A 72,089-nucleotide genomic window follows, 5' to 3' on the forward strand; every position below is an offset into this window, starting at 1 on the left:
TGCCCATTGTGTGGTTCATTAATCGTGTGTCTCATTCATCATCTGTCCCTGTCCCTTGAGAGTTTCCTGGGAGCAGGGCTGGAGGCTTTTCCTGAAGTACGCTGAGGATTTGGAATATGTGGCTCTGGGAACTCAGGGTAGGCAGAGATTTCAACCCTGTCAAACCCAATGTCTCCTTTTTATTATAGATATTTTGTAGGACCCCTTAACAATTTTGAAATGTACCTATTCCTATGCACATATGCATGCTTTACCATAATGTCAGCGTAGACAGAGAGAAAAGACTTTCCAGACAGCAGCAATGGTAAAGAAAAATTAGAATACCTGAAAGCCTTGAAAATAACATAAAATAGAAACAAAAGAAAATTAATTTATAATAATATACTAGCTATACCATAAAGTTAAAAATTAAACATTTTTTATACTAAAACAATAAGTATTACAATATGTAAATGCTCAGGTATATGGCACGGTGGCTTAAAATGAGACACTTTCTTCTACATATTGAAGCAGTCTAAAAGCAATAGCCCCCAAAACAAAAGAATTCAGATATGCCGTAGGTGATTCAATTACTACAGGAAACACTGCTGTCTGCAATATAGCTTTCCAAAACGGTGAATAGTACTTTTTTTTGGAACTTCTGAACCAAACTTAAGGGTGATATTTTCTTGATTTACATAATAGTTGCTTTCCAGGGAAATACAATAGATATTAAAACTGTGCACAGAGTACTTTTTTGTTTTTATGTAAAACTGAACTACAGTCTAATCACAGATAATTATAAGTAGTTTGTTCCTACACACTATACACACTATAATTGTGCATCTCCATGATGGAAACATGAATATGTAGGCATGAACATATTTATTTTTCTGACCTGTACCTCTTCTTGGGCTCTCAGCACTCATATATCCAAATTTCAACTCAAATATTTTTCCTTAAAGATACAAACAGCACTTCTAACTTGATGTGTCTGAAACCAAATTTCTGATGTGCTGCCCACCCCCAACCTTGCCCTCAAAATAATCTCTCCCTTTCCTCCATCACTATCTCTACCTTCAGCAAATGTCACCTCTATAGTTCCAAAACTTTGGGCTGCTACTTAATTCCACTCTTTCTATGTGAACTACATCCATACACCAAAGACTCCTGTAGGCTCTACTTTCAAAGCTATCCAGACTGATCCAACAATTTTTCTATGACAGTTACCACCTGGGCCTACGATGCTAAAAGCATTCACCTGCATTATTCTAACATTCTCTTGACTGTCCCCTTTTGTGCCTGTCGTTTACATTCTATTGCAGCAAGCCGAAATGGAATTCTGATCACATCTCAGTCATTTGAAGCCCCTCAATACCTTCCTTGGCTCCCTTCTCACTGAGTCAAAGTCTATACTGCCACCATTTTTTCCCTGCCTCCTCCCTTACTTCTCACCTTGCCCTCTCATCTCCCTTCACTAGGGCACTCCAGCCCGCTGCTCAAAGACACCAATCACACTCCTGCCGTTGGGTTTTTGCCTGAACTCTTCCTTGCCCAGGTGTCTACATGCCTTGCTCCTCTCCTTCAGCCCTCTGCTCAGTGGGATACTTCTCATCGTGTCCTGCAGGGATGGGAAGAAAGGGCATTTCAGGCATCAAAGTCAACCTGAAAACCTTCAAAAAATAGCAGAGAGACCATGAAGACTACAGTTTGACTGTGGTTTAGTGGATAGAAAGATAAATAATTCTGAAAATGTTACCAGGAAAAAGATCTAGAATGATGTTGAATCCTGACTAAGGAGTTTGATGGTCACCCTATAGTTAATGGAAAGTTGCAGAAGCTTTTTGGGCAGGGAGTGAAATAATTCAAAAAGGTTCATCTGGACGAATGGTGTGGAATGGGTCACTAGGGAAAGAGATGGATATTGAACAGCTAAGCCACAGTGTTATTGCAACTGTACAAATGCAAAATAAAAAGGCACTAATATAGACAATTTATCATTGCATGAAGAGATTATCCACAGAGAGATTAACCATAAAATATGTCAACTGGATTGATTCGGAAGATAAGTGGTATTTGCTCAGTTAACACCTTCTCAGTAAGGCTGTCTCCGAACACTCCACTTATTCATTCAGATTATATTTATTACTTATAGTTATTATATTATATAATATGATAGTAGCACCTCCCCACACTATTTCCTTTCCCTGCTTTATTTTACTCTATTGTATTTGCTATAAACTGAAATACTATTTACCAGTGGTCAGCAAACTTTCTCGGAAAAGGACCAAATAGTAAACATTTGAGGCTTGCAGACCATACAACCTCTCTTAAAACGATTCAGCTCTGCCATTGCAGCATGAATACAGCTATAGATAATATTTAAACAAATGGATCTGCTCTCCTCCAATAGAACTGTATTTCCCAAAGCAAGTAACAGGCCAGATTTGTTGCAGGTGGCTGACCTATGCTCTGTATGATAGTTTGATTTTTTGTTTATTTGTTTTATATTGTCTATCTCCCACTCTAGAATGTAAGGACCACGAGGATAAACACCTTGTCTCTTTTGTTCATTACTCTATCCTCAGCCTTTGGAGCTGTGTGGGTACCGAGTTAGCATAAAGATTACTATCTAGTGATTAGTCGCGTGAAATTAGGTGGGATGAAAAGAAAATGAAATGTTCCCCAACCTCGTCGTACCCATACTTGATAGTTCTAAATATTTACTAAAACAGACATATGCAAATCTTTTACTTAAAAAAATAAATGTTGGCTCTCCATTGCTGTCAGATTAAATTTAAACTTCTTAGCACAGCACATAAAGCGTTGTTTTAAAGAAGATACCGAGGAGCTGGTGTAGAGTGACCTAGAGGAGGGTCACGTTTTTAAGGATTAGAAGTGCAGCTATGACTGAGACAAGTCAACTTAAAAGGGACAATGAACAAATGAGAATTCCAGTATATTCATTTACGTGAGAAATACATCTATTAGATGAGCTGTTTTTGCATAGATGCATCCCTGGCACCAAGAACACAACCTGTTTTCTTATCAGGTCATCGCCTTCCTGTAATGGAATCTATTTGAGAAGAAAATTAATTATCAGAAGGTTCCTTGATGAAGTAAGAACTGCCACAGCGAGATGTAGCTTGTTCAAATATTAATTGTATTATTACTACAGATATGAAGGGAAACTGAGTTCCCTGGAATCTAGGTCTTCCAAGTCTTCCTTATCTAAACAGTCTTTTCTTCTGTATTGGATACTGAATTTATACATAAAATTTCATGTGAAAAAAAGGATTTACTCTGAAAAATGCAATCCACTGAATTTCTTAGTTTGATGATACTACCAACAGTCTCATCATCTTCTGACGTCCTGATGAATGTTTTGGAGTAAAACACACCCTGCTCACTGGAATGCGGTGCATGCAGAATGCAGCTGTTGGCTTTGATTCATTTCTCTGTGTGATTCTATTGCTGAAAAAAATTTTGGATTAACTTTTAAAAAATATAAGTTAATATATTTAATTAGGTCATAGTCAAAGTCTTAATCTTGGAAAGTGCCAGTCTATTTAAATGGAATTTGCATCTTGGCTCTAATCCATTACATATTTATTTCATATTATAACTTTCAGAGGTTAACGTTATCTGCCTATTTCCACATCCTCATTGTTCTCCCAGTTATTATCCTCAAAACTCTTTATCTCCCTTCTAGTTTCTCTCTCAACACAACTTACATTTAAGCGGCACTGAAATCCTCACTTTTGCTAATATAAAGACCTTATAAGCTGGTATCTTTGCATTCTATATATTTTTTTGGCATGTGTAATGTTCCCTTCATCTTTTTATTTCTATGTTTAGAATTTAAATTCTGAAACCTGGCTGCTTGAATGTGAAGCCCAGCTTGATTACTTCCTAGATGAATGACCACAGGAATTTACTTCACCTACCTGGGCTTCAGTTCCTCATCTATGAATGGGGGCACAATTATAACTTGCTAGTTGCAGTGAAGGTTAAATGAGCTCATTCCATTTCTGGCATATAGTAAGCGCTCAATCATATATAGTTCTCAGCATTTTTACTAGCCTTTCAAGTCCCATATCAAATGTCACCTCCAGTGTTAGGCCTTCTCCAGGGACAGAAAAAGCAGTGTTTTGATGTCATTCTGACTTAACAGTTATATGGCTATCATTACACAGAGGCAAATGAGAAGACAACGAGACAATGTGAAGGCTCAGGACTACTGCTGAGAAACAGTGAGGTAGAATTGAAGGAAAAAAAAAAAGGTCACTTTGGAATTAATCTGGATCTCCTGGGGCTTTCCTAAGAGTAATCCACCTCTGGATTTCTTTCATGCCTCTAAGCAGTCTGGCCAATGATGAAACTCAAAGGCCGGGATAAAAATGCATTATTTTATTAGAGTTTTATGTTAATATGTTGGTTAAAGAAGGATGCTGTTCCCTGAGGAAAAAGGCACACGCCAGATAGATGGGAGGAGGAAAATGTCACATGGTGCAGGAATGTATGCAAAATTAACTACAGGCACAAGTGTTAGGAATGGAGAAAATAAATAATGATAGAGGAGAAAAATGTATTTAGCTAAATATTATGCAGTTTGACTGAAGCTACATCTCCCCAGTGTAAGGACCTCTGAAGGTACCAGCATCAGCTGTGACTTTCCTTCAGTACTCAGATGTGCCTTCTAGGGTTCATAGTTGCAAATAAAACTGCTGAGAGGATAAGAAAGAGGAATTCAGCTTAGTGCATGCTACTGAAACTCATGTGCCTGACCCTCTGATCCTTCTCCAGCCTCGAGTATGTCAGGCAGGCATGGCCTTCTGAAGATAACTAACTATATATTAACTACATATCCCCAGCCAGTGGATGCATATTTTAATTTTGTATGAAGCCTAAAGTAAACACAAAGAGAAATCTGTTATGAAAGGGCAATAGCTCGCTAAGCTACCTATTATAAAATAGTAAAGGAGTCGGTGATTCAGGGAGTTAGTGGAGACCACTCCAGAGACATCATCCCACTGCACTTACACATCTAAGGAAAGAGATATTTTAAAGAAAATAAAAAATAATGTAATCTTACAAACAAACCACACCAGTTGGCACATATCTTCCAAATGTACCTTCGAATTTTCAAACTCTACATATTTGCTCCTGTATTTTCCTATACTTGGAATTTCTTCGATTTTTTAAATGAGTCTCAGATGATATTTAAACTCCTCCATGAATATTTTCTGTTTTTAGCAGTCTAATATTATACTCTAATCTTTCAAATTTCTAGAATTTACTTGGCTCTCCTCACACAAATTGCAAAAAGCCTCACTAGCCCTTAAGAAATTATTTTCATTTCTCACTTGCTTTTGTATTTGTTTGAATTAACATTTCCTCCTGTATACTCTTACAGTAGTTTTCTTGTTTGAATTTGTGCTAATAGTCTATGATCATAAAAGCAGTATAGGTTTATCAGAGAACATTTGAAAGATGGAAAAAGAGTAGGAAGATAATTTTTTAAGTACCTTTTATAATCTCATTATGCAGATGGAGATAGATGTTCTTTACCGCCAAAGACACAAATAGTTGAAAGCAAATGGATGAAAAGAAGATATTCCATGCAAATAGTAAGTAAAAGAGAGCTGGGGTAACCGTTCTACTATCAAACAAAATATATTTAAGTGTCAGGTCTAAGAACTTTTTGCCTAACCCTAGATCACACAACTATTTTCCCATGTTTTCTATTTAAAGTTTGATAGTTTTAAATACATTCAGATCTATGATTCCTTTTGAGTTATTTCATGTATAATACATAAAGTTTAGCTTGAAGATTTTATTTAGTTGGTCTCTGTTTTGACCTGAGGAGTCCAACTGTTCCGACACCATTTATTAACCAGACTAGTTTCTCCATCGAATTGGTTTTGTACCTTTGCCAAAAATCATTTGGTAGTATTTGTGTGAGTCTATTTCTGCACTGACTGTTCAGTTGTGCTATAGGAATGGTCTCTGTCAATATTGCACTATCTTAATTACTGTGACTTGCTAATATTTTGTTGAGAAATTTCAATCCAAGTACATGAGGGATAGAGTGATCTGTAGCTCTTTTTTTCTCACGCTGTTTTTGTTAGATTTTCTTATTAGGGGTGTCCTGACTTCTAAAGATGAGTGGCAAAGTGTTTTCTCCTCTTCTACTTTCTAGATATTGTGTATATTGGTATTATTTCTTCCTTAATAAAATTTGTCCCTGAAACCATATGGGTCTATATTCTCTTTAAGAAAGATCATTAAGTACAACTTCAATTTATTTAACGCATTTAATTTGTTTAATAGATCTCTTGTTTTTCTGAATCTCGATATGGATAGTGGTAGGAGACAGGCAAATTCCTGGGCAGGTAGGGATGGTCCCTGGTGAAACTTGACTTTCAAGCCAAGGACTGTCTTAGGCCTGAAAATTGAGCTGCCGGTTCTGGGTAGAATCCATAGACCAGAGTGAGGACTCCCACTCTCATTTGGTGTGCTTCCTCCCTGTTGGTCCTTATCTTTCACCTACTTCACATATACCTATCTTTCTGTGATTGGTCACTGGCCGACTCTTCATTTGCATAGAGTCAAACGTCACTCCAGCCCCCAAATGGTTGTGGGTCAAGCCTTCACTTCTGCCTTGAATTGGTTCTTTCCACTATGGTGTCTCTTTCTGAATGGTGCTCTTTCCAAAACGGCCCGCAGACCAGTCAACACACTTCTCCTCCTTCCCAATCCACAAAAACCCAGAACTTAGCCATGCAGCCAGCACCCCTCTTTCAGGCCCTCTCTCTGCTGAGAGCCTTTTCTGTTGCTTTAATGGATACTCTGCCTTGCTCACTCTCTGGTGTTCACGTGCGTTATTCTTCTTGGTCGTGGAACAAGAACCTGGAACTTGCTGTTCTGTGGGAGCACAGGAACTGTGGCTCTCCAGCTTGCCAAGTGTGGGTGGCAGGTACAGAGCTGTAACACTCTCTCCCTCTAGCCCAACTATGGGAGTGAAGAAGCCGCTGGGTATCACTCCCTCCTGCTCCAGCGAAAGTAGGAAAGCCACAACAATAGCCTGTAAATTTTAAGGAACTAGTACATTTTATCTCCATTGTCTAATTTTGGGGTATAATTTTGTTTATAGTATCCTATCATAATCATATTACTGTATGAACGATATCTTCTCTTTTGTTCCAGTGAGGTAATGTGGGTAATATGTGCCATTTCCCTTCTGTTTTGGCCTGTCTAGAAGTTTAGTAATTTTATTTATCTTCTCAAAATACAACTTCTGGTTTCACTGATATTCTTTTATTGTTTTTCTGTTTTTAATTTTATTGATTTCTTTTCTGTTTTCCTTTTAGGTTGGTGCAAAACTGCAATTACTTTTGCACCAACCTGATATTCCAGCTTGATCTGGTTTGGATCGCATTCTAGTTTTGTAAAACGGAAGCTTAGATTATTTGTGACCTTCCTTCATTTCTAAACTAAGCATCTAATGCTATAAATTTACCTCTGAGTATTGCTTTAGCAGCATTCCAAAAATTTTTTATGTTGAATTTTTTATTTTCAGTCAATTCAAAATACATTCTCATTTCTCTTGAGACTAATTCTTTAACACATTGGACATTTAAAAGTTGTTTAACCTGTTGCTATGATCTGAATGTTTGTGCCCTCCCCAACTCCTGCCCAAATTAGTATGTTGAAAGCTAACCACTAATGTGATGCTATTAGGAGGTGAGCCCTTTGGGAGGGGATTAGGTCAAATGGTGAAGCCTTCCTGAATGTGAATAGTGCCCTTAAAAATAGGCCCAAGGAAGCACACTTACAGCTTCCACCCTGTGAGGACACAGCGACAAGACATTATCAGAAAGCAGAAAGTATGCCCTCAGCAGATACCAAATCTACAGGCGCCTTTTCTTGGATTTACCCATCTTCAGAATTGTGAGAGACACATTTCTATTGTTCATAATTCACCCAGTCTAAGGTGCTTTGTGATAGCAGCCTGAATGGACTAAGGCACCTGTCTCTATCATTACATTTAACATAAGATTTTTGTAGACATAATATATTTGGGTCTGTGTTTTACTAATCTGAAAATCTATATATTTTCAATGGTGTATACTTGCATTTAACGTAATTATTGACAATGGTTGGATTTGGTTCTACTGTTATGAATTTTCTCTCTACTTTTTCAGTTTTTCTTTTTCTGTTTTACTTCTGTTTCTCTTTCTTAACTTTTTTGTTTGAACATTTTTTTGTATTACATTTTAAGTCATCTTTTGTGTGATGAACTCTATCATCTATCTCTCTCTCTCTCTCTATCTCTCTCTCTCTCTCTCTCTCTCTCTCTCTCTCTGTCTACCTACCTACTTATCTATCCATTTATCCATCTTCTATCTATCTGTTTGCACTGGAGACATTCAAATCTTCACAATTTATTCATAATGTTTTATCCTTCAAATAAAGCATAGAAATGTTAAAATGAAGGCCCTCCTGCCCTTCTCCTTTTTTGTAGTTGTCATATTATTACATTTGTGTATATTGAACTATCTATCAGACAATGTTGTAATTTTTAATTTTAGCAGTATTATGTATTTTAAAGAACTTAAGAGGAAACAAGTAATTTATTAAATTTGCCAGGTATTTATTGTTTCTGATGCCTTTCATTTATTCCTGAAGCCTTAGTTTTTTTTCCTATCATTTTCCTTTTGCATTAAGAACTTCTTTTTGCATTTTTTTAAAAGAAGTTTGCTGACTATATATTATTCTAATTTGTATTTTATCTGAAAATGCCATTATGTTACCTTCATTCATGAAGAGTTTCTTTACTGGATCTAGTATTTGAACCTGACAGTTCTTTTCCTTCAGAACTGCCTCTGGCCTTCAGGACTTCTAGTGAGAGAGATCTGCAGCAATTTGAATCATTGCTCCTTTATCTGCTATTTGTTATTTACCTCTGGGTTTTTATGAATTTTTGTTAATCTTTGATTTCTAGCAATGTGATTATAATGTGTCTGGGTTTTTTTTGTTGTTTATTTCTTTTCTTTTTCTCATTCTTCATGTATCATATTTAGGGTTTGGCATAGCTTCTTGAATTCATGAATTTGTGTCTTTCACCAAATTTGGGAAATGTTTAGCCTTTATTTTTTTTTACTTTTTTAAATACACTAATCTCTTTTCCTTCTTCTTTTGGGACTCCAATAAGATTGACACCAGACCTTTTGCTATTGTTTATGAGACCTATTGCCATAGGTCTCTGAGTCTATGTTAACTTCATTTCAATCTCCTTTATCTACAGTATTTTGATTGGATAATTTCTATTGATGTATCATTAAGTTCATCAACTTGAAGTTCAAAAGTTCCTTTGTAATTTCCATTCTTTTCCTGAACTAATGTAATTTTTTAAATTTCAGAACCTATAATTTTCTATTTGTAAAATTTACATTTCCATTTTCTTCCATCTGTAGTTTCTATTTCTGGGTTAAAAACTCATCTCTTTTCATTGATTTTTTTTTTTAAAGTTTCCTTTCACTTCATAAAGCATAGTCGAAAAGTTGCATTAAAGTCTCTAAGACTTCTAGCACTTAGGGCATCTGTTGATTTTACTTTCTGTTGAGAATTGGTCACATTTTCCTGTTTCTTTGTACACCAAGAAATATTTTATTTTGTTTTTGACATTATGAATTTTGTGCGATACAGACTCTGAGTCCTGTTATAATCTGCTAGAGCAAAGGTTGGCGGAGGTATTTGCACAGGGCCAGTTAGTAAATATTCTAGGTTCGTGGCCCATGCAGTCTCTGTGTAACTTCTCACCTTCACTGCTGTAAAGGCATGCATTAACAATGTGTAAATGAATGGACATGATTGTGTTCCACAAAAATTGTATATACAAAAAAAGGATAGTGGGTCAAATGACCCTGCATGCTGTAGTTTGCTACTCCCTACTGTTTTCATTCTAGTTGTTTATTTCAGCAGGCGGCCAATTCATTTAGGTTCAGCTGTAAGATCTGTTTCAGCACCTGTGGTCAGCGGTTCAAATCTCAGTTCAGGTCTCCACATTTTTGCTATGTCGGCTACAACTTATGTGGACTACTGCACAGTATCAAGGTATTATTTTTCTCCATCTTTCTCTGCTCTATGATTCTCCTGTACTCTTCAGTCTCTAGGACTTTTCTTTCTTTTTTATGCCATGTTTTCGCTGACCAGAAAGATAGGGTTTCTGTTGATGTTTTGCTGAACTACATTGACACCATTTTCTTCATAATTGGAGTCCACACCCTTGGAGTAAAATTGTGAGAAAACAAAACATAATGGAAAAAAACTCACTCCTTTGTTGTTGTTGAGTTTTGACTTCACTCCAAAATCCAACTGTATTATTATTTTTTTTTACACATACGAGGGTCCAGGTACTTGTATGTTACATTTTCTCTAGAGCTTTTGGTTGTAATCAGTGGGAGGGATGGACAGTAGTAGCTTCAGCCACTGAAGAAGAATCAGACTCAGACAATTCACTTTTCACGCATACATCTACTTCTCCACATAAATCAGAAACATCCTGGGGAGAGGGACCGTCTCAAATTCTTCATTGCATTTCTCTCACCTTTGAGGAGAGGGTCTTGAAATATTAGTTCTTCTGAAGTATTGGTTAATTGACAAGTTAGTTTCTCAGAAAATGTAACATACAAGTACCTGGAATGACAAGAGTTTATTGTCAGAAATAAACTCAAAAGTCATCTATTCCAAGCTATTTATTTTACAAGTGAGGTCCAGATAGGTAAAATGGCCCATCCAGATTTGCACAGTTCATGAACATGGCAGAACTGGGACTGGAGGAAGGGCCTTCTGTGTGCCATTTTTTTATGGATAATGCTGTCTCCTCTTGCCATGCTCATGATCTAATCAGGAGAAAAACATAAAAGAATAAAAGATGAGCTTTCCTATGAAAGACCGATGAATGAAAAAGAAAACTGACTGAAAGAGTAAAAAATATTGGGCCTAGAGGCATTGCCTTTCTTGACGGGCACATAATTATAAAACTAATTTCGCTGAAAATGATAAAGCTGTATATAACACTTTTTAAAGTATATATATCAAGCAGTTTTTATTACTTTCATACACATTGTCTCATTCTTCATTATCTCTGTAAGTGCTTTTTAATCCACATTTTAAAGATAAGAAAACTGAGACATAGAGCTATTAAATAATTTGTCCAAGGTCATTCAAGTTCTTAATAATCAAACCAAGACATTTTTAGACACTATCTTTACTATACTTGTCCTCAATCTTGGCTGTATATTAGGATCACTTTGAGAGCTTTTAAAAATGTTGATGCTTAAACCACAATTAAATCAGAATCTTTTGGGGTGTGGCCAAGCCTGTCTGTCTGTATGTATGCATATATGTTGGTATGTATGTATGTTTCCTTTTTTACCGCTCCCCAGGCGACCTCGACTTGCAGCCAAGATTGAGAAATACTATTTTATTGTCTCCCATTATATATGATACATACTGGGAAGATGTGTGATTCTTTATGGACAAAAGGCAAGGCTGTTTACATGGTAACCATGTCAATTTCTTAGAGTTGGAATTAGGAAGGGCAACTAATTACAGCTACCTACACGGTGTACCAAAATTCATTTGGAAAAACAGGGAACAGAAGTAGGCAGCATTTAATAGAGGATAAGATTTAAGTCTGGGCTGTACTCTGGACTCTAGACCTGGCCCCACTGTTAGTATTCTTAGTCCTTTCACCTCTTTGTGACACTATTTCTTTTTTTTTTTTAATGTTTAAATTTTTCTTTTTAGTTCTGGGGTGCAAGTGCAGGATGTGCAGACTTGTTACATAGGTAAACGTGTGCCAGGGTGGTTTGCTGCACCTACTGATCCATGTCTATGCCACTATTCCTAAGTCCGAGACATAAAGAAGTTATGCGAACATTACACCTCGGTGTCCCTTAGTACCACTTTTCTAAGAATGGGTGACCATAAGTATGGCCCAGTATAACATTTTTAATTATTATTCCGATAGAATACAAACTTCAAGAGGGCAGGAAACGTGTCTGTTGTCTCTACTGCTTCTAATCTGATGCCCAGAACAGAACTCAGTTCTTAGCACATGCGTGAATGAGTGAACTTGACTTTCTTTAAAATAGCAACTATATGTTATTCATGTGTATCCCTCACAGCTCCTAGTGCAGTGTCTTGTTTATACTAAGCGTTCCTTCATTTTCTGATCCTGAATTTGACCAAGAAAGTCAAATTTAAATTTTATTGTCGGTTTGTTTTATCAGCTCACATATTTTCTGGTTCACTGGCCCTTTCATTTGCATGGATAATTCAGAACTGACTTGGAAAAAGAACATTTTAACAGCTCAACTGTAGGAGTTTATACCTCATAAAATGCATACAATCCTCATTCTGTATTTTCCACTGAAGTTGCATCATTACTTATCTAGTCACTGGCAGAGGTTCTCAACCTGGTTGCTCTTTAAAGTCTCTGGCACCAACCCAGATAGAGTAAATAAAATTGGCTAAGGACATGGTTATATTTCAAAAGATCTTCAGGCTATAAAAATGCTCAGTCCAGATTAAGAACAACTGTGAATGTGTTACAGATATGATATTGCTTTCATATTCTTTTTCTTCTTTTTGACTAGAGTCAGGGCTATTTAATCCTTGTGTTCACATTGAACTGATTCTCCAGGAAGTTCAAGCCTCGGCTTCATTAGCAAATAACAAAGGGCACCCTTGATGTGTATTTGTAGCTTCAAACCAGTTATTCCAAGATCCAGCTGTTTGTTCTAAGCATTTGCTCAGACTCATTTCGTCAGTTAAGATCTATGATCAAATGGCTGCAGCACTGAGACCCGGACAGCATGGAGGAGAAAGTTAAGGCAGGAAGGTTCCAGGTTGTACTTTTTCCACAGAATGACAATCCCCAGAAATCGGTCAACACTTTGCTCTGCACTATTTGGAGGACAGAAAACAAAGGATCATTAGATGATAATCAAAGAATATTGAGAACAGGTAAAATAAACACTTCACTTTGCATTCTCCTTGGTTCCAGAAATACTGGGCTAGAGCCCGGGGCAGTGGCTCATCCCTGTAATGCCAGTAATTTGGGAGGCTGAGGCAGAAGAATCCCTTGATCCTAGGAATTTGAGACCAGCCTGGGCAACATAATGGGATCTTGTCTCTGTGTTCTTTTTTTTTTTAAGAAAAGATCTTCATAAATACTGGGCTGGGATGGACAAGTGAGCCCAACGGGTTGGGCAGATTCCTCAACGATCTCAGGGAAACTTTTCAACTGAGAACGGCATAAGCATTTATTCAGATGTCAGGGCGATCAAATCAGCCATTCTGGAATGTGAACTGATTACTTGTGCCTTCTGTAAATGATCCACCATGCACAACCTTAGTTCTAACAGTTGGTGTGAGCTGAGGAAGTAAAGCAGCCGGAAGTAATTTGTTCTCCTTCTTCCTTTCCCCCAGTTTAGCAAGTGTGAAAATCCAATTTCCTGAATGCTTTCAGGAAGATCTTGCCATTCCTTCTTCAGAACCATCTCCCCATCTTATCCACAGGTTGAAGAGGCAGAAGAGGCGGCTGGCAGGTGGCTTTCCCAGTGTGAAGCCCTACAGGGGAAGGTCGGAGAGGGGATCATTCTTCTGGGGGCAATGCCCAACATCTCCCTCTGCCACTGCTTGGAATTTTAAAATCCCAGATGGCGGGTATCCATTTGTTTTAAGAGCATCTTCCTTCTGCCCCCCAAACCTCCTTCTTAGACATACACACACAGAATAAACTGCTTGACGTGACTTTCTGAAAATCTCTGTAAAGGGAAGGGCCCTTGACACGCTATTGATGGTTTTCCCGAAGTTGTCAGAGAACTCCAGCCATCTTTTTATTTTACTAAAGCCAGGCAGTCTCTGAAATCCCAAGGCCCTTGCTTCCTTCCCTCCCTGTTTCCTTCCCTCCCTCCCCCTCCTTCACCCCAGCTTCTCCCCCAGGTTTCCAGAGCTCTTGCTCTGCCTCCTGAGAAAATCTGAGAGAAGGAAACGCTTCATCAGTCCTGTGACTGGAAGTTACACTGTTACTTCCCCTAGCAGGAGCCTTATCTAATGGTGGGATAGGAGACCTGAAGGAGATAAATGTTTCCAGATAAGAACTGCAAGGCTAGAGATTCTCCCTGGGGCCCCTGAAGTCCTGATCTTGACTCTTCCTTTGTGTGAAACTGTATGGTTGCTCTGATGTGCCACTTCCTAAGGCCCCGCTCCCCACAAGGAAGCAGTTACTTGGCTAAACAACCTGACAGAAATGTCTGTATTGAGTAAGAGTAGAGTCTAGGTAAATATGTATTCTGAGGATAGAACAGTGGAATCTCTTGTTTGTGTATTTTGCTTTGTCTTGCTTTCTGTTTATGTTCAAATGTCAGTTCTTGTGTGCATGTCTGGTCAGCTGCCTCATTTCTAACTTCTTAAAGCTTACTTACACTGTTCATGCCACAGTCACTGCCACAGTGGTGAAGACTGAGGAATGGTAGACATTTTGAAAAACCGACAACTGCTTGAGAGTTATGACATTTTCTAAACTTTGTATATTCTGGTTCAAAGTGTTTTCGAATCCACTGCCAAACATTATGAGATAGTAGCCTGCCTTCCTTCTCCTGTCCCTTCCTCCCTCTTTCCCTACCTCATCTTATCTTTCCTTCTTTCTGTTAATGATGTTGTTTAATATGTAAAGAACTTTGATAAATGCTGGGGGTGGGGGCGGGGAACACATCCAGTCCTAGATTCCATGATGTTTTATAGATCTTGACTATCTTAAGCTAACCTTTTTGCAAATAAATAAAAATGCTTTGGTTTATTTCACAAAATTTCTTTGTGTATGTGGTTTTCATAGGTATGCAATATATAAATATATCTCTGTATAAATATCTGAGTACACGTATGTATGTGCATACATGTGTTATATGTATATATGCATATGTATGCATATGTATGCATATAGCTCTCCTATTAAAAATAATTTATTCTTATTATAGAAACTTGGGAACAATAGACAAAACAAAGAAAAAATAATCACCTATGGCTCCACTACACACAGTTAAAATACTGATATATTTCCTTCTAGCATTCAATTTTGCTAAGTCTCTCTTTTTACTTAGTATATTTTAAGCAAAATACTTTACTTCTCAGCCCTCTTCAGTCAGATGTCAAGTCTTACACAGAAGGTTTGAGAATGGGATTGGAATCTTCTTCTGCAAGCCAGGCTGGGACAGAGACCTCCCAGGACATGAATCTCTCTATGGGCAACTCCCCTTGAGAAGAGCTGATCTTCCCCTTTTAATGATGTGGCCTATAAATATTAAACAGGAAGGGCTTGCACTTTTATCTCTCAAGCATTTTTTAATGTAGAAAGTGTGTAAAGGCACATCATTAAGATCTCAGGGGAGACATTTTAGAGCATTTTCATGCCCACCAGGTTAAAACTAAAGCTTTGAAAATCACCCCTCTCCGTGGGATGTGACTAATCTCTCTCATGCAGAGGTGCTGGGCCAAGCCTGCACCGGAGGAATTACTATATGATGGTGTGACTGATGCTAAATAGCATTGACCACTTTTTTAAGATTTGACAGGATACGGAGAATGTATTAATAATTCCCCTTTAATAAGGAATCATCTCTCTCCTTATGAGTTGGCAGTTGTTCCTTTTTTCTCCCTCATTTTGGCTCAAGAGCATTCTTTTTAAAACCTTGAATGGGATCAGGTCACAACAGGGAGGAAATGCAGAGCCAGAGAAGTCTGCAGTGCATTTCCAGAACACTGTGGCTGCTCTGCCACCTTGCACAAATGGGATTGGCTGTTACCTCCCTATAACTTTTAGAAAGCTCTTCTTCCCTCTCAATCTTGTGTCAGTAGTGACGATAGCTCTAAATATTATGCACCAGCTTCCTGGGTTCCTCGGTTTTCAGGCTATTCTCAAAGCCTTCCTTCTTTGTTTTCCCAAACCCCTGTTCTCTAACACTGTTGCTTGCCACCTCTGAGGTCAGCTTCATGTGTATGCGGCCAGCACAGTCATACAGGGCGCTGCTCAGAAAGGCCTCACACTCAGGTTTAACGCTCTGCGAACTCAGGGTTTCACGGAGGGCATGCTTGGGCTGAGAGCTTCAGCTGAGAGCTCCCACCTCCATCTGCCTCTTGGCATCCTGGGCTGGGTGGCTGGCTTCTCTGTTTTCTGTTACCTTTTATTTGGTTCCAGTAACTGCTGGCCTTGGATCTCATTCCTTGCCCTAGCTTGACGGCCTTTGCCATCCTCTGCTGTCCAAGCTGGGTGTAGGGGAAGCCCTCTGTCAGCCTTTCTTCTGCCCCTAGCGGGGCGTTGGAGCAGGTTTGGCAGGATTGGGTTTGTACCTACACCCTGTAGTCTTTTTGGGTAAAGCAAGGTGGTGCCCATCTTTGCCCTGTGTTGGCAGTGCCATGGTGCATTTGATGACTTGTTGGGGAGCAGGGGTGGGAGAGAAGTGTCTCTCATTTACCCTGAACCCAGGGCAAAGTGACATTCCCTTGGGGGTTGCCCTTTGCCATGGGAAGTGGAGACTGCATTTTCAGTTTGCACTCGCTCTGCACATTATGTAGCTGGCCCCGACTACCTGGCATTCACTCCCTTCTCCTTCCTTAAAAGAATCATGATTTCCAGGGTCCATGCAACCATGTTCACAGCAGAATGACCTTGGCCATGGCTGCCAGATTGGGCCTGACTTATCCAAGAAACCAAGGTATTAGTCCATTTCTTTAGCCATGAGTTTGACTTCAAGAATGGAAATGTGACATAATTCCAATCACAAGGATTTGAGAGAATGTCTTTTGAAAATTTTTAGACAATTTTTTTTTTTTTTTTTTTTTTTACTTCAGAAAAGAAAAAGGCCACTCTTTCCCTTTAGTATGGATGCTTTGGGGTTCAAATGTCATGGCTGGGCCTGATGCAGCCACAGTAACAGGAGTCAGCAGACAAAGCCATGGCTGGGAAAGGCAGAGCTGAGAGAGGCAAAGAGCCTGGCTTTGTGAGCTGCCAGCCTTACGGAGAATCACTGCACCTATCCATTGTCTGGACTAGGGACTGTCCTTTAACACCTGCTGATTTGTACCCATTTGATTTGCAGCAAAATTTACCCTAACTTACAACACCCAATCTTCCTCTTTACTTTCCACTTCTATTTTCAGTCAGCATCATTTTCCTGTTGTAAGCTCAGTCCTCAAGTAAGTTTATAGAAAGCTGCAAAAGACATACAATGCATATGTTTGTTTTCCTTTTTTAATTTTGAAATAGTTGGCAGTCTTATGACAGAAGGCTCAGAAAACACACCGGGAGATGAAAATACATGCTCTTAAAGCAAATATGTCCGTCTTTTTCCTTAGATTTCATCTTTTCTTGTTTATATATACAAATGCAAATGTAAAAAATGTTTGATGTTTCTTTTTCTATTATTTCTTTATTTTAAGAGACAGGGGGTCCCTCCATTGTCGTTTTGGTGTTTCTGACATGACCCCTCTACCTCTATCACCTAAAAAGATACTCTGAGAAGAAAGAACACAATAACTTGTATGTCTATACATATAAGTTCTCTCTTGTTGGAGGCTGTGTATATGGGGAGGGAGTTGATTGAGAGAGCAGGTCATGCTTACATACACGGTGAGCTGTAGTTATTTCTCCCTGTTTTAAGGGAGACTCTCCCATGTCGTCTTCTCCCAATAATGTAATGTAATTGAAGGCAGAAATAATGTCTCATTCATCTTTGAAACTCTTTACTCAAGAGAGCTGAGTACATAGAAAATGCCCTGTAAAAATGTGTTGGCTAAATGGACAAATAAATAAATGAAACAGTAAATGAATAAACACCTATTACTGCTACTGTTCTTATGATTTAATAGTTTATTTTATAAGGCCTTTTTTCCCCTCTCACTTCTATAGCTAAGTTGTAAGTCTCTAGCAAATTGTGAGTTCTTCAGGGGTTGGGAAGATTTATTAGTGTCCCTAAGTATAGGATCCAGTGTGTTACCATGCCTTTTTACTTAACAGATACTTATTGAGTGCCCACTTTATGCCAGGTACTACTCTAGATTCTGAAGATAAAATGATGAACTAAATTGATAAGGTCCCTGTTTTGAAGAAAATTAGAATCTAGTATGGGCTAACAGAAAATAGAATTTCAAAAAATCAATGAATTAAGAGGATAATTCCAGATCACTTGGGTTCTAGTTCCTAACTGATATAATGGTAAAATTAGGAATATGACCAAGGCAAGTGGCTGGCTGAGGGGGAGAGGAGGAATAAAACTGTGGAAGTGAGTGAGCAAAGGAACTGAAAGACAAAGAAGGAGGAATAATGCATGTGGATGCTAAAGTCACCAACAACGATGACAAGAATAAAGGTGGGGTGAAGACAGTATGCCAAGACATAAGAACTTCCATGAAAGGAAGAAATGATGGGCAGTTGGTGATGGCAAACATGAAGTGGGGTGGGGAGTGGCATAGCCTGATGGCACAAACTCCAGAGGAGATAGAACAATGGATGGAAAACTGTGAAATAATTGTTTGGAAGTGGAAATGAGGAGCAAGACAAGCACCCACTCTAATCATCAGGTCCAGAGGTTTGTGTAATTTGACGGGTAGTAGCATTCTTAGGTAAAACTTTCATTCAGGACAACAGAGGAAGAGAACATTTAAGGAAAGATTGAGGATATTAAAAAGTTTGCCAATGGAAAACTATGAGTTCAAGTTCCATAAGGTGCCTTGGAAAGGAGCATTGAACTGTGGAAAGCCGAGTCAGTTTCATCGATGTTCAGTGTGGAGATGGATGTCCTGGTGGCAGTGATGTTGCAGAGGACACGGTTTCAATGATGATCCAAGAAAACCGTGATTCCAGGCAAGATGGCTTAATTTTAAGCATAAGTTCTGACTGTTTGGCTATCAGTTTAAGTTGGAAAATTTGGGAAGGCTGAACAGCTGACTCAAAATTTTTATTCATAACTATAATTCTACATTGAATTCAAATTTGTTGCTGCTTTGTTGAGAAACAGAGTGGTATAGCAGAGAGATTGCTAATGTGGGAGGATTCCGGAATGTGGATTCCAGTTCCAGTTTTACTAACTAGCTGCATACACTTAGTAACACCACTTAACTTCTTCACCTGTAAAATGAGCAAGTTGGACAAAATGACCCTGGCTTCGATCTATGAGAGGTATCAGACTGGAAAATTAGTTGGTGTGGGTTTTAAAGTTGATGCTTCTCCTTGAACTCATTTAGTTTTATTTTTTCTGAAAAGCACACATTCATTATGAGCTATGGTTCAACAGTTAAAGTAGGATTTTTATCCCAAGTCTATGGATACTAGTTGCATGACCTAACTCTCTAAATTTTCTCTAAACCCTGATTTTCTCATTTGGAATATATGATAATAATAACAATATAAAATAGTTATTATGAAATTAAATGGCAGAGTGCCTGGCAAATAGTGAACATTAACACATTTTAGCTGTTTATTAAAAATGTGAGAAAAGTTTCTGGACTGCTTTCATTTAAGTATTGAAAATATATGATAGTCATTCTATGCTTCAATATTTTAAGATACTAAATCTTCAGCATGTTGATGATTGGGTATACAGCCTCTGGCGTTTATATTTTCAGGTGAAGAGCAGAAATGCATCTAAATCAGGGTGAAAAGTCCTCTCTAGCAATATGTGAATCCAATGACTAAAACAAAGTTATTTTTTTCTGTTTTTCCTTAGTTAATTACAAATGCAAAGATAATCAATTGTTCCCCAAACTAGTTGTTTTCCTATATTTCAGAAATAAACTTCTACATGAATTATCACGTTAAATTATCCATATCTCACAATACAGTACAATTTCACAACTGTGTCAGTGGTAGTGGGACAAAATGGGTTCGTCCAATATTTCCTTTTGTTTTGACCTTGACAAAGAACAATATCTATTATAGAAATAAACTAGGTAGGATGACTAGAAAGATATAACACATTTGGATCAATATACGAAGCTATACTATTCATCATTTTCCACATAGGTGAAATGGGGGATTCTAATATTTTTCCTCCCTCCCACTATTTACCCATCAATTCATGCATACCACTGAGACACTGAGGATGGTGATAGTGAATGTTATCAAGGTTGAGAAGTCTTAAGAGAAAAAACAAAATCAGAAACAAAGAATGACTACCCTGGCCCACACATCCTTGAGAAAATAATAGAGATCAAGCCATATTTATGTTCTCACTCTCTCTCTCTCCCACTATATATATATATACACATACACACACACACATATATATATGCATATATATAGAGAGAGGGTGTGGTTTTGTGTTCTGTGTGTATATACATATATACACACATACATATATACATATATACATATATATACACACACATACACTTTTATACATAAACATATATATACACACCCACACATATATGAATTCACACTTTTTTTCCTTTTCTCATTAGTGTGTTTTGAGGAACAAGTAGAAAGGTGTCTTTAGAAATAACTTGGTTCAGTGTTAGTTATGAAGTTAGAACAACCATGCCCATCACCTCTCTCCTTGATTGCCTGCTCATGTGTAATCCACCCCATTTCATCTAGGATACATTTTCTTCCCCAACACAACCAGTCCCTTTAATGCTATCTTACAGTGTGCGGTTGCTTTGAGACCAGAAGAAATATAAGCCCAACGGTACTTCTGGAAACCTAACTCACCACTTGTGTTCTGAAGGATTACTGGAGACGGTTATATGTGGATGGAAATATTATAGGTTATTAGATCAAGACATAGCTAGACTGAATATTAATTTGTTTGACTATGTTAAGCTATGAACAGAAAATTCAAGAAAAGCTGCCTATGTGTCCTTTTGTTTAATAAATATGCCTTTGGAGCTTTCTTATGCCTCTGCAGGGGGAACATGGTAATGAACAATATAGACACGGTCCTGGACCTTTCGTGGTATGTGTGATCTTGTGAAGGTGTGACTTAATTTAGAAGATATATATTTTTTGTTGTTGCATGTGTGCATGAAAAAGGCAATTGGACCAGAAATTAGGAAAACTAGCTGGGAACACTAGTCCCAGCTCTGTTACTAAATAGCTACATAAGTTTGGGTTATACAGACTCCCTCTCTGATTAGTCTCCCAATCGGTAGAACGAAGGAGTTTAACCAGGTCATCTACAAATCCCTTTACAATTTCTAAAATTCTATGACTCTCTGATTATTGCTATTTCCTGAGTAGTGCCACGAATATATTACCAGAGTAGATACAGTGCTTGTGCCTTTCTTCTCCTGCCCCATGGGAGCAGTGAGCTTCTCGCAACACATACAAGGAGCAGTGCAGAAAGATAAAGTTTGGGAAACAAGGGAGAGCCAAAAGTAGTCCGAGGAGCACCCACCAATCAGACCTGCCCTCACAAGTCACATTTCAACCATGCAAAGAGGAAACATGGAAGTTCTCCTTTGATAGATACAGTTGACACGTGGCCCAGGAACAAAAAAGCAGAGGCACTGTCAATATGTTGTAAAATATTAATGCATACAATTTTGGAAATAAGATTTTCAAGGGGTGTTATGCCCACCAAGATTTTTCAATACCTAATCAACAGTTAAATCATTTGAAATAAAAGAGATGAAGCCAGACTAGAGAATTTAACCAACAATATTGGGAAAACATTATTTCATTACACAAATCAATACTATGATTTTCTTTTCTTTTCAAAACATACTCTGTTTGTGTGTGTTTATGCTCGTGTGTTTGTATGTGCATATACATGACTTAGTTGACAAAAAAAAGCTTCTTCAAAAATTAAAATCATGACACAGAGATTCTGAGGCATTCAGGGATGACCCCAGGCTTGCCGTCCAATTCAAGGTCACTGGTGCTCCTGAATATGCATCCAGGCAGCTGTGAGTACTGCAAGCTAAGAGAACTAGAAAGGCAATAGGAAACAAGAGAAAATCTCTAGCTTTGCAGGCTGTTAAGTTAATTTTCTTTAAAAACAAAAAATGACTATATACCATGAATACTGTCTAAGCCATAGATAAATTCAGTTGTTTATCTGGACCTGATGCTTAATGGATAAATGCATCTTTTAAAAATGCAGATTCTGATTTAGTGTATCTGGAGTAGTACCCAAGATTTTGCATTTTAACCAGCTACCATGTGATGCCTGATCGGCTGATCTATGGGACACATTTGAGTAACAAGAATTCTATAGATCCTGTTTCTAGGCAGAATTGCTTTAAGACACTTTCCTTATGCTCTCTAGGAGAACGTTTTTAAATTATATTTTACTCATTTGTTCGAGGACCTCCTACACCTCACAGAAAGGGATTTTTTATAACTAACCTGAGGTTTTTCTACTACAATCAGTCACATTTCTTCCCATGTCTTTCTCAGTGAAGGATGGCTGGCTCTCTATCTTCTTAGATTTAAGGATAATGTCATAATATTACCCTGCCTCCTTCTCTGCCAGGATGATATATCCCAAACTTTCTTTTATTTTCCTTTTTTTCTTCTTCTTCTTTTCTTTTTTTGAGTTGAATACATTTTCAAATTGATTTAGAGATGGGTTTTGAGTGTTTTTTTCTATAAATTTCCCCAATTGGTTGTTTTCTACTGTTTATCTCTTGCCTATTTTGGATACAGGACATTCCACCACTGAAGAGAGTCCCTGGTGGCCAATAACACATCTATGCATCCCCAAGCAGCTACCATTTAGGGACATAAATGGAGGGATATATGGAGTTCCATTTATTTATTAAGGGTTCTGAGAAAATGCCAGCATAGGGATGCACCATGGTAGCATTCTCCAGATGTTGAGAAGTCTGACTTGGTTTGGGGGCCACTGGTGATTATTTCTCTTCTAATGTAATCATAGCACCTGAAGGGAATATTGGGTCTCCAAGCATGAACAATGCAAAGAAATCTTGAATTGAATGACCCCTATGGGTACAAGTCTAAGCTGACTGACTGTGACTGTGACGGTGACATTCATTTCCTGCCTGCTGCCAGTGCTGAAATCATGGTTAGACAGAAGAGCAGAAGTTAATTGCCTCAGGGAAAAGATCCCTGTGCTAATCGTCACATTAAAGTTCACATTGCATTAAAGTTTCTAGCTCAGGTTTATTCCAGCAGCTGGGCTCAGACGAGCCATGGAATCTCATGTCTGTACATAGTGACTCTTCTCCAGAGAAATTTTCCACTTCCATTGAGACTGAAATGGGAAAACATTTAGTTTGAACTATAGTTTGAAGACCTCAGTGGGTCCAGGAAGCCCGGAGTGAGAGAGGAAACTTAATTTTGTCTTGTGTGGGCCAGATCATACCAAGAGGGGCTGGCTCTCAGACCTAGAGATTCAGGTAGGCTAAAGGGTCATTTATTAGACCTGATAAAGATGATTCTGAATCATGTTTTCAACTCACCACAGCAGGACAGATAGCAACCACAACCAACTTAACAAAGAAACCCCAGGAAATATCAACATTTGATTGGTTTATTGGGTGGAAGGCAAGAGCTTGAGATCAGGAGTTATCTTTTTTTTTTTAATAAATGGGGCCTGACCTATCACCCAGGCTGGAGCGCAATGGCGATTTTTATAGGTGCAGTCATAACTCACTAGAGCAAACTCCCGGGCTCAAGCAGTCCTCTGCTTCAGCCCCCTGAGGAGCTAGCATTACAGGTGTGCACCACCACACATGGCACAAGTTATTTTTTATGAGTACTCAGCATATCAGAGCCATTCTCACCTTTCCTATAATCCGTACCCTTTTACATCTCCTTCATGTTACATTTATTATACAAGGCAAATCTGCAGAGTAAAGTCACCAAAGTGCTGCCAAGGTAACCTGGACTCTAATTATGAGTCTAAGTTAATCATTTAATAGTGCCGTGTGGTCTCAGACAAATTACATAGTCTATTTAAACCTCAGTTTTCCAGTCCTCAAAGTGGAAACAATAACATTTATTTTGCAACTTAAATTTTTATTTTATTTTTTCAGCATTAAATGAAATTGTATGTAAAACAATTTTAATACTGTGCAGATGGCAGACACTTCGGAAATCTTCTTCAGATCTCATCTGTTTTGACTCCTGTCTTCTGAATCCTTCTAATCTGAAGCTGTCTAATTGTGTTCTGCTTGAGGTTTTTATATTTTGACTTAAATGTAGGTCATTTGTTTACCAAATATGAAAGTCAAGTCCCCAGGGATAATATTTCTTCATCTGTTGCTTTAAATTTCCCTGAGAGACCCAGAGAGTTTTGTTTATTTAAATCCACTTTACATTTTGAGCTTCTGCTAGTGCCAGGCATCCTACTGGGCACTGTGAAGTGCACAGCAATGAACAGGACATGGCAACTGTCAGGAGGAAATATGGTATTTATTAGAGAACTAGCTAATTATATTGTAAAGAAGACTCTGATAAACACCATAGAAAAGGTGGAATTAATGAGGAGGGAGAAATAAATTATCTAGTGGGAGTAATGAAGAGAAATAAATTAATTCCTTCTCAGGAGGTAGGGGAAGACTTTTAGAGGAGGTGGTATTTATGCTAGACCTTGAAGGAAAGACCTTTATTTCAACCTCTTGTTCTTCTGTACTTAGAAAGCAATCACTCTTTGAATCATGCTAAATTGCTAGTAGTCAATAGTGAAACCAACCCATAGCATTGTCTGTTGAATTCCTGCATCACTGCATTACGAAAAGAGCATTGGACAGTCCCGTAGAACTGTACTTCCACTTCAAGGCAAGGCATTCAACCTTTCAATGCAAGTAGCTGATTTTTTGTTTTTTGTTTTTTCTTGGCTTTACACATTGCTATGGTTTGAATGTTTGTCCCCTCCAAAACTCATGCTGAAATTTAATTGCCATTGTAACAGTATAAAGAGGAAGCACATTTTAGCAGTGATTAAGCCAGGAGGCCTCTACCTTCATGGGTGGGATTGGTGTAGATATAAAGGGTAGGTTCAGTCAGACCCCACTTTCCCTCTCCTGCCCTCTTGCCTTCCACTATGTGATGACATAGCAAGAAGGCTCTCGCCAGATGCTGGCACTGTGTCACTGGACTTCCCAACCTCCAAAACTGTGAGCTGATAAGTTTCCATTTTTATAAGCTACCCAGTCTCAGGTATCCCGTTATAGCAGCACAAAACAGACTAAGACACATTTCTGTGCAACTTCCTCTACCTCAGTGTAGTTTAAAACCAATTTCCTCTCACTCAGTAGAAGCTGTATTACCATATGCCTCATATTCCAGAAGAAAATAAGTTTTTTAATGTAGTTAAACACAATACTATTTCAGCCATTATTTTAAAACAATTATATTATTGACTCATTATTCATCTTTATTTATTTTTAATTAATTTATTAACTAATTTATTTTGAGACAAAGTTTCACTCCTGTTGCCCAGGCTGGAGTGCAATGGCGCAATCTCAGCTCACTGCAACCTCCGCCTCCCAAGTGCAAGCAATTCTCCTGCCTTAGTCTCCCGAGTAGCTGGGACTACAGGCGCTTGCCACCACGCCGGCTATTTTTTTTATTTTTTAGTAGAGACAGGGTTTCACTATGTTGGCTGGGCTAGTCTCAAACTTCTGACCTCAGGTGATCCACCTGCCTCAGTTTCCCAAAGTGCTGGGATTAGAGGCATGAGCCACATCGCCTGGCCTCATTATTCATCTTTAAATGTCTTCCTTAAACCCTGTCAGCTCCTTCATATCTCTTGTTTGTTGAAACATACAGAACTGGGCGTAGGGTGCTGGGGAGGCTGCAGCCAAGATTTGGAATGAAGAAACTGATTATCCTCAGCTACACTTTGCTCAAGACCCACCCATTTGTTCATGCAAATACAACCAGATATAAGCTGCCTTGAAAGAGTGTGACCCTATGCACTCTCTGTCAATTGACCTAAATTCCAAATTGTCTCAGTTAATGAAAAATAAAAATAAAACAAACAAAACTAGCCTTTAAAGTGTTTCTCTAGGTCCCAAGACTGTGTCTGCTTGCTTGCTGGGTGGGTGGCATTGGGCTCTCAGCCTCAGAGCTAGCTGAGAAGCAAGATATGCTCCACTTGCCTCCTGCAGAATTTCTCCCTCCTGGGTTAAATGTGTTTAACCTTTGGAATAAAGCAATATGATATTCAAACATCTTCTAATGAGGCTCTTCAACTTAGGTCTTTGAGTTTTTATTCACCTGAGTGACTTCCCTTAAGCTTGTAAAAATAGACAATTGCCAGGTTTAATACCATCTCTTCTTGTTAAGAAACCAGCAACCAAAACTGTCAGTCAGCTAGGACACTATAATTGTGTTAGTGCTTTAGCCACATGAAAGCACAGACACATTGCTGCTCAGTCTCATCTGAGGTGTAGCTTTGGTTAACACCACTGACAGTATCAACAGTCTTTCACAGACTCTAAAAAGAACTATCTTCTGAACCTGCCGAGAGAAGTAGGAGGCTACTATTTCTGTACATAGGTAATATGCATATTTACTATGACTGTTCCAGGAGAAGAAAAACTAACCCCCAAATATAAATCTATTCCTAAATAACTACCTAAGGGAGTGTTATCTTTTAGGATAAACACTAAGGGGAAAAAGCATCCTGACTCTATAAAATGTCCTGTGTTTGAATTGAAGAGATGGGCTACAGATGAGCTCCAGAAAAGTCTAGTTTGGTCATGACATTCATTTGGGTCTTAATTTTGTTTGTGTTTTGACTTTGTTTTACTATGAGAAGGGATACTAATCTCTTTTCTCCCTAACGATTAAGGATATTGTGCACATTACATAACACAAAAGATGTAAAACGTCTTTGAGAGTAAAAGCAATAGGAGAAAATTAGTAAGGCAAAAATACTTTTTACTTTAGCTCCCCAATTATATCGATGAAGTGAATCAGACTTATTTTGCATTACTTTTTCTACATCCACATCAAGGTTTTGTGGGTCGAGGACACCAGGCATACCTGAAGGATTCATAGTTGAGAAACAATGTGATGCTCGGAAAAATCACTGGGCTGATGATTCCAGATGGGAGAGAGGATGCAGGATCCTGGACCTAGGGAAAGAGCAGTAGAGGTACTGATGTCCTGCTTATTGCCTATTGCTTGGCAGTGTCTTTAGAATTAAAGGGACAGGAAGAAACAATTATATCACATTTTTAAGTTAAAAGAGACTTTTACAGATGAGCATCTCTAGAATAAGTCACACTGATACTAAAGTAACCAAGAGGGTTCTGTCCTAGGGGACTGAAGACAGTATATCTGAAAAAGGGTGACTATAGAATTGCAGTTTAGTGTTGTTACTCACATATAGAGCTCTTTACCCCCAACTTGATAAAAAACTGAGCACCATTTCTGGTCTTTGTCTTGACCCATATTTGAAGCCAAGAAAGGGGACATAATCAATGTTTCCTCAGGGACACAGAATTCATGGGCCTGGCTTCAGGAATCCCTGAAGACAGCTTGTCCTGGTGACTGGGCTTCTTCAATCCTCCTACCGAGGTGCATTTAGGCCATGCACAGGGAACGAGGAGTTCAGTGGTGTTTTGGAGGCAGGGCTCTATGACTTTCACTCTGGCTTCCATCTGATTGGAATCACAGTCTACACAGGTCCTTATTGGACATGTGTCTTTTCACACTGCAGAATTCAGAGAAGTAGAGTATGGGCTTTGAAGAGCATAGAGTATAAACTAAAGAATAGGGCCTGGACTTTGGAGTCAGACAAATGTCAGGTCAAACCACAGATCTACCCATTATCCAGTCAATGACATATTCTGTCTTCATTTGTCAGTTGGTAACAATCATGTTTCCTCTGTGCTCGTGAGAATTAAAATGCAACCCAGCATATGTCTGGCACAACTAGAAAGTTCTGAGCACTATCTCACTTCTCTCATGCAATCTTTATGACTGGTACACAGCAGGCACCTTGCTAGTGGGAACAATGGTTACAGCTGAATTTGAACAAGTTCAAGAGAAAATGTAATTTATGGTTAATAAAATGTTAATTTAGAATATTCCTAAAGGAGCAGGAAGCTGAATTCTCTAAACATGGTTAGTATTTTATAAAGTAACTCTTAAGACTCTACAATTTTTTGTTTTGTTTTTGTTCCTTTTTGTTTGTTTGCTTTTTTTCCTCCTAGCTGCTGAAATAAAGATAGTATCAGCATTACTATTTGCAAAACTTTATTCACAGCAGCGGCACATATCTCCCAAGCATCTAAGTAGCCTGGGGTCTTCCACGAAGAGTTGTATGCTTAATCAGCCCCCAATTCCTTGAGGATGAACTTGAGTATAAATTGTTAAGGTAGCTGCTTACCCTGGGAAATGAATTCCGTCTTTCTGGCATAAATGCCCCATCTGATAAATGAGAATATGAGGGTAATGAACAGAATTTGCAGTCCCTGTGCTTTCTGGTAGGAGGTGAATTACTAAGAGTGACAAGACCCCAAAACATGTCTTTCTGGTAACTCCTTCTCATTCTCTTCTCAGGAATGTCACTGTCTCCTCTCACTTCCTGATGATTTCCCCACAACCCTACCACCAATGGGTCCACCCATTCATTCCTTCTTTATTGACGAACAAGCTCTGAAGACTTAAACACAGCACCTGTTCACAGAAAAGCTAGGGTCCCTTAACTAGGTAAAGTCTAAGGTCAACTCACTGATAAAAAACTGTAGTGAAAATATAAATATAGCCAGCTCTGCAGCACCGCTGACTCTCACAGCAAAGCTAACGAGGTAGTTGAGGACAAGGCTTCTAGCCTGGGTCAACTTGGATTTGAGTTCCCTTTCTGCCATTTAATCATGATATGGCTTCAGGAATCTTAAGTCTCTGAAACTCATTTTTTTTGGTTTGTTTCTAGAGTGGATATCAAAATAGCAGCATTAAAAAAATTAACATTTAAATTAAAAAATACAGCAACATTACATATATACATATATATGAAGAGAGAGAGACATTATAGTATCCCTCACAGCAAGTCCTTGATATGTCTCATTTTGTTTTTCTCTTAATTAATTCAATTAATATTTTTTATTATATGCAAGTGTCTATCGCTAGCAGTTGGGATGGAAAGTATGGCATGATTGATGTTATAATGGAGGAGAAAGGTGTTGCAATGATGGTAGAGTCTCAGAAATCCTCCAAGATTCCAGGAGGGAGGAAGGTAGAGTAGTTAAGAGTGGAGACACTGGCATGAGAGGATGCTTGTCAGTGAGGACTAAAAAGGAATGTTGTACACATAAAGATTCACTGAACATACGGATTTCAGGAGCTGCACAGTTTTTCAGACAGCACTGAGTCTCTTCCATCTTTTTGTGACCCAGATGGGAAGCGAGGCTTTATAGGATGTCCACTCTGGCTGTTGGAAAGTCCTGCTGGGTAGTCTTTAGAGTGCTTCTGGGATGATGCATCAATTCCACATCCTCCTGGAGTCCTCTGAGGGAGTGGTAGACTGGGAGAGGAAGAAGGAAGGACAAATGGAAATTAGAATCATAGGAGCTTCAGTGATAGCTCACCTTACTACAAGTTCCAATATCAAAGCAAGTCTTCTAATTTTCCCAGACACAGACAGGTAGCTCTGATGGTTCTGGAAGGTTCCCAGAGTACTCTGAGAAATAGATAGAGAATTTGCATAATTCCTGATAAATCTTCTTATATTTTAGGGGTAAACATACCTGGGTTCCATTTCCAGATTGGCCTCTTATTGGCTGTGCAACCTTACACAAGTATATTTAATTTCTTAAATACCCATTTTTCTCACTATAAAATGGAAATAATGAGAGAATACAATGGGTTTATAATTTTTGAGATGCACAAAATACATGATACTTTTGATATATTTTAGTGTCTGACCTTCAATAGACAGCAGCTATTGTAATTAATATTTATTTATTTATCTATTATTTGAAATGCCTATAGTCTGGCTCTATTAAGGAATCAGCCCATTTTAGAGATCAGGTCTATGAAAGATAAATGAACAGAAACTGCAAACTTTAACAAAGGAGAAGAAAAAAGGTTGGGACAGTTGCACGAGATGAGCTAGTCTGGTAGACTTGGTGAAGGGCCTTCACGCTAACAGGAAGGGGTTAAACACTGGTGCCACTGGAGAGAATGGCACAACAAGGTTTGTGGGGAGAGGGGAGGGCATGCATTTAAACCAACAGACAGAGAAGATGCCTTTCACATTTCCTACCTTCTAAGTCTCTGTGGAATTGGAAGAATTAATGAACTAATATCTATAAAGTACTTGGAGGCTACCAAATAAAACAACTATAGAAATCCCAAGTAGTAGTATCATGTTATTAAACATTTATTGAACATAGTACAGAATATATAAGAGCTATACTTTCTACCCAGAGGGTTTAGAACCTAATTGCAATATTTTATTCATCATCTTGAGGGCAGAGGGAATTCTAAATAAACAATAAGTTTAACATATCTCCAAAGGATTAAAATAGATATTGCATCTGATCGCCATAATTTGCTCCCTGAATTTCTGGAATGTAATTTTATTGTCATTATACAATACAAACAGTTATACTGATACTAATGATAATGATACAAATCAAATAAATTATATGCCAGACACTTTTCTAGGTACTCCATGTATGTTATCTCCAATCCTGACAACAAATTCTGAAGAATGAGATTAATATCCTCATTATAAAAATGAGTAAATTGGGGCTTAGGGAAGTTATCCAAGATTACAGAGCTAGAAAATAATGTATTTGGCCCTATAAAACAGCAGAGACAAAGATATTCTAGCTTATAGATTATCTATCTTTTCCCCATAATCTTTTGAGATAGTTGAATAGTCTAGCTGTATACAAGCACTATAACTCTAGTATCTGTCTATTAAATTAATAACTAAAAGTTCTTAACATAGACTCTATAGATACTCTTTAAACTGTTCATGGAATGCTGTAAAATTCTTTGCAAATTTGTATTTCTAATGTGTTCTGCATTTTTCAGAGGAGTGGATTTAGAAACTTCATTAGATTATTGAAGGAGTTCACAGTCCAAATAAGATTAAAAACACTGAGCCCACCTTGGGCCAACTGTGTGTATTGGACAGGGTCCAGAAATATGCTTAGCATGAACCCCACCCTTAACTTCATATATGGCTCAGATATTGAGGGAGTCAGGGATCTACATGTGAATGAGAGATTCAACCTTCTTGCAGCTTTCCCCAGTTGATGTTTGTACTTCCTGTTTTTCAGTCACCCCTTGTGAGCCAGGGATATTAACTATACTACAAAGAGTTCTACCAGTCTAGTCCCAGGCCCCTGTCAAATACCATCTCTTCTGTAATATATTCCTTAACTCTCACAGAAAAGTTAATTACTCCTGCATTTATGTGTATCTCAGTATAAACCCATATTCAAGACATTATATAGCATTGCAATTATGTATGTGTTTATCTCCTTCATCAGAGTCTGCAGTTCTGTAGGGCAAGAGCAATATCATAATTCAGTTTTTTTCCTATCTATATCATGGGACCTAGAATATAATCAGTACTCAACTAAAACTTAATAAATAGACAGGTAGTTAGACAGATGGATATACTGGCACATGAATATTCTTTTTATAGTATTGAAAACTAAGATATTGAAGGGCATGTATTAGGACATAAGAACCCACTAATTTTAGGCCAAGTTATACACAGACTTATATTAGTAAAATTGGTTATGATCATGGGAAGAAGATGCCTGTCACACATTAATTGATGCTTTCCCTTTACTAATGGTTATAGAAGAATAATTCAATGCAATAGAATTTTGCAAAGGGTATAGCTTTTCCATTTAGAATAAAGTTAGGTGATCGGCTATAGTGTGCTGTAAAACTTATTTCAGTTTTCCAGTTCTCTAAAAAAGAAACACTCCAGTTGACTTTCCAGCTCCTGCTTTATGTAACTTGGCTTAATAGAGCAAAAACTTCTCATGATCACAAAAGCCTAATATTAGCACCTCAGTAATGTATTTAAGTTGCCACCTACCCATATAGGCTACCGATCCTTGGAGGAGCCTAATAGGACAGGAGAATTCCTGCTATTTTAGAGTGCCATTGACAGTGAAGAGGATAATAATCTTAAGCAATCTATTAGGCTTACATTTAGTGAAAATTCATAGCTTGTTAGCCTGGCTAATCTTTGAGTTACCTGTGTTTGTACAGAAAATCCTGTTATCTCTTATCCTATCTATTCCCGTGGTGATCAATGGGGCTGTATTCATGGCAGAAACCAGTCCTGATGACGTCATCCTCATCACCATGGGAACACTGTCTTTTTGCAAGGATGAGAGTTAAGTCCCTCCTAACAAAAGTCCAAGGGCTCTCTTGAAATATGATGAGAATTTTCCAGTGGGATTTAGCTATAATCCATGAGGGGTGACATGAAAGAATAAGCATTTATGAATTTTACCGAAAGCCCATGAATTCTAAGACTTAAAAAAGAAAATCTTATCTTCAAATAATAAAGAGATAAAAAGAATCCACTTTTACAGAGGCAGTTAGGTGTTTACCCAATAGAATAATCTGTGTGTTTTATGCTTTCCTCAGGCGTACCAGAATAGCCCTCCAACCCTTCAATCTACACTGCTGCCTGGCATCTCAGGAGAACCTGGTCCTAGAACAGAGAAATGTTTTCTGGACTATTTTGGTATAAATCTCTTATTTCTTCAGGCTGTAAAACAGAGTTGTACATTTATTACTCTTTGGTAAAGCATACTGACTTCATGAATTTGTGGCTTATTTTTTTCTCATTTGTTCAGTGGTGGCTACAGTAAGAAAGTTCTGAGATTTTCGCCCAGGCAAAAAAATAAAAATAAAAATAAATAAAAAATTATTGTGGCATGAAAGATAACTCTTTGGTTTCTAAATGGACATGTTATATATTCCTTGGATACAGTATTCTCTAGAGTAGGAGGCCCCAAATTCCGGGCCATGGACTGGTACTGGTCTGTGGCCTGTTAGGAACTGGGCCACACAGCAGGAGGTAAGTGGCAGGTGAGCCAGCGAAGCTTCATCTGTATTTACAGCCGCTCCCCATCACTCATGTTACTTCCTGAGCTCCACTTCCTGTCATATCAGCGGTGGCATTAGATTCTCATACGACTGTGAACCTGATTGCAAACTGTTTATGTGAGGGATCTAGATTGAGTGCTCCTTATGAGAATCTAATGCCTGAGGATCTGTCACTGTCTCCCATCACCCCCAGATGGGACCATCTAGTTGCAGGAAAACAAGCTCAGGGCTCCCACTGATTCTACATTATGGTGAGTTGTATAATTATTTCATTATATATTACAATGTAATCGTTATAGAAATAAAGTACACAATAAATGTAATGTCCTTGAATCATCCCAAAACCATCCCACCTCCTTCCCACTCCACCCCCGGTCCATGTGAATATTGTCTTCCACAAAACCAGTCCCTGGTGCCAAAAAGGTTGGGAACTGCCGCTCTAAAGGAAACCTTGTCTGTGGCAATATGAAGGTCACAGAGAAATATTTTGTTTTATACTTTATTCTGTCACTAAAGTTTCATGTTCATGCATTTTCCATAATGTCAGAAGTCATGGATAAGTCTATGAGAAGCTGAGGATATGGGCATGATCTCTGTGTTGCATCCCTAAAAATTTCTGGCTGGTGGTTTCAACAGCCAATGGGGCCCTAACAAAGTAGGCAGAGTCCTGTCCTTTGATGCATGGAACCAATCACTCTGCTGTGGAAGTTGAGGAAAGGGGGACATAAGTACTAAATCCATGACTTCTGGGGTCATAAATCCCTGACTCTGAGATGCAAATATAAGAAAAATTTGACACTTCAGGAGTTAAAGGCACTTCTAAAGTGCAGGACATCATTTCCTCTTACATCTGAAACCCCAACGTCCCTCAGACTCAGGCTTAGAGAAGCAGAGTAGCTTACTTAAAATCCCAGAATTGATGGATGATAGAGCTGGATTTGAAGCTGTACTCTGAGATCCATGCAAAAAAAATTTGAGTCCTTTTTAGTAAAAAGATTCAAAGCTGTTAAAGCTGTTCTTGTATTGTATCCAGACACCATTCTAGTCTGAGTTGCTTACCACATGTGCCTTATTCCCCACCTTACCACACATTATACTTTCATCTTCACAAAAGACACTGCAATATCAATGACGCAAAAGTTCATCTATTATTTTTCCAACATGAATAAGAGACAGGAAAGACCAGCTAAGTTACACAGCAGAGAAAACCTGAACTTTTACTTAGCTTCAGCATTGAATCCAGTGTAATTTTTGAAACTGATTAATTTTGGAAAGCTTTTGAAATTTTGCGCTTACTTGGAGATTATACGAAATTGAATTAAGAGGCTCTTTGACTCTCTGCTAGCTGGGATATAGATCAGGGTTCAGACTGGCTGCTGCCTTATGTTGGCAAAGTAATTTAGGCAATTCATCCACAGCCTGCCTTCTGATCTGTTAACATGGATGTAAGAACTCGTGATGGGTTTAGTCTTATTGATTGGGTGCTCGAGTGCTTGTGGGAACTAGGATGCTGTGATATTGCAAGCATAGTTCAACACGTGGCCCACAGTGTTGCTGATAAAGAACCCTTCTAAAACGTAAAGCTGATTCTTACTCTCACTCCCCACCCCAACACTCTAGTAACTTTCTTTTCCATCAGAACAATGCCAAGCTCCTTTTTCTGACATTCAGGTTAACCACAATCTGGCCCCACTTCACACCTATCAGCTACCCTTTCTACTGCACAGACCAGCACCTGCTCCTTTGCAAATGCCAAATTCTTCATTTGGGACTTTATACTCCTCACTTCTCCAGGAACTTCAGGAAACCTTCTCCCTGTCTGCCTGAGTTTTGTAAGAATGTTTTCTTTACTAACATAGCATCTTATATATGGTATTCAGCACACTGTATTGTAATCAGTGGTTTTCTTGTACATACCACTACAATTCGAAGACTCTGGGAACGGCACTCTCCTACCTACCATATATTTATTCCAAGTATTTACCTTGGTATATTTAGTAAACTAGTAAATGAATACTCAGGGTTCATACTTCAAGAAGACACTGGGGATACAAAATATACAACGGGACTTGCTTATCACAATTGTATAATTTTTTAATCTCAACTTTGGAAACCTAAGTAACTTATGTGCCAGGAAAAAACATGCACATTTGCTCTGGGCATATTCTATGACTTTACATTTGTGAACTGGCTGGCATTTGTGGTTCGGTTTCAGGTACCAACTGAATCCCCAGGTTCTGAGCTACAGCAAGGCTGAAGGTGAATTTTTTTAAAAAGGCAGCTGAGTATAGGCTCTAGAAGCAAACATGTAAAATTCAGAAGGGTTGAACTGGTGAGCTGATTGGTGGGAAGTGATGGCCACATCCAGAAACCAGTTAAATGTCAGTACCAGCATGTCGTGAATAAAAGAAACAGCCACACTATTTATCTGGAAAATCTCCAGAGATAGAAACTGGGCAGACTGTAGAAATGTTCAAAATAGCCAGAGACCTTTAAGGTATACTTTCCACCTCCAATAATGCATTGATTTATTTTTCCTCGCATATCAGTTCCTTCCATAGCTTTTATTATGTCTTTCAGGGTGCCACTATCTTCCCAATAACCTAAAAATATGACACTTAAAGATTTGGGTGATTTCTTATTTCCAGGAGGGAAGAAGGAAGAAAAAAGTTACGGTTGGTATATGGTTGTTTACATAACTGGTTACAGGGAAGTTGCTTCTTTGCTCAGAACCAGAGGTGGTGCCTCACAGAAGCATCGTTTCTTTGGATAAAAAAGATATATAGAGAAGGTGTGGTGCCCCTTGGAGATGCATCAGCAATTTGAGAGAAATAAGTACAAGGGAATAAGTACAAGGGGAGAGATTAAGAATCTTAAAAAAGAAAAAAGAAAAAAGAAAAGAAACAAGATAAGCAAAGCCATATTTTATTTCTCTCCACACCATATGCATCATCTATTAAATTAGCTGCACTTGAGGATATGGTTAGACAAAAGCAGTCTATCCACAAAATGCCTTGGAATGGAGCAGAAAAAGCAAAACAAATGAAAACATTAAATTAACTTCATACAAAGTGTCTCTAAAAAAATAAACACATAAAATAGGAATAAAAGCATTTAACCTCTGGTTTCTGGTCTGGCATGTAAAGAGGTTAGAAATTACTGTTCCATTCTAACAACATGTAAAAGTCTAAACAAACTGAAAAGAAATAAGCAACTGTGCGTAGATCCATCACAGGGCAAACTGCTGCTCCTAACTTGGCAAGATCAACAGACAAATACAGAGAAGCACAACTTACTGGAGCAAAAACCCCGTAGGGGAAACCACTATGGGAATCAGTGCCAAGGTAGGAAAAATCTAAACTGTAATTGACAAGTTGCTTGAGGGTTACTGTGGACAAGTCTGAGAGATTAAAAATTTTAGCTTCTTATTAAGTCCTGCCCTCAAGAGAAACTTTTTTATTTATTATTATTATTATTTTGAGATAGGGGGTCTCACCATGTTGCCCAGGTTGGTCTCAAATTCCTAGGCTCAAGCAATCCTCCTGCCTCATCCTCTGGAGTAGCTGTGATTACAGACACGTTACTATGTTCAGGGGAAACAGTTTAATCATGCCCTAACCTGCCAGTGTTTTTTCGAAGCCTGACTAACCTAGGGAAGGAGAATGCCCAATTCCAGCTCCGTCTAGCCATCCTGCCTGACTTAACATGGCAGGAGGAACTGAGAAGCACTGGAAAAAATTCACAGTCCAAGGGCAGAGGCTCATCAAAAGACTAATACCTAATCATAGAGCTATCAAACGCTTCCCCTCCCTCTGCATCTTACCATATTACTAAGGCCTATTTACAACCTAGTACATCATGTCCACCTTTTGACAACAGCAACAACAAAATTACAAAGCACACTAACAAGCAAAAACAGTTTGGAGGATGGAACACGCATCAGGACCAGAGTCAGATATAGCAAGACTTGGAATGATCAGACCAGGAATTAAAAAGCATATAACCTAAGGATTTTAATGAACAAATGCAGACAACATGCAAGAACAGGTGAATACCATAAAAAGAGAAATGCAAATTATAAGAAAAAATAAAAAAGAAATGCTAGAAATAAAAAAACCTTAATGGAAATAAATAATGCCTTTTGTGGCCTCGTTAGTAGACTGGACACAGAAAAGAATCTCTGAGTTTGAAGATATTTCAATAGAAACTTCCAAAATTGAAGAGAAAAGACAAAATACTAAAAAAGAATTCCCAAGAACCATGGGACAACTACAAAAGGTGCAATACATGCCTCATGAGAACACAAGGTGGGGGAGAGACAGAGAGAAAGAGACAGACACACACACACACACACACACACACACACACACAGAGATGAATCTAAAAAAATTAAAACAGTAGTGACTGAGAACTTCCTTAAATTATTATAAGACACAAAGCTACAGATCCAGAATGTGCAGAAAACACGAGGCAGAATAAATGCTGAAAAACCTACACCTGGGAATACCCGATTCAAACTGCAGAAAATCAAATACATAGAAAAATATCTTCAAAGAACCTGGGTGGGTAGAAGGCCAGGGAGAACCGCTACCTACAAAGAACAAACATAAAAATTACATCTGACTTCAGAAGCCATGCAAGAAAAAAGAGAGTGGAATAAAATACTTAAGGTGTTGAGAGAAAACAACAACAACAAACAAACAAAAACAAACAAACAAAAATCTCCACCAACTTAGAATTCTGTGCCCTATAAAATTATTCCTCAATAGTGAAGGAGGAAAAAAGTACTTTATCAGGCAAACAAACATTGAGGAAATTTGTTGTCAGTAGGCCTGTCCTACAAGAAATGTTAAAAGAAGATCTTTACAGAGAAGAAAAATAATGTAGGTTGGAAACTCAAAACTACATAAAGAAGGGATAAAAGAGGCATACCTCAGAATGAATACATGAAGGTAAAATAAAAACTTTTATTTTTCTTATTCTTAGTTGATCTAACAGATAGCTGTTTGTTTAAATAGTAATAGCAACAAAGTATTTGTGTACATATGCACATACTTATGGACACTTACAGATACTTATATATAAGTGAAATGAATAACAGCAATGATAAAACAAACAGGAATGAAGAATTAGAAAAATTTTGTTATTATGAAGTACTTGTGGTACCTCTGAACTGGAATAGTGTTATTTGAAAGTAGACTTGGATCCATTGTAATATTATCACAAACTCCATGGCAAGTATTTTAAAAAAGTGAAAAAGAGAAATATAATTGACTAAGAAAGGAGAGATAATGAAATTCTATAAAATGATCAGTTAAAACCACAACAGGCAGAAAAAGTATGGAAGACAAAAACAAGAACAAAGAGAAAAGGCAACAAAGAGAAAACAGTCACAAACTTGGTAGATATTAATCCAACTATATTGACTTTAAATGTTAATGGCCTAAGTATGCCAATTAAAAGACAAAGATTGTTAGAGTGGATCAAAAACAAAACCCATGCATATGTTGTCTATAAGAAATCACTTTAAATATAAAGGCACATATATACTAAAAATATAGGGGTGAAACAAGATATATCAAGCTAATGCCAATCAAAAGAAAGCAGGAGTAGCTATATTAATTTCAGACAGAGCAGCCTTGCAAGAAGACATAATAATCCTTGATGTGTATGTGCCTAACAATAGAACATCCAAATGTGTGAGTCAAAAACTGATAAAGTTACAAAAAGAAATAGATTAATTCACTATTACTATTGAAGACTTTAACACTCCACCAGGCAAGAAATCAGTAAGGACGTGGATGGACTCAAAATCATCAATCAACTGGAAATAATTGACATCTATAGATTATTTTGTCTAACAACAGCTGATTATGCATTCTTCTCAATCTCACATAGAATGTTTTTCAAGATAGATCACATTCTGGACCATAAAACACATCTTAACAAATTAAAAAGAAGATATATCATATAGGATCTGCTTTTAGACCACAGTGGAATTAAACTAGAAATCGTTATCAAAAAATAGTGCGAAAATCCCAAAATACATGGATCTTAAATATCATGCTTCTAAATAACAACTGGGTCAAAGAAGAAATCTTAAGAAAAAATTTAAAAATGTTTTGAACTAAATAAAAATTAAAATATGAATTGTCAAAATTTGTAAGACACAGCAAAACTAGTGCTTGGAGAAAAATGTATAGCAGTGCATGTATATATGTATTTAAAAGAGAAAGATCTAAATTCAATCTTCTAAGTTGATATTTTAGGAATCTAAAAACAAGAACAATTTAAATCTGAAATAAGCAGAGAAAAGACATAACAAACAGTAGTATAGAAATCAATGAAACTGAAAACAGGAAATCAATAGAGAAAATCTACAAACCAAAAGCTGATTAGTTGAAAAATCAATTAAATTTAATTTAAGCCTTTAGGCCAGGCTAAATAAAATTTTAAAATTACTAATGTTAGAAATGAAAGAGAGGATATCATTGCAAATCCCATGGACATTAAAGGATAATAAAGGAATATTATGAAAAACTCTATGCCCACAAATTTTATAACTTAGATACAATTATACAATTCCTTGAAAGACATAATCCGCCTAAATATATATATTTTAAAAAACACTCTGAATAGGCTTATATTTATTAAGAAAATTGAATCATAAATCAATAAACTCTCAAAACAGAAAGTAGCAGATGCAGATGGGTTCACTGGCGAATCCTAGAAAATATTTAGGAAAGAAATTATACCATCTATTTACAACCACTTCAAGAAGATAGAGCAGAGGAACACTTCCCAACTCATTTTGATTATGCTAGCATTTCCCTAATTTGAAAACTAGACAAATCATTACAAGAAGAGAAAAATACAGACAAATATCTCTCACTGACATAGATATATAAATCCATACCAAACTAATAATAAATCAAATCCAATGATGTACAAACAGAAGAATTCCATACCATACCATAAATTCCATACCATAAATACCAGCGGAATTTATTTCAGGTATTGAAGGCTAGCTCAACATTTGAACATCAATTAATGTAAATCATCACTTTGCCAGGCTAAAGAAGAAAAATTATATGATCCCAGCAATAGATACAGAAAATAACTGACAAAATCCAACACTTATTTATGATAAAAATTCTCAGTAAACAAGGAAAAGAGGGGCATGCTCTCTACTTGGTAAATAACATCTACAAAAAACTTATAGCTGACACTGTACTTAATGGTGAAAAAGAAGATGCTTTCCAGGTAGTATGAGGAACAAGGAAGTCAAGGATGTCTCCTCTCATCACTGATTTTAATATTGTGCTGGAAGTCCTTGATAATTCAATCAGATGAGAAGAAGAAATAAAATGTACGCAGTTTAGGAGTAAAGAAATAAAACTATGTTTCTTCACAGATGATATAATTGTATATACAGAAAATCCAAAGGAATTGACAAAAAAACTCCTGAAACCAATAAACAATTCTAGCAAGGTTGAAGGATACAAGGCTAGTATACAAAATCAATCATTTTCCTATATACCAGTAATAAATAAGCAAAACATGAAAAATTAAAAAGATATTACCATTTATACTAGCACTCAAAAAATAAAGTACTTAGGAATAAATGTCACAAAACACACAACAATCTATTTCAGAGAAAACGACAAGACGCTGATGATAAAAAATAAAAAATAAATATATGGAGAGATATTCTATATTCTTGGTTAGGAATCAATATCATCCAGATGATTGTTCTTCCTAAATTGATCTATAGAGTCAATGCAATCCCAATAAAATCCCAGCAAATTATTTGGCAGATACTGACAAAGTGATCCTGAAATTGATACGAAGATGCCAAAGACTCAGAATAGTAAACTCCATTTTGAAAAAACACCAAGTCAAAGGACTGACATTGAATGACATCAAGGCTTACTCTCAAGCTACAGTAGTCAAGACAGTTTAGTATTTGCAAAAGATTAGATAAATAGCTCAATGGAACAGAGTAGATACCTCATAAACAGACCACATAGAGACAGTCAACTCATCTTTGACAAAGAAGCAAAGTCAATACAATAGAGTAACTGGACATCTAAATAAAAATAAAATAAAACTAGACACAAACCTTACACCCTTCATGATCTACTCTAAAACTCCTAGAATATAACATCACACAATACCTAGATGATCTTGGATATGGTGATGACGTTTTATGTACAAGACTAAAGGCATAATCCATGGAAGAAATAATTATATACTGAAGTTTATTACAATTAAAACTTCTGCTCTGCAAATGATAATGTGGAATGACAAGACAAGCCACAGACTGAGCAAAGATATTTGCAAAAGACTCATCTAAAAAAATAGTTTCTAAAATATACAAAGAACACTTAAAACTCAACAATAAGAAAATGAACAACCTGATTAGTAAACGAGCAAAAGATTTTAACAGACGTCTTACCAAAAAAGATATATAGATGGAAATTAAGCATATGATAAAATGTTTATCATCATATGTGATTAGAGATTTTGAGACGTTCAAGACTTCAGTGAGGAAGTAACTGCTAATGTGGTGGAAATAGCAAGAGAACTAGACTTAGAAATGGAGCCCAAGGATATGACTGAACTGATGCAATCTCATGATAAAGCTTTAATGGATGTGAAGTTGCTTCTTACGAATGAGCAAAGAAAGTGGTTTCTTGAGATAGCATCTACTCCTGATGAAGATGTTGTGAACATTGTTAAAATGACAGCAAAACATTTAGAATATACCATAAACTTAGGTGATTAAGCAGCAGTAGATTTTGAGAAGACTGACTCCAATCTCGAAAGAAGTTCTATTGTGGGAAAAAATGTTACCAAACAGGACTGCATGCTGTAGCAAACCCTTTCACGAAAGGAAGATCCAATTGTTGCATCAACTTCATTGTTGTCTCATTTTCAGAAATTGCCACAGACACCCCAAACTTCAGCCACCCCCACCCTGATTGGTCCCCAGCCATTAAGATTGAGGCAAGATCCTCTGCCAGCAAAAGGATGACCACTGCTGAAGTCTCAGATGATCATTCACATTTTTTAAGCAACAAAGTATTTTACATTAAAGTATGCACATTGTTCTTTAAACATAATGCTATTGCAACTTAATAGACTACAGTATAATGTAACCATAACTTTTATTTGCATCGGGAAACCAAGAAATCCTGTGACTCAATTTATTGTGATGTTTGCTTTATCGCAGTGGTCTCAGACTGAACCTGCAATACCTCCAAGGTATGTATGTATATATACACACCATCATACTATACAGCTGAGACTTAAGGTGCAATAAGGAATGGACTAGTAATATGTAAATGCTGTATTTTCTGAAAAAAGATAAAATCATATAACTGAAAACTACTAGAAAAAAGGACAAAATAGAATAATATTGACTGTTGTGTAGTTTACATGTGAGAGTCTAAAACTACTGACACTAAATAGTAAAAAATTAAAATCAAACTGTAAAATATTGAATAAGAAAAAAGATTAGATATATGATTTAAAAAGAATACAAAGGTCATTCCCGAGAAAAATACAAATTTTTCTAAATTCCAAAATATACTTTCAAAAATAGCAGGAAGACATACTCAATAGAGAAAAACATTGTACATATAATATAAGCAGTAATCATATAAGTTATAATGCAGTGTTAAGGTCAAACATAACAATCATATGTTAAAGAAGAATAGTTTTGGCTCGCCTACTTATATAAAGTAGGTTTTCAAATTGGATAATAAAGTTAAACTCAATTATTCTGTACACAGGAGATATATTTAAACCATAAATATCTAAAATAAATAACATAATCACATTGAAAGGTGGGGGAAAAAGAACTAAACCAACCAATTTTTATCATAGAATTTTGACTATATGTTCTTAGTACTGGAGGAAATAGAAGTACAAACACATCTTGAACTTTTTGTAGGTTAAATATTTTTGTTGGTTGGATGTAGCAACTATGAAAACTATTTTGTGTATATTTTAGAATTAAACAGATGAGTGGCTGTGTGTTAATATTGTTGGAATCCAGAGTTCTTACTGTGGAAGAAATATGCAAATATGCAAATATGGAAGGTGGGAAGGGAAGGAGTTGTGGGGTTGAACTAGCAATGGAAGTGATGATGTGCTGGGGGCCCTGGGGCTCTGGTTTTAAGAAATTTTGCTTGGTTGAGGATACATTTCAGTGTATTCCATGATACAATCTTAAGTATATTTGTGCACTCGGTGCCTAAATATTCCAATTTTTCTTTATTACTAAGACATACCTGGGACGACCATATATTTCTCTTCCAATATGGACATTTTTCAGAGTGAAAGTGCTATTACTATAATAATAGCTACCCTGGGTCTGCCCCAGGCAAACTGGGATTTGCGACCATCCTGCATATATTCCTCAGGCTGCATGTGGTCCATTTGGTTTCTTTATCCCCATTTAACAGCTTTCACCTTGATAAATACATGGGTAGTAAGCAAAGGCAATCCTGAACTAGACCCATCATATATACTGGGCCAGCAATTATGGGAGGCTTAAGCTATCCTGGAACTTACATATTTGGATTGGTTAAAATCTAATGCCCATGATTAACTCATCAGAGACTGGTTTTCCTCCTTTGTAAAATGTGGGGAATAATAATTAGCTCTAGATTTCAACAAGATAATATAAATTACCTGGAATAGTTAATTGCTCTCAATAATTGCTTTTGTTATTTTTATTGTTTTTACTTTTGTTGTTATTATTTTTTTTCCTTAACATCAACTTCAAAGGTTAGCTTAAAAACATAATCAAATTTTCATTAATAACCCATTACAGATCAGTCATCTATGAATTTATTTAAACCCCTTTAGGAACATTAATTCCTGTTTTACTTCTTAATGAATTCCATAAACTTTATTACCTGCTGTGTAACATGGCATTTCCTTTAAATTGCTTTAACTTAGCTTTTCCAAGCATTGATAGATTCCTTAGAGTTCTAAAATCCAAGTATTTTGTATATAAACCTCTTTTGATCTAATTTCCCTTTATGAAACTATTACTGTTGCCAGTCATAGCCTTTCATATTCATTGTAATTCTAGACCAAACGATTTTACTAGTATTGTTCAAAATTACATTTGAACCCAGAAATCTGAAACTTAGCTCTAGCTTCATGAACACGATGGAAGAAGCAGGTCCTTGAAGGACGGAGTCCACTCCTTGGTCTTTCCCTTATGGTCTGTATTACCATAGCCTTTAGAATAGAGTTCTGAAGGTCTGGATGAACTTGGTCACTAACTCAATGGATTACATGAGAGAAAGTTATCCCTAACGAGGGATATTACTATATAAGTATCATGACACTACCACATCCATGTGAATTCTCTCCCTCAAATCGAAGGGAGATTTCCCAGAGCCTTCCTTTCATTGCACCTATCTTTCTGATTTTAGTCTTGTTGAACTTCAAATAGAACATTGTTCCAAAGATTAGAACAGTAGAATCAGTAACATGCACTTATTGAGTGCGTTTTAGGGTTCAGTGCAGCGTTGTCTCTTTGTGAGAGAGACTTAAGAGAAATATGAGGTATGATGTTTATCTTGGTGGACCAAAAGTCTAACTGGGTAGACTAGATAAAGACACATAAAAGCTAGAAAACAAGACAGTACAGGCTACTTGTGCTGTACAAGTTTAGAAAGAAAATTAGTATGAGGAAGAAACTGATGGACCTCACTACTATATCCTGGGCAAGGGGAGGAATAATATAGGAGAAATCATATAGGAGAAACAATATACATCTATAGATAATGTACACACATATATGCATATGTCTATAATTGTTTTATCAAATGTAAATGTATCTATTCTTTATAAAGATTTTTATGCATATGGTTGAAAATCATAGAATCAAAAATTTATAATTTAAAAAGCAGTTCCTGGCCGCACCCCTCCTCAGCACCAATTCCCAGATGTGAATCATTTTCAATAGTTAGAGATTTCCCCCCCAATATTAGCCTCAATATTTCAAAAACATTTAAACATTTCTAATCTCTATTCTTTTAATTTTTCTATAGCTTCTATCAACTTTTTACTTTGTAAAAGGTTGACTTCAATTTTCACAACTATAAATACATATGTTCTCTCACATAAAAACATACAATCTTACACATATACTCTCAAAAATTTTACCTTCTCACATCTTCCCAATATAGCTATGCTATAACTTTTATTTAAAACACATCGTTCTTCAGGCATTACTTACTGCTGAGCCACATTGTTTTAAATTTAACTTTCCTGTTGGAAATGTTGGTTTACATCTCCTTTCCTGCGCCTTCTTTTTATGTTCCTTGGTGTTGATGACAGAATCAATCTTCTCCCTCTCTTCCTCTCACTTTCTTAGTTTTCCAGGGACCTAATATCCATTTATATCCCAACATTATGTCAGCAGTATAAATATTTTCTCAGAATTGCCCATCTTTATTTGTGGGTGCCCTCTGTCTTCTCCAGTTCAGCCTGGTACTTGCTGGCTTACTCTGCGCCGGCTGTCCCCCCATTGCCTTTGTCATCACGCGCGAGTTCCCCACACCTCTCTCCTGTATTGGATTCCTCACTTTTTGGATATCATCTCTTATTGGTTGTTGATTTGCTTCTTCATTGTACTAAAGCATGTCCTTCAGTAACCTCCTTAGAAAGAATACTTGGAGGCAAACTTTTGAGTACTCACACATCTAAAAACGTCTTTATCTTCACCTCATATTTATTTCATAGTTTAGCTGAAGGGAATTCTAGGTTGAAAATTCTATTTTCTTAGAATTTTGAAGACATTGCTACATTCTTTTCTGTCTTCTAATATTGATGTCGAGAATATGATTCCTGATTATCTACCTGTGACATTTTTTTCTATCTAGAAATTTTTAGAATCTTGTCCCCAAGGTTTTTGAAACAACATACTTTTACATGGCTCTTTTATTTTTTCAGTCATTATTTTGAGTATATGTTGAGCCTATTTAATCAAGAAACTCATGTTCTTTCATTCTGGAGATTTTACTTTAACATTTTTCTTATTATTCATTTATTTTATAGGTTCTTACTCTGTTTTTCTGTCCTTTCTTTTTGCTACTTATATCAGAAAAAAACGTTAGTCGGATATAGACGAACTGCATTTTCTAATTATTTCTCTTATTTTCCTAACTTTATTTTGTTTTACTCTTTTTTGTTTTCTGGGATATTTCTTTAGATTTAGTCTCCAATCTTGGACTGAATTTTTAATATCTGCATTCACATTTTTAATTTTAAGAGCTTCCTTGTTCTCTGAATATTTTTTCCACCTCATTTTCTTCTTATTTCAATGATCAATAAATTAAATCTTGTCCCTTTGAAGAATGCACATTTTTAAAGTTTTCTTCTGATCATTATATTGCTTTTCTGTCCTCCAGTTCCCTTTTTTAATATTTTTGTTTTTATCTTTGTCTTTTATATGAAAGATTTTCCTGAAATATCTGGGATTTCTTAGTTGACCATTCATATTTGAAATGTGACTGACTAAACATCTCTTGCAAGTCTGTACCCCTAGAGGAGCTTCTGGGCTGGCAGGTTTTCCTGACTGGGGTCATTGTGTGACCCCTTCCCATTAGTCTGTGCAGGTCTCAGTTCAGTATCTCAGAAAGAAATCTCTATTCTAGATCTCCAAACCTCTAATCAAGAAACAGAAGTTTCTTGGTTAAAGGGGTTCAACATATGCCCCAGATAATTTCGAGCATTACAAGCCTGGCTTTCAGCCTTTTGAGAGCCAAGAGGGCAGGAGAGCAGATGCAGCAGGGAGCAGTGAGTAGGCTCACAGTCCTCCCTTTCCAGGAAGTGAACTCTGTGTCCAGGAAGCAGTCCCTTGGGTGTGATGGTTCTATGTCCAGAAAGTTTCTGTTTCATCTCTTCTAGGAGTACATTTCTAGTCTTCTGTCTGGAAGAGGAGAGACAGTTTCCTCTTGGTGCTGGGTGGGAGAGAGGATCTAGGGTAAGGCTGCCAGGAAAAAGTACAGGACACAGTGAAATTTCACTTTTTATTTTTTTCTTTTTGAAATGGAGTTTCGCTCTGTTGCCCAGGCTGGAGTGTAGTGGCGTGATCTCGGCTCACTGCAACCTCTGCCTCTGCCTCCCAGGTTCAAGTGATTCTCCTGCCTCAGTCTCCTGAGTAGCTGGGATTACAGGCACGTGCCACCATGCCTAGCTAATTTGTTGTATTTTTAGTAGAGATGAGGTTTCCCCATGTTGGTCAGGCTGGTCTCGAACTCCTGAACTCGTGATCCGCCTGCCTCAGCCTCCTAAACTGCTGGGATTACAGGCATGAGCCACTGCGCCTGGCCTGAAATTTCACTTTAAGGTAAACAATGAACATTTTTGTTTGTTTGTTTGTTTTTGTATAAGTATGACCCAAATTAAAATGTGTATTTTACATTCAATTTTATTTTGATTTTTTTCAACTTTTATTTTAGTTTCTGGGGGTATATGCGCAGGTTTGCTGCATGAGTATATTGCATGATGCTGAGGTTTGGAATACGAAACCATGAAGTGAGCATAGTACTCAACAGGCAGCTTTTCATTCTTTACCCCACTCTCTTCCTCCTCCCTTTTGTCTCTGCAGTGTCTATTGTTCCCATCTTTATGACATTCCATTTTAATTGGGCATCTGCATTTTTTTATTTCAGTAGGTTTTTGTGGAACAGGTGCTGTTTGGTTACATGCATAAGTTCCTTAGTGGTGATTTCTGAGATGTTGGTGCACCCATTACCAGAGCAGTGTACACTGTACCCAGTGTGTAGCCTTTTATCCCTCACTCCCCTCCCACCCATTCCCCCAAGTCTGTATTTTTGTTTGCTAAACCTGGCAACCTCAATCTGGAATGACTTTGAACTTTTCACTACTATTGTTCCTTCTAGGCCAATCTGCACCTCCACATTCCAAGGTATCTGGCTGGAATCACTAATATTTCAAGTTTCTGGAGTTCTGTGGTAAAAGACTGCATCTGGCCATTCTTGCCACCCGCCAACATAGGTTTCAGTTTTCTCTTAATAGTCAGCTAACATTTCTAGTTTGCTTCTGGAGTTTCAGGTAGTGTTATCGTTTCCTCTTAGTTCCTCTGTACTTGAGGGTTCATACTTTAAAAACAAACAAACATACAAACAAACAAACTCTTTGCTCACATTTTGGTGGGATCTCCAGTGTTCTTCAATTCACTATGTTTAGTCAAGAATATTCAATTATATTATTTTTAAATGTGTGAGTAATAAGTCGTAATGAAGATCATTTGCTGTCTGGTTAAACAAAGCAGTTTAACCACGTGCATTTATCTTCCCCTTCTTCCCTTTCTCCCTAAACCCCACTACATGACGCCAAAATTTTCTTAAGGGTAACAATTATAGGAGACCAAGTTTCAACTAGTTTTTTGGAAGACAGAACAAATGAAATGACTTTCAAGGACTGAGAGAACAGAGGGAGCTCCAGCTTAGCACCCGCACATGGTGAATACTGTTAAAGAACAGTCCATTTGCCCGCCCTACCCTAACTCTGCTTGTCCAATAGAAACACCAGGTGTCTTGGCAGCGGGAGATGATATGCTGAACTGACAAGAGGCTCCCTAGTTTAAGGTCCTTGTACTGGAAAGCCCCTCAGAGACCTTCCCATGTGCTGGGTGTCCAGACGATGCTCCCTTCACCCCACCCCACCCTGATGCAGGAATGATAATTCTCTGGAGATACAGAAATGGAAATGGAAAGGGCTTATCATGTGCATCAACACAGAAGACAGCATGAGTGAGGTATGAGGCCCAAAGTAGGGAAATGGTTTGAGAAATACCTACAGAGAGAACCTCAGGGCCCTTCCCTGATCTGGCTTCCAGAATTCTGCCTGGCATCTATCTTCCCATCTCATCCGCATCCCTCATATAAGGGATTAGGAGATTTCCTGGAGACATAACAGCCCAGAGCAAAGATTTTCCTGCATGTACTGATAGTGACAGGTCTCCGAATAAAAAGGACAATTATTATTCAATGTATTTTAGTGCCCCCAGAACTCAAGAGGCCCACACGTATCTACGCAGAAACTCACAGTCTGCCTTTTGTGGCCTTGCTCTTTAATATGAACAGACTTTAATGTGAACAAACAGGCATTACCAGACTCCAGAACTTTGAAGAAAATCTTTGACTCCAAGAAAAAGGGAGAAAAGGAACTAAGAGAAAAGTGAAACAATACAGAGAGCACATGCACACAAACCCCCTTCAAAACATCATGATTAATGTTTCCTGAGAACAAATCGAAGATATTGAATCCATCACAAAAAGCAGGGTGCTGTTAAATGAAATAATCAAACCAGAAAGAGAAGTGGTAAATATAACTAAAGTAAGAATAAAAGGTGGAAATATAAAATTAAGGAAATCTTCTAGAAAGTGAAACAAACTAAAAGAAGAATAGTAGAAAGATAATAAAAGTAAACTAAGGATAAATGAGTCCAACATTCAACTAGGAGTCCAGGAAAAATAAAACACAGAGATAAAAATTACCGAAGAAATAATGTGAGAAAATTCTCAGAACGGAAGGATGCTTGTGAGTCTTCAGAGCTCTTGAGTGCTCAGCATAATAAATCATGCACACATGCACACACATAGGCATGCACACACACGCACACATGTGCACACATATACACACATGCACACACACAGGCATGCATACATACACACATGTGCACACATATACACACATGCACACACAGGCATGCATACACACGCACACATGTGCACACATATACACACATGCACACAAATGCACACACATACACACACGCATGCACACATGAACACACACATGTGCACACAGATGCACACACATACATGGGGACATAAGCATATTATTTTGAAACTTCCAAACAATGGGGCAATAGGAGAGAAGAAAAATATAGAACATCGCACCAAAGATCTTGGATAGAATAGTGACAGATATTTTCATCAGCTATCTGATTTGGGATGATAATAATGTCTTAAAATCCTGCAGGAAAATAATTCCCAGTCTAGAAGTCTATATCCAGCCCAAACAGCTCTCGATGTTTAGAGAACTGATTCTCAAATCTTTATATGTAACAAGTCACCTGTAGGTGGGGATCGACACTCCGCGTCTCTTACAGACTCCCTGGTGATGCCAGTGCCGCCTGCCAGTGACCTACGCTTTGAGTAGCAAGGTTTTAGGAGATGCCTGAAAAAACTAAGGGATTAAACCAGATAAGAAGAAGCCAAATAATCTTGGAAACAGATGAATAAACACCAAGGGAAAACCCAAGATTACGGATATGCAGAAAGACTAGAGCTATCAGTTCAGACTTCAAGAGATGGAGGGAGATGGATGTAGTTTTTCAGAGAAAAACACCAAGAAACTGATATTTTCAGAGATGTGAGAAGGAAAGTATTTTCAAGGATTGGAGAGATATGGAGAAGCTAGAAAAATAGCCTCAGGTGAACAGAAAATACACACATTTAAAAAGGCACGGCAATTATTAATTCTAGGGAAAACAAAGCATTGTACAAGAAATAAAACACGCTCGTAGGACAACACGTGGCTCAGTATTAAACTCTGTGAGTCATTATTTCAATCCAAATTTCTGCTAGTTAACAGGAGGTTGGTAGAAACTGCAAAGTACATATTGGTGGGTAACTAGTATAAATGAAAATAAGTAGGGTCTATATAAAATTAGTAAAACATGAAACAGCAATGTAAGCACATTTGTTAAAAAATAGAGAATAACGAGCAAAACAGAAGCGACTGATTCCTTTGAAAGAGGCTGCTTCTGGGGAGGAGAAGGAGATCGTGAAGGAGTAAGGCAAGGAGGGGCTGATTTGGGCATACACTTTCAGTATCATCTGACTTCAAATGTCTTATGTGTATGACTTTGATAAAAATTGAGCATGTGTAGTTCTAGTGACGGTAGGAAAAATGTTATTTTTGTGTTCATCCCACTGGATTGTGGCATTGTAGCTAATTCCATCATTTGTTACTCTCTGAAGGTGCCTGCAGGCTTAGAGAACTAGACACTGAAAACTCAGTGCCCATTCATTGCTAAGTCTAATGAGTTTGTTCTTCGTGTTCCATTCATCTCCACCAGCAGGCAGACCTCTGGCCCCAAAGGCCCAGGCAAGGAGATCAAATCAGAAATGGCAACCTGATCTCACCTGTGTCCTTTATTCATTCTGACAAGCCACAAGAAAAGGTCACTTGGTACCTTTTAACAGGCCACTAGCTAGATCCAGGAGAGAGGATTTTTATCAGTGAGGAAAAAAAAAAATGCTGCTGTTCTGCAAAACTCCAAAAGTAAACAAAGACATTTTCTTTATAAACCATTTACAAAATGATATGGCAAGTTTGGAGCAAAAGAGACTGTGCATTTTGCCAAGGAACTGAGCCTCTTTTGGGGATGCTTTCAGATTTCCTAGCCATAACCATTTCATGTCAAGTGCCACACAGCCATTCTCAGAGATACACACTACATAAGGAAGAAATGCAGTGAAGCAGATAATCCCAAATACTTCTTAACCTTCAAATAATCATTTAAAATCTCCTTTAAAATTCACTTATTTTTCCAAAGGATTTCTTTTTCTTTTTTTTTTTTTTTTTTTTTGGCTGGACTAATCGTTGTTAGAATACCCTGAATTTATGCCTCCTTTATTGCTTGTGTAGCTAATACCATGGGAATATGTGCAGTTCAGAAGTCTGTTGGAAATGGTAAAGAAGGAAAACTAGCCTTGGCTTGATAATTTGCTATAGCTAATTCATAAGCCACACAAGAATGTCCATTCATAAATTACCTCTGCCTCTGCAATGCAGAGAAGTCTGATTAGCATCAGACTTCAGCTGAATCAGTATTTCCAACATTTTAGAATCCTCTATATTAAACAAATGTTCAAAAAAAATCAGCTGTCCTTTGAATTTATTCACCCCCTCCATCCTTTCATTCATTCATCTATTCCTTCATTTCTTCATGCATTCTACATTTATTTATTTATTCAACAAATACATAGTGAGCATTACTATATCCCAGGATCTATGCTGGCTACAGGGAAAATAAGGAGTAAGTAAGTCATGAATAATCCTTTCCTTTATGAATGAAGCTTACAGGCTAGTCTAGAGCATTAAGCACAAGATTCATCTGGTGAGCTTATTATAATGCATATTCCTAGGTTCCATCTCTGTAGGTTCTAGGCAGTAGATATGGGTTTGAACACAGAAATGCGTTCTAAGGGGAGACTGAGGAAAACAATCCTACAACCTCACTTTACAAATCACTGGGAATAGAATTGCTCCAAATATCAGTGTAGAAGAGGTCATGGATTATGTGGCAGTTGATCTCAAGGAGAGTCTTATAGACATACGACACCATTTGTACATATTTGTCCCACTGCTGCCATTCTCTCTACTGCTGGACTAGCTGAGGCCAGTGTTCTGGAGCAGTTGTTTGAGCTCTCATGGGTGCTCCACAAGCCCAAAGAGTGTGTTAAGAATGGTGCTACATGGACCACCATAAGCTACAGCTGCTACTATGCCATAGGGACAGCAGTTAGACTCTGCTAGCAGGGGCTGCCAGTGCTGAGACTGCTGCTATATCAAAGCAATCTAACCAGATGGTAGATGGCAATACCATTTGAAGGCGGGGGTAACACTACCATTTGAAGTGTACTTCCCATAGAGTTCCCTGTGGATCTCTGCAGAACAAATACCAGAAATATATTGACTGAAGCAGAGGTTCTCAAACTTTGGCAGGGATCAGAATCACCCGGAGGGCTTGTTAAAATCAGATTTCAGGCCCACATCTCCCAAGTACTTGAGTCAGTAATTCTAGGGGTCACGGTGGGGGTTCTGAGAAGTGGTAGTTCCAACAAGTTCCCAGGTGATCCTTGTCGCTGGTCTGGATTAGGAAGTCACGCATGTTAACAGAGTAGGCTTCAAGGTGCTCCATCCTACGTGGCTCTTTGAAAAAGACCTGCCCAGATGCAAATGACTGTAGAATCTGGAAGTGCCATTTGCAAAAATAAATAGTAAACAAATGAATAAATATGGTGTACCTTTTGCAAAAATGATACTACTTTCTTCAGGAAGGAGAGGCAAAGGCAAAATTATAAAGCCCACATTCCCTGCATTTGCTTTTTCTTTTCCAGTATAGAACCCTGCAGGTTGGGAACTATTTATCATGATTTTGAGTAAAACCAATAGGTGCAGGTCTTTTTCTATACCTCAGCTGAATATGAAATTATACTTGGAATTAAACTATACTGCAAGTTTGATAAGATATGTCTTTTTACTCTCCTGTTTCTTTTGCTTTTTAGTTTTTAAAAGAGTAATAAAATAACCTTAATAATAAACCTAACCCAGACTCATTTTTAACAGCTAAATAATTTTATTTCCTAATTATAAAAGTAGCAAATGCTCATTTTTGGAATATACAGAAAGTTACAAGTAAGGTATGTTTTCACTTAAATATTTGATATATCTGAGAAGAATGTTCCTGCATATGACATTACATCATAAGCATTTTCTCATAGCATTAAACTATTCCTTGGAGAAAGTAATCTATTCATAAAGTGTGAGAAGAAAAATATGGCTGCCAAAAATATAGTTGTATCTGTGGAGAGGAGACAAGGTAAAGTTGTAGATAAAAGTTAGCTTTTATTGTTTAATCAAGTTCTACAAGACATTCAGAGATGAGAACAGAACACAAAGTGCAATTTCCAAAAGAACAGTTGTCCTAAACTGTCATAGCAATGTAAACAAACAATTCCTTTTCATCTACCTACAGCTCCTAGATGAATTAATAAACAAATCTCCCTACTCTTTGTCTAACTTTTGCTGCTCTGTTAGTGTGTAAATATTACATAGCTACCTCTTTCTATCCTAAAGTCTTTTCAACCATACATCTTTACCCAATAAATATATATTTTTAACACCTTGTGAAACCATGAATCAAGCCATTATTTGAGCTAGTCAAATAAAATATTTCTTTTTAATTAATCAACATACCCTTTGTTAGTGATTCTCAAATTTGGCTGTGCAGCAGAAACACTGGGGTGCTTTTAAAAAATTGCTAAAGCCAAGAACCCATCCCTCAGAGATTCTATTTTAAATAGTATGAGGGAGTGAGAATGAGAGATATCTGGACTAGCATCATAGGCCTCACCTGGGAATTCGTTTATAAATTTAAACTCTCAAGCTCCATTCTGGATCCAAACCATCTGAAACCCATGGTGGGACGCAGCCATCTGTGCTTTAACGAGCCCTAAAGGGGGTTGTTAAAACACAGATGGCTGCGTCCCACCCAAGGTTTCACGTGATTCAGATGCCCACTAACGTTTAAGAACTGTGGCCTTAGGCCATCAAACCATTTAGATACATTTTTAAAAGGCCAAAGTATTTGTTTGACTTTACAAATTATCATTAACCACTTAACAGTTAAGAGCATTCACTTTGTGGCCAGATTCAGTGGCTCACACCTGTAATCTTAGCACTTTGGGAGGCTGGGGTAGGAGGTGGGATGATTTCTTAAGACCAGGAGTTCGAGGCCAGCCTGGGCAGCACAGTAAGTCCCCATCTCTACCAAAAAAAAAAAAAAAAAATTAACTAGGCATGGTGGCGTGTGCTTTAGCCCACTGGGAGGTTGAGCATGCAGTAAGCTATGATCACATCACTGTACTCGCATGGCCTTGGTAACAGAGTGAGAACTTGTCTGAAAAAAAAAAAAAAAAAAGCATTGACTTTGCATGAGGCCTGGTACTGACTGTTTTACATGACTTTATATTGATCCTTTCATCAATCCACCAAGGAGGTACTATTTTCCAGTTATTTCAATGAGAAAAGAGACACAGAAGTAAAGTTATTTTCTAAGTGCCTATAGCTGCTAAGTGATGGATTTAGGATTTAGGATGTAAATGTGAGTAGTGTAATTCTAAAAACTCAAGCTCTGAGCCTAACAATAGCATCACAAGGACTCTAAATAGATGCCCCAATTTTGGCCACCTTCTGGCAAGAGTTATCTGACCTCCACACTATCAAAACGTTAATTGTGGTTTAAATACATAACCCTTTTAAGTAACAGCCTTCATCAGCAAACTTTAGAGGGCTCTCCAGTCAGGGTCTCCTTGACATTTGGAGTGTCTTGGTCAGTGTAACAGGAAACTAGAGGTGTCTTTTTGAAAGGGGAAAACAATCTGAAGTTCTGATGGAATGACTTCCATCTAGACCATGCATACCTTTGGTAGGGTCAAAAACACTCTGAAACTAGAGCCCTTTGCATTTCAGTCCTACGTCACTTAAAGTTCTCATACAGACTTGACCTTGGTTTCTGGACTCGAACTTGGATCTTTGGCTCATGAGCCGGCACAGTGTTGTCCTAGATAGCTCTGAAGAGATCTGGGTAGTAATCCTTTTGATTCAGTAAGTGGTATAATGTAGGGGAAAGTGCCTTGTAAGTAGTAAGCTCTGTATAACTGCAAGGCATTACCGTAAAGAACAAAAGAACATGCACCACAAGGGAGAGACTTAAGCAATTAGGAAAGAAAAAGAGTTTGGCTTATTTAAAGAAAGACAGATTCTCTACAAAATAACTTCAGGTGATGAGACGGACGCTTTCTATCTCCTTTTTGGCAAGGCACAGGGCACGAGGGAAATTATCCTGTATCTTCGGGTCTCGGTTCAAGTTCTGTCCTTGATGTTAACATTTTTATAACTGGATTTGACAAGTCTTCTCTCTTTCTCTGATTTTCTGAGCTACCACTGCAGTAAAACATTGTTGTCCTATATCTACAATTTTCTCCCCAGAAAAATCCCTAAGTGGGCTTTTTTCCTCAATATCATTTCCTCCTTTTCTATGACCTAGAAGCACATTCTCCTCTATACCGACTCAAGAGGCCCATCTCTCTGTCCTCTCATGGGCCTGTGAGTTGCTTCTGGTCCCCACTGGACTGTGTCCTGCTATGCTCTCGATTATTTAGACCTGGCTCACCTGGGGCTTTCAATGGGCCAGTGGTTTTCTTACTACTGGGATACTTTGTGCTTAGCCCAGAGAATTGCTTTCCAACAATTCCTTCACAAATCCTTAAAAATACAGTTGAAAAAAGGAAAAAATGGCTATGATAATTCCAGAACATAAAAAGAAATGACTAATACAATTTAAAGCCAAATTGGGAAAATGATCCAGAAGTGTATCCATCCAAAGATAATCCCGTGTTGCTGTCATCAGAATTCACCTCGAGCTTTATCTTAATTTTCCAACTAGGCTTGTTTTTTTTTAATTATTATTATAGCGGTCCAATCAATATCAGCCTTTTATTGTATCTCAGAGCCATGCTACAATAGATTACTGAAAAGAATCCAAAAATATTATTGTCAGTCCAATACTTGTGTTAAATCCTTATAATAAATAATATAGTGAAGAGAAATGCCATGATAATTTCCACTCAAGGTGAAAAATGAAAAAATAAAACAAATTTTGCAAAACCATTCTGTTCTTTGAAGGTCAAGGCTAGGCAGATTGCATCCCATATCCTTCCAGGGTAAACGCTGACCCTTGAACAGATGCCTGGTTGCGTGAATGTCAAGCTGGCAAAGGGTTAGATCACTTGCTTATGTATGGAACACAATGAAATATAGAAGCTTGCTTTCTTTGAAACTGTAAAACTTTAATTTTATAAATGGAAAATTTTATAAATTTCAATTATTCATGTGAAATAATTTGTCATTAAGGCATCTCCCAGGAGGAGCAAGGGATAGAACGGCCACAACCCTTTATCTAAGGGAGCTGCAAACTTGCACTGGAAAAGAAAAATCAGGCAGGCTAAACAGAGAAGATGGGCAAAGTCTCTCTCTTCTTCTAATGTCTTTGCTTTTGATCCAATTCAGTTTGTGTTTTTAAAACAAAATCTACCCCTAGATTCCGTCTCTGCTTTTATATGGCAGCAGAAAGAGAAGCAATCACTATGGACACTGAACATGTCATGTGCTAGCTGAAGAGAATTCTGACTTCTCAGATAAGTGACTGGATTAAAGACAGAACATGTTTTTGTTTCTGTTGCCCTTGTCAGCTTTTTACCCAGATTGCCTTTCTTGTTTTCCTTTCACTTTTTGCCTTTTTGCCTTCAGCATTCCTTAGTTCTTCGTTCAGTGGCCAATCCTTGGTCATAACCTCTCACTTGCCTGATAACGAGCTAGTCTCTTTTTTTTTTTTAATACTTTAAGCTCTAGGGTACATGTGCACAACATGCAGGTTTGTTACATATGTATACCTGTGCTATGTTGGTGTGCTGCACCCATCAGCTCGTCAGCACCCATCAACTCATCATTTACATCAGGTATAACTCCCAATACCATCCCTCCCCCTCCCTGCTCCGCATAATAGGCCCTGGTGTGTGATGTTCCCCTTCCAGAGTCCAAGTGATCTCATTGTTCAATTCCCATCTATGAGTGAGAACATGTGGTGTTTGGTTTTCTGTTCTTGGTGATAGTTTGCTGAGAATGATGGTTTCCAGCTGCATCCATGTCCCTACAAAGGACATGAACTCATCCTTTTTTATGGCTGCATAGTATTCCATGGTGTATATGTGCCACATTTTCTTAATCCAGTCTGTCACTGATGGACATCTGGGTTGATTCTAAGTCTTTGCTATCGTGAAGAGTGCCACAATAAACATATGTGTGCATTTGTCTTTATAGCAGCATGATTTATAAGGTACTTCCACTCATCTTTTCCTGGTGTTTCAGCATTCTAGTTCACCCACTATTTTTTGGCCATATCTTTCCTGAGCCAGGGTCGACAGCTCAAATATAGGAATGAATGATTTCTGCTGGTGCACCAAGTCAGATTGGTGACACCTTCTCTTGTCCTGTGCCTGGAATCCATAAGCACAGTAAAGGAACTATAAATCAGCCCCTGTTTACCCTGCTTCATAGTGCATTCAGATGGAATTTTCTTTCTAAACAAACAGCAAATGTATTTGGGTTAAAAACTCAGACATTAGAATGAGGAATTGTGTTTGCATAAAGACAGAGAGACAGGTTCTGATGCTAAAGAAATATTAGGGAACTAGGCTTTCATTGAACAATGATGATATAAACCCTCCCATGACCTTTATGCTTTATGTCTGTTCCATCTTTTCAGAATGTACTTTGGGATCTCTTGTCTTTATCCCCTCCCATGCTGCAGGTGCAGCCTGGTGGCTGCTGCTAGGAGCAGTGTGGTCTTCCTCATTCCTCCTTTGAAATACGGGCTCAGCCTGGAAAGAGGAGGTATGCTTAGGCTGTTTATGCTACTTTTAAATCTAGGCTTTGAACATTAAAAACAAGCTTTCTGGTATTGCTTGAGGTCCAGTCTATATCACTTCTAAAAATCACATAGGAAGGGGCCTAAAGCCCTGCACAGAAATTAAGTAGAAATTAAGGAATAGTCATTTGCTTGGTGTATCCCTCTGTGAGCTCAATTGACCAAGGGAACCTGAGACAACAGCAGAGAACTAGCGAATGTTAGAGGTTTCTTCACCCTGGCCTGAACTTCATCTATCCTGTCTAGCTGGAAATAAGTGAAAACATGGTAGCAGAAAAAAAAGAAAAAGAAAAACAAGAAACAAACAAAAACCAACTTCTAATAGCCAGAGATCCTCTTTCTAGTTTAGACCTCATGATTTGCTAAGCAAGTCACTTTGAGGAAATCAGTTGGTGTTTCCACTCTAAATGTCATGGTTACCAAATAAGGATAATGATGTCCTGTTGGAATTGTTCAAATGAAACCAAGAATGCAAAAATAGTCAGGAAATGTAAGGCACTGAAAATTACTAAGAATTACTAAGAATCACGGGTTTTATTTGACAACAATGTGTCTTTCCTATTAGATGATAAATCTCCTTGAAGGAAAGTATTTGCTCGATACTTGTTTGTACCCCATAGAGGGATGGGGAGGTCCGGGAGTAGGCTGGTCCAGCACCATAACATCATAAGCATTCAATAATTACCTGTAGATGGATTGCCCATCTTCATGCTCTTGCTGAATGGGAATATACTCAATATGGTGTTTTTACTTAAGGAGGAAAATTTCAGGCAATTATTTAACAAGATGATCAGGTTGATGCCAGAATTTCAGCTGTCAGCTTCATCTTCCTTCTAAACTAAAAATGACATCCTCCCTTCTTTTCTTGAACTAAGTTTTCTGCAGACTGTAGAGCAACTCCAGGGGGTGTGGTTATAATGAGGCATCAACTCCCTGGGGCCTCAGGCATTGGTTCTGTGCTCAGGCTTTACCCCCTGGGTATGATTCCATCTTCATAACTTCCTCTTCTTCTCGACTCAGCCCCATCCCAACAGTTCAGACATTCTCACTGCTTACTCATTTAAATAAAATAACACATTTTAAATAATTGCAAAATTGCAAGTTAATTATGTCTTATATTTGTAAATGCAATTGTTTCAGGCACTTTAATCCCAGCCTTTCCTGGGAATATTAGATTCGATGCTGCTGTCCTCAGTTCTGCCTCTGAGGGCAAGCCTACTGGAGAGCCCAGTGCCAACAGAGGATGCAACTCAATTAGCTCAAATCTTTACAGTTTTACAGCCTGAGTGGCGAGAGACAAATCCCAGGAGCCCCTCTCAGGAAATCAGGATATGCGCAACGACACAAGAAGCCTGAGATTTACAGGGTCACTTTTTGATTACTGTTTAGTATGAAGTGCAGATAGCTTTGAAGAAATGATAGCTTTGAAGAAATGAAACCCCAGAGTACACTTACTAAGAGTAGGATGATCAGGCCCCCTATAACGGTGGTTGGTACATGATCTACATAGGTCGCTGCAAGAATATTGCTAATTCCATGGGGAAATTTGTCTAGAATCAGTTGAAAGAGGGATTGCCCATCTTCATGCTTTTGCCTATTTTCTGATTTTTAACATTACCAAAACTGAACTAAATGCACAGGTATTTGAAGAACTTCCTAGTTTTCTTTAAAAATGATGACACTTATGAAAACTTTAGCATACTTTCCAACTAGTAAGCAACACTTTTTTGGTTCTTACAAAGCACTCCATAGTAAGCTAGGTATGTGTGGTGGGTATCCCTAAATTAGGTAGTCAAGGACCTACACCATTTGGGGAAAAAAAAAAGAAATAAAAGGTAAATAATGAATGAAGCCAAAAACATCACAACTATGAAATTTTACAAACCCCCTTTGCCCAATAATAAGGATTGTTATTATTTCATTTTTTTAAGTTATTGCACACTCCCTCTCTTAATCCAGTGTGTAGTACAGCACTTAACATGTAATAGATACTTAACGACTGTTGGATAAATATATGAATAAATGATAAATAGTGTGGGGCAAACTAAAAGTACTCAATGACATAAGAGCTGCAGGAAATGATTGGTACCCAAAGTAGAATAGTATATCCAGGAGTTGGTAGAGAACTGGCAGAACATCATGATATTGCTGCTTTAAAAAAAAAACAACACACAAACAGCTTCATTGAGATACAATTTACATATCATACAATTTACCCATTTAAATTATGCACTACAATATTTTGTAGTATATTCATAGGCTTTGCACAACCACAATAGAATTTTAGAACATTTTAATTTTTCAAACAAGAAGTTCCGTATCCATTAATCATCACTTTCCGTTCTCCCCACCCCAACCCTGGTTCTGGCCATTGATGATCCTCTTTCATTATAGATTTGCCTAACCTGGACATGCCATACAAGTAAAGTCATAAAATATGTGATATTCTTCCACTGATCGTGTTTTTAAGATCCATCCATATTTTAGCATATATTAATATTTCTTTCACTTTTTATAGCCAGGCAATATTCCATTTATGGGTTCACATTTTATTTATCCACTCATCAGTTGATGGACATTTGGATTATTTCCACTTTTTAAACAATTGTGACTAATGCTGCTAGGAAAATTTATATACAAGTTTGTGTAGATTATCTTTTCATCTGTCTTGGGCATATACCTAAGAATGGAAATTCTGGGTAACATGTTTAACCTTTTGAGGAATCACAAAACTCTTTTCTAAAATGACTTCATCCTATATTTCCATCAATAACGTGAGCATTCCACTTTCTCAGCATTCTTGCTAATATTTTTTAAGGTCAGTCTCTTTGATTATAGCCATTCTAATGGATATGAAGTGGTATCTCATAATTTTGATTTGCATTTCCTTAATGCTTGATGATGAGCATTTTTTCATGTGCTTATTGATAATTTTTATATTTTCTTTGGAAAAATATCTATTCACACAGTTTACACTTTTTTTTAATTTGGGTCATTTGTCTTTTTACGGTTGAATTGTCCAAATTTTTATATATTCTTGATGAAATCCCCCATCAGATGTATAACTTTCAACTGTTTTCTCTGAGTTTAAGTTGTCTATTTATTCTCTTGATGGTATTGTTTTTAGTTCAATAGTCTTTAATTTTGATGCAGTTCTAATTCATCTCTCTTTTTTTGTTTGTTTTTGGCACTACTGGTGTCATATGTAAGAAACTATTGCCTAATTCAAGGTCAAGAAGATTTATGCTTTCTTTGAATAATTTTATGGTTTTAAGTCTTACTTTTAAGTTATTTATCCATTTTTGTGTATGGTGTTAGGTAGGGGATTCTAAGTTCATTATTTTGCAGGTGGATATTCAGTCGTTCTAAGGCAATTTGTTAAAATGGCCATTCTAATGAATTTTCTTGGCACCCTTGTTGAAACTCAATTAGCCATATGAAATGGGAAAACTCCCTGACTCCCATCGCAGAATGTGCAACAGGGGTGTGGCTCAACTGTTCGACCGCCACGTTGTCAGACCCCTTACAGGAGGGGGAATACCTAGATGGGCAGGTGCAGGAGCCGGGGTGAGCACTTTTGGGCTCCGTCCCCACAGTAGCATCTAGGGGTGGGTGCCTGTGACTCCTGAAGTCCCAGTGGGCACGTTACAGTGCTCTTTTATCTCTGCCATCTGCAGATGGCTTAAGTGTTAACCAGCTCAGTGCCCTCTTGGTACCCAGGCTCTTGTCTTGCATCCAGGAAGAAGCAGGTCACATGGACAAATTAAAGGATGGTAAGTGCTGGGGATTTTATTGCCAGATGGAAGTGGCTCTCAACAGGATGGATGGGGAGCTGGAAAGAGGATGGAGTGGGAAGATGATCTTCCCCTGGAGTTTGGCCGTTCCGCGGCTGATTTCCTCTCAGACTGTCCCCAGCTGAACTCCTTTGGACATTCCGATGCTCCTTCTCTTCCCTCCTTCTCTGCCTCACTGCTCTGCTACTCTGTAGCTATTCTATTCCTCTGCTCTTCTGCTCATGGAGCCTAGGGCTTGGAGTTTATGTGGGTACAGGATAAGGGGGCGTGATGGGCCAAAAGGCAACATTTAGGCACAAAAGCAAAATTGCCTGTTCCCATTTAGGGCCATGAGTTTCCAGGCTTAAGGGTGGGGCCTTTGCAGGGAAACTACCCTCTTCCACCCAGTATTTCCCTGCCTCCTGTCCATATCACATGCATGTAAGGCTTTATTTCTTGACTCCTAATTCTAATCCAGTACCCTATTTGCGCATCTTTGTACCACAGTGTTTTAATTGTGGTAGCTTTGTGGTGAGTTCCAAAATCATGAAATGTGGCTTCCTCCAACTGTTTACTTCTCTTTCAAGATTAGTTTGCTTATTCTGGGTCCTTTGCATTTACCTAGGAATTTCAGGATCAGATTGTCAATTTCTGCAAAAAAAAAAAAAAAGCCAACTGGGATTTCACCAGGGATTGTGTTAAATCTGCCAGTCAATTTAAGTAGTATTGACATTTTAACAATAGTAAATCTTCTGATCAATCACCATGGGATTTCTTTTCATTTATTTAGATGTTTTAAAATTCCCCCAATATTTTGTAGCTTTCAGTATACATCTTATACTTTTGTTAAACTTATACCTAAGTATTTTATTCTTTTTGATGCTATTTCAAATATAATTCTCTTAATTTCATTTCAGAATGTTCATTTCATTGCCAATGTAGAGAAATACAATTGATCTTTGCACATTGATCTTGTATTCTACAGCCTTGCTTAACTCCTTTATTGGTTCTAATAATTGTTTTTGTTTATTTCTTAGTATTATGTATTTATCATGATGCTTCTTAAAGCTTCTACCTGGGTGGAACTCACGTCATGATGTTAACATTCCATTTGCCAAACCATCTTACCTAGATAAGCCTCAAGTGTTTATGCATTCATTTTATTTTGTCACACAGAATATTGACAGTAGGGGTAGTCAATGGTCAAGATTTAATGACATTACAAATTTTGTTAGTTTATCAAATTCCATTTTATGTGGAATTTTTTATTTTATTTTATTTTTATTTTTGTTAGATGGAGTCTCACTCTGTCACCAGGCTGGAGTGCAGTGGCACGATCTTGGCTCACTGCAACCTCCACCTCCCAGGTTCAAGTAATTCTCCTGCCTCAGCCTCCCAAGTAGCTGGGATTACAGGTATGTACCACCTTATGTGGAATTTTTTATAAGCACCTAGCAGCATTGCAATGACGACATACACACAGTTTATTTCTACTACATTGATTCATGCCTTGGTTCAGTTTTCAACACAGTGACAAAGGAGAATAATATTTTGGTATTAACATTAAAATAGTTTTCAAATAGTGGGCCCATTAAAAGGACCTCAGAGACTGCTGGGTGTCTGTGGACCCAACATTGACAACTGAGAATTGCTCCAGTATACTTTGGGAGGTTTTAGAAGAAAGAGAGGAGGTTCTTCAAGATGACCAAAGGTGTGATACTATATGTGGAAGCAAGCAACGTGTGTTTATTTGGACTTTAAGAAAAACAACTTTGCTGAAAAGAAGACTGCATATTTTAAAAGATCCTGTAGAGAAAGAAAGAATGAGGACAGATAAAATATTCAGAGGATATTAGCTTAGTATAGCAGGGAATGAGAAGCCTTGAATGGTTGGCAATAATGTTCAGGAATCTAGAGATTGATTTTTTTGTTTTTGTTTTGCTTCATTGGTTTGGTTTCTGACTCCTGAATCAAGTAGAATTAAATGGCCTCAGAGTCATCTTGTCATCCATTAACCCAAGTTTAAGGCCCATATACATATATGTAGGTGTTCAGCCCACGCTGTATCTTAACTGGCTTTAGCACTTGACTTGGTGAGTGATGGATGCCCCAGGATTAACCCATGTGCTGTAAGGACATCTGTCTGGGCCACTGACAGTTATGGATTCATATTATGTTAAGGCACAGGGTAGTTAATTCAATTCTAAAAATAAGCAAATACTTTAAAAAGAGTTCAAAGACGCCTAAAGCTAGATAATAAGGGGCATTCAAACCTGTAGTTCCTCCCCAAAGGAAAAAACAAACTCAGAACTGTCAATAAAATGAAAAAAGCAGACATTTTAATGAGAGGAAAACACACTACCATCTTTAAAGAAATAAAATCCCATTATATTCCCCGTAGGGCTATAGAGATCAAATCGCCTGATGTTGTCCAGCCCTGTGGATTTGATCTGGAGCTTCAAAGCTTTGAAAATACTCATTCCTCTTTCTGTGGCATAGTCATGCCTTAACCCATCAAGATGTATGAAGTCTACAGAGAGACACTAAGACAGATAGTGGGAGAATGGAGAAGACTGTTTTTCAGCTTCTTCCACACTGAAGATGTAGGAAGGGGTAGATTTGCAGCAGCCTATCCACCAACCATGAAAATCCAACCTTTCTTATTGATAAAGGGGATGTCTGGTAACCCACATTCCGCACATCTATGGTCTCTCATTCCACTTCTATTTATCCACTTTTAAACTGACTATTTTATCAGGTAAGAGAGGTCATACTCTAGGGCTCCGACTATTGATCTTATATTTCTATTTGTGTATGCGTGGTCAGGTAGACTAAGGCTATGCATTATTCTTTAAAGTGCTGACAGCAAATTGTACCTATCTGGGGGGAATGGGCTATGTCTACAAACTAAGGTAGTGGGCAGATGAAGGCACTTACATTTTCTTGAGTAGTTTCCCATCCTTACTTGGTGACAACAAACAAGATCGACAATGGGTATGTTCCTACAACATACAATAACTATGGGGAGCAACATGTCCAATGGAGTGTTCTTGAAAAAAATTTCCCTCTAAAACTAGCATGCTCTTAGATTTTTCCCTTGCGTCCATATTTCCCATCTTCCTCTCATTGGTTTGTGGTATGTATTTAGCCCAGTCACACTCAGAAAGATGGAGATGGGACTTTAATTTTTAATCCCTCTATGGTTTTAACTGTTTTGTTTTTGTTTTTACTGAAGTGGATATAGTAAAAAAAAGAAAGAAATATAATTTCTTAAGGCTTTTATTTTTTCTGAAGAAGCAAAGATTGCTTTGCTAACCTAGAGACCTAGAAGACTCACAAAATCAAATAATGTATTTCTCAGCTCCTCTGGGGCCCTTAATTTAGGTGAAGGCAGTGGGTATAATCCCTAATATATAAGTTACAGGCTAAAGATATAAACTATTACTATGGAATAGTGGCATACCACGGGGTTTTGAGTCAGAATTTCAGTGTTGTTTGCTACTTTCACTTAAATAATCTAAATTTCAGTAACTCAAAAGTAAAAATGAGGTAACTGATACATATTTCAAAGATTTGTTCTGGTTAAAAAAAAAAGACAATGTGGATCAAAAGGCTGGTAAACTAAGAATAACTTCAAAATCTATGTTGTTAATAATTTCTGAGGAAGAATTGTAACTTTGTATGAAACCTAATTTATCCTCCTTATGTAAAACATTCAGTGGGGCTCCCAGGTAGGCAGCAATTACCATGTGAAAGTAAATGACATTTTTGTTTGCCAGTCCTCAGCATTGTTTTTATGCATCCCTTGACTCACATGGAAGCTAGGATAGGAATGTCCTGATGAGGACATTCTGAACCATGCATGCACTTAGGGCTTAAGTGTATGCTTGATAAAATTGTGGGCCCCTGTTGGGAGTTCAGGGCATCTGTGAGGAAATCTATCACGGGGAAATGAGTCAGGCAAAATAGATGGACTTGAAAGCCAGGCAGAAGAATAAAATAGTGCAATGTTTCAAATCACAATATGGTGGCTTTTGTTAAATTCCACCCAGACTCAGTCCTCCTTGTGTTCTGTGTGTGCCTTAGGGAAGGAACAGCTTTGTATCTGAAAAGTGTAAATGTCAGGGCCCAAGCAAATGTACTGAAGAGTCTCTTTCTGAAGGCAAAATAGAGGAAAGAAAGTTGTCTTCTAAATTGGGGGTCAGGGGTGGGAAGAGCAACAGTAGCCTGAACTGGCAGCAGTGGGAGCCCTGGGGCAGCCCTACAACACTCTGCCTGTGGCCACCAAACCACCACAGTGAGGACAGAGGTTCACCAGAGAATGCTGTCTAAGTCAGGCCATTCCCGCTGTGTTCTTAGTAGCCTCAGGAGAGCTGTCGGTACAGCCTGGGAGATATTAGTACCAAGATAGAGGTCCCTGGAGAGATCAACAGCTTAGAATTTGGGGGCAACACAACAACAGCAGCTCACGCCAAACAGAAAACAGTGGGCTGTAGTAGGCAATGGAAGAAACATGGGCTTTGGCCAAGAAAGTGTCCAGAGAATAGTTCTGAGCAGGGTGACAAATGAAGCAGACACTCAAGAAAAGATTCATGATTAATACTCAGAGCAGAATGGAAAGTCGGGTCTTAGCTGAGACAGATAGGACTTCAGAGCACAGATGAGACAGCTACAGAAGACTGACTGTATATTACCAGGGCAAAGCCTCAAAAGTAAGCATTCAGGTCATCCAGGTGACATAATATTACACAGACATTAAATAATTAACCAATCAATTAATTAACATTAAACTCAGCCCCACCAATATGTACTGTGCACCATTTATGTAAAGTCACTATGAAAAAAGATTCAGATAAAGAAAATCATGTAAACTAATCTATCTTTCCTCTCTTAGAAAGAAAACTCCTGAGTTCTCAGACCTAACCTATCTCAGATGCTGTTTCATCTCACTGAGTGGAACAGTACCCAGTAGACAGTAAGTACTCAATATGTATTTACGGAATGAATAACTAAATGACCAGATGAAATCACAAGGCAATGTAGTAAAAACAACAATATGAAGAGGAAATAGGGAGGAGAGAAGAATGTCTATTGAGAAAATGAAGGTGTCAGGGAAGCTTTGCAGAACAGATAATGAGAAAATCATTTTATTTTTAAATAATAATTTGCTAGATAGATAAGTCAGTGCCAGAGCAGGAGCTAAAAAAATTAGAGCATTTTGTGCACATGGAATCATGTTTACTAAGGTATACGTTTAAAGAATTAATAGAGAAATTACCTAAGATCTTACTCATTAAAGAACTGTTGATTATTGCAACCCCTGAAATAATGACAGCCAACAGAAATCTTTGGGTAACTATTTATTTGTTGACAAGTTACTAGGATGAGAAAAGCCCATGGAATTCATTAATAAGATTGATTTATTTGTGCAGAGCACTCATTTTAATTCTTTCAGTTTCCTGGATGAACCCCTTCAGGGAAAGAAAATGGTTTTTACAGGTCTACTGAAAATTGCCTTGAGGTTTGAAAAGGCTAAGGTGTCTAAACATCCAGTCCTGGGTCTTCAGATTTTGGTCAAATCCTCCTGTGCATTAAGTTACGCATGTAATTTTCTAAACTCTAGATGTAAATTATGAGGACTGACTTTCCAAGAAGGCTTTTCTTCTTAAAAGGATTTGGGGACATTAATCACCCTGTCTTATAAGGTACCATGATTGATGTGGTTGGCCCTGTAGCATGCAAGATTACTAGCATGGATATTCCTGTTCACCTTTCTTGATGTGACACAGACTTACTTTTCTGGAAAACGCAAGTTAATAAAGATTAGATACTGCTCCTGAGTACAACCACTGCTACTGACAAGGAAAGAAAGTTCAAGCTCTGCTAATCTCATTGTCAAATTTGATTTGATTTATCTAGAAAGGTAGTCGAGCTGGAGAGATGGCCTAAGTTAAAGTTGGGGAATTCGCTTATCATTGTAGCTTCTCTAGCCAGTTATTTTTTTCTGCCTTATTTATGTAAGTATAGACCAATATTGTCTCTCAATTTGCAACTTTGGAAACGGAGAACAGAAAAACCTTAATTATAACCAATCATGGGAAGTTAAAATTGAAGCCAAGACATGTTGCCAAAGACTGGACTGCAAAGATAATGTTTAATCATGTCTGAGACTCGGTTTGATCTCGATGACAGTAGAAAGGTGGAAGAAAGACAGAGTTTTAACTTACTGCTTTAAAATTCTGGGTGGAACCTGGGCTGGGTGCCTCATGCCTGTAATCTCAGCACTTTGGGAGTCAGAGGCTAGTGGATCACCCGCGGTCAGTAGTTTGAGACCAACCGGGACAACAAGACAAAACCCTGTCTCTACTAAAAATACAAAAATTTTCCAGGCGTAGTAGCACACGCCTGTAATCCCAGCTACTTGGGAGGCTGAGGCAGGAGAATCGCTCAAACCTGAGAGGTGGAGTTTGCACTGAACCAAGATCGCGCTGGTGAGCTGAGATTGCGCCATTGTACTCCAGCATGGGTAACAGAGAGGGACTCTATCTCAAAAACAAACAAACAAACAAAATTCTGTGTGGAACTATGCACTCAACAGCACCACGTATCAAAACATAGCCCAATTTGGGGACCTTTTGAGATGAATGGGAATTTCTGTGATCATTTTTAAATCCCTTTTGTAGTCTCCAAGATATTAAAGATTATCGACAACTATTTCTTCTGTAAAATTATTGTTTATAGTCATACCATAGAACGAGTTAATAATGACTAAAATTCATTAGGATTCACTGGCTCATGAAAACAAAGGAGATCCACTAACAGTGATTAAAAATTTTCATCACCATCTACAAAACAACACAATTTACTTGAACCAATCTCTCCAGGCCAAAGTCCTTCCCTCTTATTACTTGGAGGCCGTGGGGGGTACTTGTATGGCAGACATACCTGACAGCAATATCTTAACTTAAGCATAACCTGAGAATGACCCTATGGTCTAAGAAGAGTGTGTTGTTGGTTCCTAGCTAAGGAATCTAGGAGTGGCCAGCCTGAAGATTCATTCCTTATCTGTGAGAAACATCTGAATGCCCATCCCATCCCATGGTATGTAGGTCGCACGGGTTGGAGTCCCTTTGTTTTGGGATGGTTGTCAGGTGGAGTTTGCTAGGGGGAGGGTGCTAAGCGAAAATGCTATATAACTGAATTTTTTTATGATGTTAATATTTTTTTAATTTTTATTTCTTTTTTAATTATTATTATACTTTAAGTTCTAGGCTACATGTACACAACGTGCAGGTTTGTTACATAAGTATATATATGCCATGTTGGTTTGCTGCACCCATCAACTCATTTTTTACATTAGGTATTTCTCCTAACTCTATCCTTCCCCCAGTCCCCAACCCCCCAACAGGCCTTGGTGTGTGTGCGATGTTCCCCTCCCTGTGTCCACATGTTCTCATTGTTCAACTCCCACTTATTAGTGAGAACATGCAGTGTTTAGTTTTCTGTCCTTGTGATATTTTGCTGAGAATGATGGCTTCCAGCTTCATCCACGTCCCTGCAAAGGACATGAACTCATCCTTTTTTGTGGCTGCATAGTATTCCATGGTGTATATGTGCCACATTTTCGTTATCCAGCCTATTATTGATGGACATTTGGGTTGGTTCCAAGTCTTTGCTGTTGTGGATAGTGCCACAATAAACATACGTGTGCATGTGTCTTTATAGTAGCATAATTTATAATCCTTAGGGTAAATACCCAGTAATGGGATTGCTGGGTCAAGTGGTATTTCTAATACTATGTTTTTCATAAGGGATTGTGGTTCTCCTATCCAGCCTGCTGCCAATGGATTGCTTTACATGTAAGTCCCCTCAATAAACCTTTGTCTTGTTCGCTAGCTCTGGTCTCTTTTTTAGCCTCTCGAGTATGGTCCCATCTCTACAGAAGTCAATAGGGGTGCTGCACAACAGTACTTCACACCTCTTCACCGATAGCCCTGTGGTAATTTCCTGAAGCTTTCTCCAGTGTCACATTGACTTAGGTAACCCCTTTATAACCAGGAAATGCTATTTAAGAAGAAGATTAAGACCTATCCATCTTTTTATGTGGTAAGATCATATCAATTAAAAATGATGATGAAGAGCTTTTAATAGTGTCTGTAAACCTTTGGGAGAACATTTGTTTTTACTTTACTTTTTAATTTATTCTCATTGTGTGTGTGTGTGTGTGTGTGTGTGCGTGCATATTGTTTGGTTTTGTTTTTACCATGAAGGCCCTTAGGGTTTTCCATGATCCTACTCTAAGATAATATTGGCTGTCACCCTGTGAAGAGGCAACCGCATGCATCGTATGGAGATGGGGAAGTCTTCTGCCAATTCAAAGGAGAACGATCATGGGTAGGAACTGTGCCAAACATTTATGTATTTTTTCATTTAAAGATTAGAGCTTAAGAAGAAGCCTGCTATCCCTAGTTAATTCTGTCTCTCATTTTTTATCTTGTTCTCACACTAACTCATTTGTGTGCACATACACAGACACTCATGGATAGACACACAGGAACACATGGTACTGGGTGAATAATAAGACAGGTTTCCATAATCCAAGTAAGAAAGCCAGGCTCATCCCTTTATAGGCTGTCCTTTTACTATGAAATTCTTTGTGCTTTATCCCACCAATGTTTCCTTTTTACTTCCTGCAATCTCTAGATCTCTAGCTTATTTTTTTTTCTTCTAGGGCTTAAATTAGCCTTCTGAAAATCCTTAAGGTAGGAAAAAAAATCCTCCTCAGGAGAAAAAGTGAGGACCTTGTATCCCTAAACTTTGATGAAAATTCTGCTTCCCAGGCAGCAGTCCCAGGCTTACAAACAAGCTATAACACCACGAGATGCACCGGAGACAGGCCTGTCTGTTCCCCCCACCTCCCCTTGCCTGGCTACATATTTCTAACCAGGTTTCACTGCCAATAGAATGCTCCTTGGGTATCTAAGCAGGAAATGGAAATGTCACTTAGAGGTTAAAGGCAGCAGGGATTAACAACTGTAAGATATTTAATGGCAAGGTCAGCATTTGTGTACCAAAGAGATGGGTATGAGGAGAAAGGAGTACAGAGTGGGGGTAGCGGTGAAATCTGCCCAGTTAATTCATCTCCCCCGACTGGCATATTGTTTGATGGAAACTTACATCACTGGCACCATTTTCTCTGAATCCACAATCAAATAAGAAGGAAAGAAGTAAATGATTGGTATTCCTATTTTACTGGTTTAAATTATTTTAATATGACTTACATTATTTTACTATCAACAATTATTATTGCTAATAGATTTTAAATTATATTGCTAAATTATTATTGTTTATTTAAGGAAAATAATGGCATCATGCCTTTTCTCCGAGATGGGCGGAGAGCCTCCGGCAAGCACCATTCAAATCTAATTTATACATTTGTGGAAGGATGAAGCCAAGAGTCTCCTCAGGCCATTAACCTAAACTGGATTTCAGAGATGAGAATCTCACTTGTACAATTCAAAAGGCAATCTCTGTGGTGTTACAGCTTTAATTTTTTTAAAGCTTTGACTCTTCACAGGAAACTCTTTACCTTCTACTTTGTTTTCTCTCTCTGGGCTTCGTTCTTCCTTCTCCCAGAGCACATGTCTATTTATACCGCCCCACGCTGGCATGAAGGTACACTCAAAAAGACTGTAACCCAGATAATAATTGTTGGTTGCAGATTATCCAATTATGACTTCACTTATTTCTCTAAGGATTACTTAGGACTCTTCTTGGCTGCTGTTTGGTTCTTTCTGCAATCATTGCAGGCAAGAGGGTAAAATGGCAATGCATTAAATTTTTTTTTAATAAAAATAGAAATGAAAGACAATCCCTGTAGACAATCCCTGCATTTCCAAATGAGGAT

This window comes from Macaca mulatta, chromosome 14 (assembly GCF_049350105.2).
Source record: "Macaca mulatta isolate MMU2019108-1 chromosome 14, T2T-MMU8v2.0, whole genome shotgun sequence".
Classification (NCBI taxonomy): domain Eukaryota; kingdom Metazoa; phylum Chordata; class Mammalia; order Primates; family Cercopithecidae; genus Macaca; species Macaca mulatta.